Genomic DNA, 72,089 nt, shown 5'->3' on the forward strand with positions numbered 1-72,089 from the left:
ATAGGGAACCTCCACCTAAATAAACAAAAATATACATTACATAGTAGTCAAGGAAGTATAGGTAGGATGTGAATGATGTAAGTGTGTGTGTGTGTGTGTGTGTGTGTGTGTGTGTGTGTGTGTGTGTGTGCGTGTGTGTGTGTGTGTATGTGCGTGCGTGCGTGTGCGGGGGAGAGAGAGAGAGAGTACAGGTTAAAATACCAAACACTGATTACAGAAGATACATTATAATACAGGAATTTACAATGTAATTATCAAATGTTCCTTCAAACTTTTTTTGTAATTTTTTAGAGAAGACATATTTGACAGATGGATGAAATTATTCCATAGTTGCACACCTCTATATTTGATAGAAAATTGACCTCTGGATGTAAGAAATTTGGGAAGATGAAGATGCGAAATTTGGCGAGTAGAGTATGCGTGAGACAAGGAATTTTTTATAAAGTAGGTCTTGAATTGTACAGGAATATTTCCTTCACTAGAATGGATTTTATATATAAAAAGACATATTTGAAAAGTATTTATATTATAGATATTCAGGATCTGGAGCTTCTGAAATAGAGGGTCAGATGAGGCGCGTGACTCTGATCGCGATGCGATTCTAACAAATCGCTTCTGAAGAAGAAATATTTTGTGCAGATTAGTTTGGAAAGTGCTTGCCCATACAAGATTACAGTAAGAAAGATAGGGGTAAATTAGGCTGTAGTAGAGGGTGAGAAGACAGCTAGTGGTAACAAGGTGGCTAATTCTTCTTATTATGCCAAGAGATTTATTAATTTTCCTATAGACCCAGTCGATTTGTTCTCTCCAATTCAAATTTTCGTCGATATACACTCCAAGGAATCGTGTGGATGATGTCTTCGGCATTTCTATAGAATTAATTGAAATTTTTGATAAATCTTCAGAGTATTTTTTTTTTCCACTGAAAATTATAAAATTTGATTTTTTAATATTCAATGATAATTTATTAAGATTGAACCATGAGGCATATGCGGTTAAGCCATCATTTGCTTCTTTGATCAACGAACGAAAATTTGAATGGGAGAGAAGGAGAGTTGTATCATCAGCAAACATTATTGGAGAAAGTAAATTTGAGGCATTAAACATATCATTAATATAAATAAGAAAAAGCAAAGGCCCCAAGATTGATCCTTGAGGCACCCCACAGAGCAGTTCAGCTTTATCCGAAAAGCATCCATTTACATAAACATACTGAGTTCTATTGGAAATGTAACTTTTCAACCATTTGTGAGTGACATCATGAAAACCATATTTGTACAATTTATCCAGTAAAATAGCATGATTAACAGTATCGAAAGCTTTTGAGAAATCAATGAATATACTACAGCAGAATTCGTTATTTTCAAGTGCAGAGGTTACTTTGTCAATTAGGTGAAGCAGAGCCATATAAGTGGAATGATTTTTTCTGAAACCGTACTGGTGTTTATAGAGAATAGAATTGGAGTCTAAATGATAGAGGATCCGTTTGTAAACAATTTTTTCTAAAATTTTTGAAAAACATGGTAAAATAGATATAGGTCTATAGTTGTTGAAGCTGGATGGATCATCTGATTTGAATAATGGGATAACTTTGGCAACTTTTAGGTCATTTGGCACGATGCCTGTTTTTAATGACAGAGAGAGAATGTGGACAAGGGGCTGCAAAATGGACTCCTTCACCTGTTTGACGAGAAAAGCAGAGATTTTGTCATGACCTGCAGACGACATTTTTAGTTCATCAATCAAGTCACTTATTTCTTGGGTGTCTGGGGGCTCGAAAGAAGAAAAAGGAGGCAAATCTCTTGAGATTAAATCAAGTGGATTACCTTGACAAGCAGGAATTTTGTTTGCTAGTTTGCTCCCAATGTTCACAAAAAACTCATTGAATTTTTGAGCAATATCAAATGGATTGTTAAAGGAGGTTTTGCCTTCCAGAAAGACTGGGGGTAGCTCTGACGAGGCTTTTTTTCTTTGCAATAACTGATTTATTACTTTCCAGGTTGTTCTACTGTCATTTGAGCACCTAATAAATTCCTCGCTGAAATATTTCTTTTTGGCCGATCTAATGGAGTGATTATAATTGTTACGATAAGATTTATAGTTTTCATGTGAGGATGGTGTGGGAAGTGAAATATATTTTTTATACGATTTATTTTTTTTCCTCAACAGTTTCTGCAAGTCAGGTGTAAACCAAGGCTTGTTTAGGTCCCGACTGTGTGTTTTAGTAGACTTGCAAGGAGGAAAACATTCATTAAACGAGGAGTTAATAATTTTCATAAAATGCTGATATGCAGAGTCAGCATTACTCATAAGTCACTCCATAAGACACCGGCAAGCACCTTCTTGAAATTCTCAATATTTGACTTGCTCATGATAGCTCTATAGACCATTTTCTGAGCATGCCCAGCCCTACTGTTCATTGGAGAGAAATGAAAAATAGGAAGGTGGTCTGACAGGTCTGAGTACAGCACACCAGATTTGATACCATCATTCAAAGAGTTTGTTAAGATGTTGTCAATCAAAGTTTCTGAAGATTGTGTTACTCTAGTAGGTTTATAGATGAGAGGGAACAGGTAGTTTGAATATAGGATATTAAGGAAGTCACCAGTAGAGTTATCTGATTTACTTTTAAAGAGATCAATGTTGTAGTCACCTAAAATGAAACAGAGCTTATTCTCTTTGCCTATTATGTCCAGTGAGCTGAGCAGACTTTCATTGAAGTCTTTAAGAGTTAAGAAGCTTCTTAAGGAGTTAAGAAGCTTCTTAAGGAGTTAAGAAGGCTCCAAAGAAGTGTTTCCCAAATGCCTTCTTAACAGAAGAGAAAAATTAAAAAATAGAAGGCTCTTAAGAAGCATCTTAACTGGAGCTGTCCACCATCTCGATGTGAGAGGTCCTCTGCGGCCCATTAGATGGCACTCTGAGCCAACCAGTGGGCCACGACTCAGTGGTTGAGAAACACTGTTGTAGAATAACCTAATCATGGTCCCCTTACACTTTATTAAACATTATTTATTTCAGACATGGACTGCAGTTCAAATTGCTTTATATACACAGCATACAACAAAACAGAGAAACACTACAGAATTTAAGCGACCTTGGGTTCTGTGAAAGGTGCTATATAAATCCACAACATTATAAAAGGAGTCCATTCTGATTAGAGGAATATAGCCTACGGTAAAACATTTAAAACACAAGTAACCATACATAGAGGGGAGATTTTCAAGTGTTCCCCAATTTTAAACACTAAAGGGTGCATGAAAGAAAGGAAAAAGGGAAAAACACAAGAGGAACAGTGGACACAAGTATCTCCTTTTGCCTGACGCGGCTGGATCTGCCAGTGTTTTGTCATTAAGAAGGTGTTAAGAATGCCCCAGACCCTTCTTACAAAACCTTCTTAACGAAAGATCATCTTAGCGCTAAGAAGCTTTTGGGAAACGCAGCCTTCTTAACGGAAGATAATTGGAAGATAATTTTAGGCTAAGAAGCAATCGGGAAACACGTTGGCTTTGTTGGCTTCTTACGGGAGCCTTAAGAAGGGTCAAAGAAGCTTCTTAGCGCTAAGAAGCTTTTGGGAAACGCATGCCTTCGTAAAGAAGCAATTGGGAAACGCGTTTGCTTCTTAAGGGGGCCTTAAGAAGGGTTAAATTAGCTTCTTAGCGCAAAGAAGCTTTTGGGAAACCCACATCCATTGTTTGTTTGTGTGTGTGTGTGTGTGTGTGTGTGTGTGTGTGTGTGTATATATATATATACACATACATATATATATATATATATTATTATATATTAATAATATTTATGTAACAAAATTAGAAAATGCACTGACTTTGTCATGGGGGGGGAAGTAGGCTAATAAACATATGTGTCAAAACCAGTCAAGCAACTATATATCTATAGTTGTTATTTTAGGCTACTTTATTTGATGTTATGGTAATTATTTTACTTATTGACTGTTCTACGTTAGAGATACTGTGTGATACGGTGTTATGTTATGCTATTGTGTTATGTGGATATTTCATATCCACATTCAGCTTGTGGCTGAAGAAGGCAGCTTGCTGCCGAAACGTTGGTTTCCGATTCTCTGTGTCCTCAATAAATTATTGGCACTTTGACTATAGTGTGTGCGGCTACATCTCTGTCTCTCATGAGACTAAAAAACCTCAAAAAAGTTTAATGTAACATGGAGTATTGTGCCAATAAAATGTTTAGATAGGATGAGACGGGGTGGAGCACCAGGGACATTTAGAAAGGAGAATCCGAAGTAGGGACGGTCGTCGCAGGGACGGATGGGAGGGCTCGGCTGCCAAGGTACAGCCACAAGCAAATGTAGTCAAAAGGTCGATAAAGACTACAGCACTAACTCCAGTGTCTCATTATAATAAAAACCTCAGACAAAATCTGCATCTGGACCTCTTTTTTCTCAAGCAAAGCGCGTTAGAACTAACTGCCGTTAGGGCAAACCCAGCATGGCAGCTCACCCCACTAACCCCCAATTGCTTTCCCCTCTAGATCCCTAATCCTGCGCGGCATTACGATGGGTGGAGGAAAAAAGAGTTGGAGCGAGAGAAGGAGGGCGGATGCCAGAGGAAAGAGGAAGGCCGTGGAGAGAGAGCAGGCGAGACACAGGAAAATAGAGACGATCTTCATGAATGCGGCCCTCAGACAGGGATGTCGGTACTTTGTCAAAACTGCCACCCTCGGGAGGTACGGTGGTGCAGTGGTAAGCACTATCGCCTCACAGCTCGAAGGTCGTGGGTTCGATTCCCACCTGGGGACGAGGTGAACGCTGAAGGAATGCGTGCCCGTCCGCATGTCCTCGAGTGCCCACCGCCCGGGTGGGGTCGGCAAAAGGGCCTTTCTGTGTGGAGTTTGCATGTTCTCCCCGTGCCTCACGGGGGTTTCCTTCATATAGGAACCCCCTTCACAAAAACATGCAATATCCTGGTTGCTAGTGTGGTTCCTCCTCTGGTCGTTAAGGGCGCCTGTTCAGAGGGAGGGGAACTGGTTGGAATAGCGTGAACCTCCCACGTGCTATGTCCTACCGGTGAAGCTTCCTCTGTCAGGTGAAAAGAAGCGGCTGACTGACTGCCCATGTCTCGGAGGAAGCATGGAGCCAGTCTCGGCTCTCCCCAGATCGGCAGAGGATGGAGTAGCAACCAGGATTGAGAAATCAAATGAGCACTAATGGGGGATAAAATGGGATAAAAAAATCGGGAAAAAAAAAAAAAAAAAAAAAAAAAAAAAAAACTGCCACCCTCATGTGTGGGGATGGCATCAGGCGGCCAGTCCCCCTGTGGATCATGGTGAAGAAGACGGCCATCCTGGTAACATGGCTGCCAGAATGTGAGAGCTGGGACCAGCTCAAGGAGAGACAGCGGGAGGCAGCCGGGGAGCTGGCCATCAGCTGCCTAATGAACGAGGGGCTGGCAGAGGGGTGGACGCGGCCAACAGACCGATGTTGACCTCGAGAGGACTTATGAGAATTGACCTCATCCTCATCAGGGAATCGAAAATGCTGCTAGTCAGCATTGGTACCAGGCCGCCTAGGAGCGAGAGAAAGATGAGGAATATGAGCAGAGCGTTGCGGGAATGCCTCATTGAACCAGCAGGGATCCTGCGAAGGAGCTTCCCCCATATACAAACTATAAGAACCTTTGGGGTTGTCCTGGACACCCTGGGATCGGTGGTGCTCCCAGTCACCATGGACCTCCTGGTCTACATAGGGGTGACTGATGAGAGATGGGATGATGCGGTCCGGAGACTCCTCTGGCTTAGGCCGCCAACATTAGGGAGTATCTAAGGGATTGCCGTCCTAATGAGAGTTTGTTAGAGGTTGTTAGAGGAAGGGTGCAAGTTAACCCACAAATTGTTCTCGCTGTTGTGAAACCACGCCAATAAAACTGTTTACCCAAAGCACGTAGATGAAATGTGAAGTCTTTCCTGGCAATAAAAATAACTAGTTCACAACTTGTATGTTTCTCCACTAGGAACGGCCGGATATAAGGGGCTGTACACTCACAAAGAACATGAAAACACATAAAGAATCAACGGTCTAGGGGACAATAATAGGCTACTGACGTGAGGGGTGCAGTTGCTGAGGGGCAACCACAAGTGCGCGATGGTCAGTGCTACAGAGTGTTGTTCGGGTTTGCCTGGGTAGTGAAAAGGGGCGGAAGACGAGCCCTGCCGAGTCTGCCATACAGAAGAGACGGCTAAGTGGGCACGGCAGAAGAGGCGGGTCTGGTCGCTGAACCAAACCACTATGAGGGCAAAACTCGATGCCTCGTCCATACCAGTTGACCTCCCGGGGACACTGAATGGACCGGGATACTCTGGGGTATGGCCTTGTCCACTCACTCATGCTCAGCCTTAAAAATGGAAAAGAACAGGGACAAAATAGCTAGCTCCAGTGATGCCATGCCCAGTGAGGGAAAAAGGAGTGGGGTTAGGGAGGGCGAGCCACCGAGGGGGTGTGTCTGCAATTCCAGTTTGGAGATGGACTTCTCCTATGGGTGGTATAGTAATAATAGCCTTTTTAGACGTTAGCCTTACAGAATCTTCGATTATCCAGGGGGATAGGACGGAAATGGCAGTACGGCCACTTAAACTTCTAACGCTTTCCTTCTTAATATCTGAACCTAGGTGGACCAAAGGCGATTTAACTAGAGATTTCCTCAATATGCTAGTGCCAAATGGTCTTATGAACCTATTCTGTGTGTTACAGGTCGGAAGGAGCTAATCGTTTAACGAGATACTAGAAAGGAACCTAAACCTCAACCCACTCCCGGAATTATAGTGTTGATTTGTCTTGAACTGTGAAGCTTCACACCTTCGTTGTGAAACTGCCTCAGTCTTCTTGTGGTTTTCAACAGAATTAACTGAGGCCTACAAAAAGACTGCAGCTATGAAAGTAAGGCAAATCTGCAGATCTCTCTTTCCGATCTAATTTTCCCCTAATCGACACCTGATTTGGATTCTGGACAACGGATTATCTGCCGCTATTATTTGCACTTCTGGCTCTGACCCAAGCCTGGACTACGACAACGATTTTCGCAGCACGGACATTTGGCTTGCTTGGTTAAACTAGCTCTGTTAGCCGCCCAGAGGCTATCTCATGCTAACATAGCGTTAGCTACAAACCAAGTTAGCGACCAGCTAACCAACTACGTGACCTGCAAATCTGGCAAGTACCAACGAAAGAGGAAAAAATGGGGCCAAAGAAAGGAGTAAACCCCCAACAAATTGAAGAAGACATGGAGGAGATCCGAAACACCTTAAACTTCATGTCGGAGGAACTGAGCAGAGTGGCTAAACAACAAGCTACGATGCTTAGCATGATGGAAGAGATCAGTGAACTAAAGAACCTGATGAAAGACAAGGATAACAAAATTGTAGACTTGGAACGACGGGTTGACGACCTCGAGCAGTACTCAAGGATGGAGGATCTGATAATAAGCGGACTGGATACTAAACATCGAACGTATGCCAGGATTGCTGACGGAGGCAACGTTGGAGAAGACGCCCCGCTCGGAGAACAACAAACGCTGGAAGATCAGGTCATTCAATTCCTTAAAAGTAACAGCATTGCCATTCAAGGTAACAATATAGCAGCTTACCACACCTTGCCCCGAAAGGACAAAACAACAAAACCTGTCATAATAGTTCGTTTTGTGAAACGAAAACACAAAATTGACCTACTGAGGCAGGCCAAGAACTTGAAGGGTACATCAGTGTACATAAATGAGCATCTGACCAAAAAGAACGCGGACATCGCAAAACAAGCACGCAATCTAAAGAAACAAAAAAAGATTCAATCAACCTGGACCAGAAACTGCAGAGTGATGATAAAACTGAACGGATCACCAGAAGAAGCCAAAGTCATGACGGTAAGAGAGCTCAAAGAGCTAGACCAATTCAAATAAATGGCTTATTGGCATTTTTTCTTCATGTCAATTAAATCATATTTTTGCTTTGCATGGGCTTTGCATGTTTTTGAGATGCTAAGGCATTTTTTCTTCATGATAATTAAATCATATTTTTGCTTTGCATGGGCTTTGCATGTTTTTGAGATGCTAAGGACTAATCTTGTTGGGAGTCTCGTTTTGGAGCGACATGACTCTAACTACATGGATTACTTTTGCATGGAGACGCTAGCAGTGTTTTGTTTTTTGTTTTGGTGCCTTGGATTATATTTCTGGAGAGTTTCCGACGTTCAAAACAGCGTGTGCGCGCGCGGGTGCGTACGTGCGCGAGCGTGCATACTGGATCAAAACAACGTCCATCATGAACTTTAAACCGTTTGACCCCTCCTCATCTGACTCTTATAATTCTCATGTTGATCCAGATTCAAATTTATTTTCTTCATTTGACCCAACCAAGATTTGTAGTTCCTATAGTGAAACTCAATTTAACAAACTCAGTTTTTCAATGGCCACCTCCCCCAGCCTCCAAGGGGGGCAATTGTTGATCGCATACCCCATCCCCACCTTGTCAATTAGGAAGCTGTGGCACTTCCTTATGTTTATCTCTAGCCCTGTGAGTCTGCAGTAGGTGTGTAGTATCTGTAGGTTCCTATCCATGCCCTCCCACGAGCTACTTAGTAGCGCAATATCGTCTGCAAAGGCCAGAGTGACCACCTCCACCTCTTTGTACCTGAACCCTTGTCCTATCTCTTCGAGCTTGCATATGAGGGGGTCGAGCGCCAGGTTGAAGAGGAGGGGGGACAGAGGGTCCCCCTGCTTGACACCCACCTTAAGCCTGATCTCCCCCGTTGTCCTACCACTGGCGCCTACTATCGTGGTGCATTTCTTGTACGAGGCTAATAGGAATTTGAGGAAGAGCATGTCTAGCCCTCTGCGTCGCAGTACCTCCTCTATGAGCTGGTGCGAGACTGAGTCAAACGCTTTTGCGAAATCTATGAACACTACCGCAAGTGGTCTGAGTTCATTCTTGCTGAGCTTTATCACGCCGTCCAGCACCATAAGATTCTCGGCGCAGCCTGGAGCTTCGATAAAGCCCCTTTGCCTGGGGTTGAGGGGACACGCTACTTTTAGCCTGCTGTTGACCACCCCCGAGAGCACCCTAAAGACCACGGGGCCTATCGACAGGGGCCTCCACTGTCCAATGTCTTTGAGCTTCTCTTTGTCCCTCGTTTTGGGCATAAGCGTTGTCTTGTTCTTCTTAAGGCACATGGGCACCTTCCCTGTCATCAGGATTGCATTGAAGACGCACGCTAGCTTCTGGCCCTCGGGGTCCCATCCGCAGATTTTGCTCTTTGTCACCCCGTCTAGCCCTGGTGCTGTGTCGCTCTGGAGTTTCTTCAGGACCTTGCTTACTTCCCCAGCCTCAATGGGGGAGCACAGAGGTGTATTGTCCGCCTTCCTATACGGGGAGAACTGCCCCAGCCCTATGTACCTATCTTCAGCCTCCCATTTCTCCCTATATGCTTTCTCCACCTCCTCTGTACTAATGGGGCAATCGCTGCGCTCACTGTCATCAAAGATGAGCCCCGCCAGGCGTTCCTTACTCTCCTTATACATGGTGCTTCTGGTCGACCCCTCTGTCCTTCTTGATTCTTAGGGGGAACCTAGCTTTGAGGTGACCAGCCCTGACCTTTGGCTTCGGTTTGGGGGGACTTAGCTTCCTGAATACTTTCTTAAGGTACTGGTTGATTTCCTTACAAGAGGGGAAGGGGGTAGTAAAGGGCCCTGGATTGTGCCTATCTGGCGCTAAGAGTGCTGCTCTGATGAGTCCCTCTGCAAGATCGGGGGGATCTATAGTGGGCTTCGCTCTAGCTAAATCCTCTAAGAGGCCTCCCCAGTCTCCAGCTTCCTCTGCCGGGGCTTCCTCCTTGTTTCGGGCCCTCCTGATATTCTTCGCCTTATTCTTAATCTGTTCTATGGTGAACCTAGGCAGACTCTCTCTGGCCTGCTGATAGACTCCCGGTTTGCCCCCCCACCTGGCCAGGGTGTCTCTTAGCACCTTGATCTCCTCCTCCCGCCACCTAGTCCTAGAGGGGCCGGGCCTGGGCCTATTTTTGTTTGGGGAAGGGGTGAACTGTGTCCCTGTATGGCTCCTTTTCTGGTGGAGTGAGAGTCCAGCTTTAGTGGTGAAGTGCCTCTCACAGACTCTGCACACGTGTTCCCCCTTGGACCTAGACGTAGTCTTTGGCGTACCACAGCTGGGGACATGACATGCAATCTTCCTAATGTTCGCGTTGAGCTTCCTGCACACTCTGCATATATAATCCACCCTAAGCGCCCTGTGTTTTGCTGTGAGAGGTGTTTCGCCGCTGCTGAGGCCGTTGGGAGGTGGGTTCTACAGAGACTGCGGGCTGAACTGTCAAAGGGGATGACTATGCCCACCCTAATGGAACTGTCTAACTGCCCGGAGGGCCTCCTATCACTCAGTCCGGGTATTTTATTCCTGTCGGTACCCATAAGAATGAGGCTTTTCTTGCGGCCGGCGGGGAGGAAGAGTTTCTTCCGTAGTGACCTCAGCCTACTGGCATGACCCGAGGTTGGGGTTGTTGGTGTTCTTGGGGTCGTTAGTGCGTCGCCGTCAGCCTGAGCTTCTACTAATAAGCGCCTTCTGGAGGTTTGGGCCAGCCTCCTTCGAGGCGTTGAGAGAGTCTCTCTACGGTCTAAGGGGTTATGGTTATCGGCGCGGCCTAGCTGGGCCATCCTAGATGTGGTCGAGTGGCCAGGGGCTGAGCCGCACGACTTGTTGGGGGAAGACGTAGAAGCCATGACTATCTCTAGGGGGTGTGGGGACGGCTCTAATTTTGTGTGATTGCTGCTACCCTCAGCCAGTTGAAGGCCTCTAGAGCGTCGCCCCACCGTTCTTCAGTGGTCCCAATCTCCTCTAGTAGGTCGAGTGTCTCTGGATATACTACATAGCCCACCTCGGCCCTTACTATCCCAAAGGTTTTGACGCTCCTGATGTGATTAGGTCCCTCGTACAGCAGTGCCTGTGCCGGGCCTTTCAGATGATTGTTGATTGCTCTTGTCCTCCTTTCCCTCGCCCTGTCGCTCTGGATGGGCTCCGGGTGTACCCGTACCAGTAGCGCTCTTTCCCCCTTAACCAGGTAGAGGTCCACCGTGATGGGACCAGCTTCCGAGGGGAGACTTTTGTGTGTCTCAATTACTTCCCAGCCCGCTTTGAAGCTCTCTGCTATGAGGCAGCTAATGGCTAGCTGCTTCCCTACGAGTCCCCACTCGTTCGTCCTTGTCGCTCTCCGCGTCCTCCTCCTCCACTGCTCCTTCTCAAAGCCCCATCTCCCGTGTAGTACCGCTCTCAGATTGACGCTCATCGCTGATAACTGCTATGTCTGTAACACATAAAGAATAGGAAGCGAGGGTATTAGAATGTTTCTAGCTACGACCTATTAGCAGGTTGATGCACAGGCGGTTTTATAGCGTTCCCAGAGTTATTTTCGACGGAGGAGGCGACGAGACAAGAAAACGGAGAAGAGAAAATATATATATATATATATATATATATATATATATATATATATATATATATATATAACAAAAAGAAAACAAAAGCAAACAGAAAAGCCGTTTATTTGTTCAACAATTATACATTAACAAGTGCTTCTTTTTTGTCTAACATTTTTGAACTGACAAAACACCGGGACCGGAACTAAAGCACCAAATCGAGGATCCGGCAATTTTCGATCTCGCCGAGGCCGTATATATCTCCCATCTCCCACAGTTTGCGGACCTCCTCCTCTCTTTCCAGTACTCCTTCCATGCCCAGCATCTCTAGGAAGAGGTCCAGTTGGGTATCGAGCATTGGGGTCAGGGTGGGCATCGCCGTCGCCACCACACTCGACACTAAGGTGATGTAGGGAATGTTCCAGGCCAGCATCACCTCTATAACATGGCTATTCTCTTAAAACACCTCCTCCTCTGTGGTCTCCAGCCCCTCCCAATCATCGCCGCAGTCATCAATGACATTGAGGAGGAAGCTGTGGCTTCCGAGGGCCATCCAAAGTGGTACTGGCCGCCTCACTCCGTCCAGACATTCCAGGTCTGCCGTCCTGATGAAGAATCGGCAGCCTTGCCTGTAGGCTGCATTCATGAACATCACATACACCCTTTTGATCCTGGCTCTCCTCCTGGCCTCACTCTGTCTCCTCGCCCTCGCATCCCCACTCTTCCCTTGTCCATCACTCTTCCCGTGCCTCCTCTTTCCACTCTTGTTAGTCACGCTCTGAAACAAGGACAAGCCGCAAGGTTAGTACGGGTGAGCCGCTATGCTGAGTTTGCCCTAGTGACTGTTAGCCTAATGTAGCGTGGTTAGAAAGCAGAGGCTCAGCCATGCACTGTGTCAGAGCTTTATTGGAGTAAAACACAGGAGCCTTGGTTCGGGTCGGAGTGTCTTTATTGCCCTTTAATGGGTCGCCCTTGAGGTTGCTGGAGTACCTACTATCCTGTCTCCCTACCTCCCCTCCAGGAGCGGGGCTATCTGGTTAACTGCGGGCCAAATTGGAGTGCTTTCCCTTGCTTTGAGCTAGGACTCACAGGTGGAGACCAAGAGAGCCCGGGCCATAGCCTAACCACAGGGCGCACCATGCAGTGAGGCGGCGTAGCCGCCGAACTGCAGCCGCCACGCTGCCCGTGCAAGGGCAGCCCCTGTGTCCAATAATATATCTGACTACTTCTCTCTCTCCATTGTCGCTTAAGTTCAGTCTGAGAATCCCAAGTGGAGACCCAGGGGACTTGGGCAGCATCTAGCACCAGGGTCCGCCACACAGCGAAAACTGCGACTGTTTTGCAGCGAGGCGGCGCAGCCGCCACGCTGCCTGTGTAAGGGCAGCCCCTGTGTCCAATACTCTATCAGACTACTTCTCTCTTCCTAACCTAGAGTCCCATTGTCGCTTAAGTTCAGGCTGAGAATCCCAAGTGGAGACCCAGGGGACTTGGGCAGCATCTAGCACCAGGGTCCGCCCCTGTGTCCAAACCTCTATCTAATTATATCTCACTTCCTAAACTAGAGTCCCACTGCCTCTTGTGGCCAGGCCGAGCGGAGAGGGTCATGCTCTCAAGGTCTCTCTCAGCCCTCTTTATGGTACCTCCACCTACTCATTCCCTCCCTCCTAGCAGCTATTGTCTCTCCCCCCGACTGCATCCCCCTTAGGGAGGCTACCTCTGAGGTCTAGCCTTAGGCGATGATCGTTGACTCCCCCCCTATTGTGACATACCTCCTACCACCCTCGATTAGTATGCGAGCATCCGAGACAGGTTAGCCTAGCGGTAAGTGCACCACCCTACAGACACAGTACTATACTTAAATCACTAGACCACTACACTAGTTCGCTGAGCCACTATTTTATTCAAAACAGAGTCGGACACTGCGGGCTGTAGGGGCTTTATTGCAGACTGGAGCTCCTCCTGTGGTTGAGGGCGCGGGGAGAGTTTCGGTCACGCTCGAAACTCCTGGCATTGGAGGCCCACCGATACTTGCCAGTTGCTGGAGGCACTCCCTTGTTCCCATCTCTCCTGGCTGGATCCCTCTGGTCCAATTCCGGGCTACTAGCCTCAGCCTGTGTGGCTGTAATCTCGGGTTACCAGTGCGTCTGCTCTGTCCTCCCCCATGTTCCTTTAGGTTCCAGCTACCTTAAGGGGAGGGCCAGACGTAGGGCCCTACGGATGCCCCCGAATAAGATGGCCCTGATGTGGTTCAGTCCTAAGGATACTCTCTTCCTTTCCGCCAGGGTTTGACCATGTCAATTTCCAATAGTCGCGACTCTTCCTCCATCGGCCGTCTTCGTTCCCTCCTCGAGCCAGAGCCAGGCTTTGCACCAACCGACCACCACGGTTAAGCCCAGCCCTGCGTCGCACCCCAGCTAGACCGCCCCAGTCCTCTGGTCCAACCTCTTTGCGGAGCCATCCTTCTGTCAGTGCCCCTCCATCAATTCCTTTACGTTTTGGCCTAGCCTCCCCCGCTTAGGGTGGTCTAGAGGAGGGTCAGTCTACTGCCCTGGTTCTTGCTGGGTCAGGGCTCCATTCATCAGCCTACAGGTTGAGCCCCGTCCCCACTTGCCCTTAGCAGGACCGACCCAGTCTCCAGATCCTTTCCCACCAGCAGTGTCCCTCCTTCAACTCCTTTAGGTTTCAGCTGTACACCGGCCAGTTCAGGTGGCCCGGGAATGGCTCCCTCCTCTGAACCTATCATCTCGGCTAATACCCCCTCCAGCCCTTGTTGTGGTACCATCATCTCCCCCTTCGTTATGTCCTGGCAGCTGTGTCCCCTCCAGTCCCTCTCTATCCCCAGCCAGATTGACGTTGCCCTCAGACCCTATCTTTGCCCCTGAGTTGCCCCACAGTGGTGCCCCTCTTAAGCTTCCCCTACGTTCCAGCTTGTACTCCACTGACTCAGGCTGCAAGTTGTCTAACCTCACCCAACCTTCACTCTGGCAGTGCGGTCAGCTTGTTTCCCCAACCCATGCTCTCCTTGCCTTCACTGTTGCTTAGGGACAGAGTGAGCGGACGTGGTCATACTCTTGGCGATCCCAGTTAGGGCATCGCGTCCTGCCATTATAGTGGCTCGGGCCCACTATTCGGCAGAGATCGAACGGAGCCGCGGCATTGACCATCATACACTTGTGACTGTCCTTTAGACAGCCGGACCCCTCCAGCCCTCGACGTAGCAACCTCCTCCTCTAAGAGCGCCCCTGTCAGGCTCCAGAGACCCAGGCAAGTGACCCTACCTCCACCCTACCTCTACCCAGGCTAAGAGCCCCCCTGTCGGGCATCAGAGACCCAGGCAAGTCCCCCTACCTCCATACTGCCTCTGCCCAGCCTAAAAGCCCCCCTGTCAGGCACCAGAGACCAGGCAAGCCACCTATCACCACCCATCCCTTACCCGGGCTAAGAGCTTCTCTGTCAGCCACCAGAGACCCAGGCAAGTCCCCCTACCTCCATACTGTCTCTGCCCCGCCTATGAGCCCCCCTGTCAGGCACCAGAGACCAGGCAAGCCCCCTATCACCACCCATCCCTTACCCGGGCTAAGAGCTTCTCTGTCAGCCACCAGAGACCCAGGCAATTCCCCCTATCTTCATACTGCCTCTGCCCAGCCTAAGAGCCCCCCTGTCAGGCACCAGAGACCAGGCAAGCCCCCTATCACCACCCATCCCTTACCCGGGCTAAGGGCTTCTCTGTCAGCCACCAGAGACCCAGGCAAGTCCCCCTATCTTCATACTGCCTCTGCCCAGCCTAAGAGCCCCCCTGTCAGGCACCAGATACCAGGCAAGCCCCCTATCACCACCCATCCCTTACCCGGGCTAAGAGCTTCTCTGTCAGCCACCAGAGACCCAGGCAAGTCCCCCTACCTCTATACTGCCTCCTCTCAGCCTAAGAGCCGCCCCTCTTAAGCTTTCCCTAAGTGTCAGCTTGTACTCCACTGATCCGGCCGATTTGTTCCTGTGTGTGGGGACGGAACCCGGACACACCAGCCCAGGCCGTAGCCGTGGAGCGTAGCTCGTGTTTACGACGGGACGGGTGCACCTGGCCCGTGGAGAGCCCCGCGGGGCTCGAGGTAGGGTTCGAGAAACATCATGTTTCCGGAGGCCCGCCGCGGCTTTGGGACCGGCTGTGGCTCCCAGACACCCAGCGGGCGTGGGACCGGGCGGCGGGCTCCGTAGTAGGACACCTGGGTGAGACAGGGCGTCTCAGGCTCGCTGGATGGGGACCAGCGGCGACGGGGGAACGTGGAGGTCGGAGCACTCCGCGCGTGCCCCCCGCGTCTAGAGGCGAACCCGCAGGCCGGAGGAACCGTCCGCCCAAACACCAGCTAGGCTGGCCGGCGGGGGCCCTCCGATGGCGGGTCACGTTTGCCAATCGGTCAGCTCGACCATGACCACAGTGGTGCATTTCTTTGGATGGCCCTACGAGGCTTCTTGGACAGACGGGGCTTCTCGGTCTTGCTCTTTGGGACTGAGGCTAGAGGCAGACCCGCAGGTGGGGGAACCTTCCACCCGAACACCGACTAGGCCGGCCGGTAGGGGCCCCCCATTGGCGGGTTTTGTTTACCAATCGGTCAGCTTGACCATGACCACAGGGGTGCATTTCTTTGGATGGCCCTACGAGGCTTCTTGGACAGACGGGGCCTCTCGGTCTTGCTCCCCAGGACTAGGGCTAGAGGCAGACTTGCAGGCGGGGGAACCGTCCATCCGAACCCGACTGGGTCGGCTGGCGGGGGCCCCCCAAGGCAAGTTTTGTTTACCAATCGATCAGCTCGACCATGACCACGGGAGTGCTTTTCTTTTGGATGGCCCTAAAAGGCTTCTTGGACAGACGGGGCTTCTCGGTCTCGCTCCCCAGAACTAGGGCTAGAGGAGGACTTGCAGGCGCCTGAACCGTCCACCCGAAAAGTTTGTTTACCAATCGATCAGAGGGGTTGTATACTCAGCCTTCCCCAAGGCCCGTTGTCCGAGCCGTTTGTTACACTTTGTTTGGGCGGGTGTAAACCTCAACCGCCTCATGCACCACTTTCAAGCCTCTCCCACCTGTCCTTCAAGGCTCCACTTTTGTGAGGTTGTGATCAGAAAGCTAGATTTCGGTACGGTTTGGGAGCCCAGGCCAGATAATAGGGTGTCATGCTGAGTGCGGCGCCGTCTCGCTTCCCATTAATCGCCTTTCTGCCTATTCATGATCGAGGTGAGCGGCCGGGACCGCTCGCGACCGCACCCCCTCGACCATCTTGCGTCACTACCTCATTTGCCCTTCAGCCAGCGTCCTCCTTCACACTTCACGGCCTGTCATGTTCCTACTTTGTGCTTTGTGCTGGGGTTGAGCTCCACGACAATCCGGCCGAAAAGATTGAGCCCAGCCCCGCTTCGCACCCCAGCCCGACCGACCCAGCCCTTAGAGCCAATCCTTATCCCGAAGTTACGGATCTGACTTGCCGACTTCCCTTACCCACCTTCGTCTAACATGCCAGAGGCTGTTCACCTTGGAGACCTGCTGCGGATATGGGTACGGCCTGGCGCGAGATTTACACCTTCTCCCCCGGATTTTCAAGGGCCAGCGAGAGCTCACCGGACGCCGCCGGAACCTCGACGCTTTCCAGGGCATGATAGGAGTAGTGGTATTTCACCGGCGGCCGAAGCCTCCCACTTATTCTACACCTCTCATGTCTCTTCACAGTGCCAGACTAGAGTCAAACTCTACAGGGTCTTCTGTCCCCGCTGATTCTGCCAAGCCCGTTCCCTTGGCTGTGGTTTCGCTGGCTAGTAGGTAGGGACAGTGGGAATCTTGTAGCCTAGGTCAACCCAGCCCCTACGTGACCTGCTCTCTCAGTTCCCAGTCACTAGCGTCTAGACTCCGGGCCATTCAAATCGATTTCTGGGGCGATTGAAAGACCCGCGCAGACCCGCAGCCAATGAGTGACGGCATGACTGCCAACATCAGTCCTGCCGTGATCGGCCAATCAGAGAGTGCGTCTTTGTCAATGACGTGTAACAGCTGCAGCGGCTTAGCACTACCTAGCCGTTAGCATTTGGCCTCTCTAAAGCATATCTCCCGAGCTAGCTACTAGCTGGCTAGCTATATGGCTATGCAACTACGTGAGGAAATTCAAGTGAAAACAGCTGTTGAGGTTGAGGTCTGTTGATCAAAATAACACCTAGCGTTATCGAAATCGGATTTTAGCGGACCATACAAGCCGGGGCTTCAGAGCTGATCACCTGGACACATTTTACGGCGAAATTATCTGATAGACTTGTCTGTGCTGCTCTGTGGTGATCAGCTAATGTCTTCATAGCATTGTGATTATGATTTAATGCATTATGGAAGATAAACGCTGGTTTAACATAATTAAAATAATTCCCTACCAAACATGTAAAGTGACACTTCTGGGCAGTAGACCATTTGGGCATAACATTATGTAATGTGACATGAGATCACCACATTTCAATAAATATAACGTTTTTGCACATTTGAATGCTGCTGGTCGTTTGTTTAATGCTGTATATATTGGATATTTAAAGCTGATACACAACACAATTGTGTTGAGGTAATTCTGCAAAGCTCAGTTAAAAATATAACATGTAACACTTGACACAATCAAATCTAACTTATTCACAGCAATACACAGTCCAGTAGTACAGTGGGCTAATTGTTTGAATTATATCGAAATATATTTGCATGGTGTAGCATGTAATGCAGATAATGTAGCTAGATACTCTGACACAGAAAGGCAGACAAGCTAGCAGCAGGGATCTTGTCACACTGATTCCAGATAAATTCCTCTGTCTAGCCAGCTATACAATATTACTGTAGCCTACATAATACCACAAGCTAAATGCAGCATATGCCAATGTAAGGCTGGGTAGCATTAGCTAACGTCATCCAGGCTATACAGTAATAGGCTATTATAAAGTTTTCTCTCTCCTGCTGCAGGTAGAATGATGCACATAAATATCGCCTACATTATGTAAAGTCATTGCATAAATGTGTTTTTATTGTAAAACTAAAATGTGAAGTAGAGCCAATTTATTGGAGCGGACATCACAGTAGATGCCGGTAGAAGCGCGTTACGCTGTCACTTACCTAAATCACGTTAAATCGACGAGGGGTATATATAGACCCAGGATTACATATATGTTTCACATAGGGTGGTGTTTTCATTTGATGTTTTATTTGGTCCAATATTGAAATGTTATACAATTGCAGGTTGTGTTACCATTACACAAAATTGAGATCTACCTTCATATCTATTTCGGCTCATTTGGTTGCTATTTAGTAGCGAAATACAGTAGCACAATGCATGCTGGGAGGAAGTGAACAACAACAAACCATAACAAACGCATCACAGAATGAAGCCTAAGCTGGTAAGTCTGTTAAGATAATGTTTAGCGAATATAATTCATAATCGTTTTAATAATAATAATAATAATTCTAGGCAATGAAGACAAAACCCAAGACTGTGTTACAGTAGGCTAAGTGTATCTTGTCCTATAATTGACTAGACAGAGGTTGAAGTACAAGAGATAACATTTATTACAAAAGTTTACATCATCTGCAGATCACCAGATTTGTTGTAATTGTGAACACAAAGACATGGTTTTCAAATATAACACAATGTACAACTTTTATTCAAAGACAGGATAGAAAAATATAGGTCACTTGTATACACTTCAGACAAGACACTACGTTAAAGTCTGAAAATTACCTAGATTTGCTATAAGAATTGACATTTCAGCTTGTCACCTGATGTCATTATTAATGGACAGTACAGTAGTAAAGATTTTGAAAATTTTGATTAATCAATCCAAGTCAGAAACAACATGTGCTGTGAGCCTTTTATAATTCAAAAACCTTACTTCCAACAATTAACTAACCTGCACTAACTACAGTATCGTGTACAAATATTTAATGCAACAGTCTCGTTCTGGAGCGAACCCCTCAGCTGAATTCACGTTGGAATATGATATCAAGGCTTGATAGATTTGATTGTACTCATACAGCAGTGTGGAGCTTAACATCTAGCTAGGTTGCATCTGGAATATGATCTGGATTATGTATAATATACAGTATAACACTACGCTCACTATGTCATGACATTCACGTTAACGCTATAGCCTCCAAAAATCTACTGTAGCTAGCTAGCGTCAGCTACATCTGTAACCACGCTGAAATGCGAGTGCATTAACGTTATTTCTAGCTAGGTCAAACACACCTTACCGTTATGAGTGTGGCCGTTTTTGATTAACATTAAGTCCACGATCATTTCCGGGCTGCAGCAGAGTCGAGCTCCAGAGGGGTGCGCGATGCACTGCTGCCTGCCCGACACCCTGCATGAGCTTGATTTGTTTTGAAGGTTTTGTCTGGTACTATTCAATATGATTTATGCAGATAAGACAGCGTGTCCCTGATAGCTAGATCATATCACTGTATAGATGATGACTGTTCTTCACAGCCACAAATATCTCTCCAGATCTGCGGCCATCTGCAGCAGGGATCGAGGTTTGGGTCCGTGTAGACAGTTGTCCTGTTCCTCTTTCATTCCCTGACCACCGTCACAGGAGTCATTGGCAGAGGCGATGTTCTCTCTTCTTGGAAGCTCTAATAATATAAAACGTAGCAGTTACTGTATGTTACACGTGGCTAACATTAGCTAGCTTCTGACATGTTTTTCTAGAATTCATTAGATCGTAAAATGCTCCCGTAATCTAGCTAACGTTACCTCGCTAACCCCCACACAGCCGATGAGGAAAAGTCAGTCATTTATCGAATGTCTTTCTTACCAAACACAATTACGCTAGTTTCTGAGATAATATATAGTGTGGCATATACCTGTGAATAACATATTCTTACCTGGAAATCACACATCGATCCGTAGGCCAGCTCTGAGTCTGTTTACATTTCGGGCGGAGGGGCTGCATGGTTGTAGCCATTGCGTGCTAGCAGTACTGAAATGAAAAGGTTCCATGTCGCTGTTCCGACCTCTCGCTGTTCCGACCTCCCCTCTCCCAGCCCCCATGCCTAAACCTAACCTCCCCCAGACCCTAACCCAAAACCTAACCTCTCCCACCCCCACGCCTAAACCTAACCTCCCCCAGACCCTAACCCAAAACCTAACCTCTCCCACCCCCCACGCCTAAACCTAAGGTCGGCATTGCGGGTGGTCGGCATAGCGGGTGGACACCAATGAAAAGTGTTAGCTCCCGTGCTAACAACAAAGGTCGCAGAGTGATGACGCCATCTGTTGCACTGCGCATGTGCTCTGTGTGCTAAGCTGGTTGGCTGATGGAGTGGTCTATCAAAGGAGGTACACCCACCCCTCCCCGACGGCAGAAACCGGTTTGAATGGCTCATTCTCCAGACCATAGTGACTGAGAACAGGTCTGAGACCAGGTCACGTGGGGGATGGGTTTACCCAGGCTAGGAATCTCGTTCATCCATTCATGTGCGTCACTAATTAGATGATGAGGCATTTGGCTACCTTAAGAGAGTGATAGTTACTCTGGCCGTTTACCCGCACTTTATTGAATTTCTTCACTTTGACATTTAAAGTACTGGGCAGAAATCACATTCCTCTGGTCCGCACCAGTTCTAAGTCAGCTGCGAGGCACCAGCCGAGGCGACGCGCTGCCGCATCATTACTGGGATAACTGCTTGTACTAGGCTTGCATTTTTTGTCAGGCGAAGGTGTGTTGCTTGACGAGGCGAGGATGTTGCTGCACTTTCTGCGGTCCCCGAGTTTCGGTTGCCAATAGCTGTGAAGATACGTTTCGCATTTGTGTCCACTTATGGCCATAATCTCTGTGGTTGCAAGACCTGCATCTGACAGTTTCTGAACCATGGTACTGCGGAGGCAGTGGTTAGTGTATCTCTGCTGCTTTCCTGCTTGGTGGCATAATCTGGTCAACATTGTGGTGAGGTGATTTATGCCCATTGGCTCTCGCGTATACCTGCAACACGGCAAATTAGATTTTTAGTAGATATCCTAATCTAGCAATCACCTTAATATGCACTATGCCTGATTTACTTACCAAACATTGTCGACGCCGATGCTAACGTTTCTTCTTGGGTGAAGATAAAAGGCTGGTGCGTCCGACGGCAAGTAGGAGAGATATTTTTCTAAAGACGAAACAGGGCAGAGAGGATCTCCAAGCTGTTCAAACATGAATCCTCTTGTGCTTTCTTTATTCTTCGCCTGTGGGTCATTGTGATTCATTGTGTTCATTGAAGGTCAGTGTTGCATACTTTAGTCCATTTTCGTCTCTTTTGGTGGTGAATGACGTGGGTTTGAGCTGCCTGTTGCCCTCATTTCCCCTGCGCCCAAAGTGAAGTTGAACGTCAAACCATACTTTGTTTACTAGTCCCTCCGGTGTGTTGGGATCCAGTGCTTTCTTGATAGCTTTGAAATCATCTTCTGATATTGACGTGCGTTTTCACAATGCCCGTGAATACATTGTTGCATGTTCTAAACTCAGTTGGCTCTATCTTCCCAAAAGCGCTAATTTTGCATTCGCGCTCGTTTAAGGCCGTGCGCAATGCAAATTGGGGGCGGACACAAGCGCATGCCTGTGATAATTGTACTGGGCATTGGCTGCCCCATGCTAAAGCAGGCGTTTCAGCGCTAAAATCTGGGATAGATGGCGTTACCCTATCGTCAGCAGCGCGCAATTACTTTGCGCTAAGAGCTTTGAAAAGGACCTCTTACGTGCAAATACCTCTCTGCACTGGACGCTCTGCACGGAGATTACGGCTGCGCTGCCAGCGCAGAGAGGTATTTGCTGAGTGGAAAGTGGAATTCCTTTTGGATATGTCATTACGCACAGCCTTGCCACACCAAGACATCAAATTATGATGCTAAAATTGGGTATTAGCAGATAATTCAGTGAGGCAATCAACTATAACTCACTGAGAAACTTTTATCACATCGCAAAGAGGGAAATGAATTGAGAACACTTGTGGGACAATGGACATAGGCTATTTACCTTCATAACCCGAAGGGTCATTGGAACCACAGACGATCTTTCAATAATCTCTCTCTGTCCTCGCACGAGTGAGTACACTCTATTACGCATGGAGAGAATTACAGCATATTGCATGCCTCGGCGAGGCAACCTCGCGCAAACAACCATTGCGAGACGGGAATCTGATTGGTTTTGACGTAATGCCCAGCCTTGCCTGGCCACGCCTGTGAACAATTCTGGTAGTTAAGACCGCCCAAATTGTCACGGCTCTAATTTGCGCTTGCAACAGGTGCCCGAGAATTGCATCCCCTGTTTTAACTTAGAAATCAGGGAGATCACGTCTACCAGACAATTATATCATATAATACATATAAACAGTTATATAAACAGTTACATTTCTGTATAAATCATTACAAGTAGCTCCCGTGAGGTGGGGATGTTTTTTTTTGCTGTTCGGCGGGGGAGCAAAACTCGGCAGAACACCTGGCAGACAGCGCAAGGCAGAATGCTATCTTCTGTGCCTTAAGGCACGCGCAAACAGTGCGCAAATCGCTATTTAGGGATAGCGCCTGTCGGAAGATAGACACTATTGTCTTTGAGGAGACATCAGGAGAGGCCGAGCGGTGGGTCGTTAATGTATCGGTTGAGACCTGCATGGAGGCCTATATAGCTGCTCAGTCCGTACCATTCGCCTTTACTGTTTCTGACAGTGGCATAGAAATCTCATAAAACGCCATTGACTTGCTCTTTTGACGAGGTCTGAAAGTCGATAACCACACCTTTATCCTTGCACCAGTCTTCAAAGCATTTCACTGGCCGTTTTGTTTGCTTGACGGTGTTGTGTTCATTATGGTCTTTTTCCAGCTGGTCAACCTCCTCTTTACGTACCTCGTTTAACGTTAACAGGCTTCTTTTCTGGAGATAATGCAGGCACTGCTCAATCCACTCGTCCATAGATAAGCCACCCCAGATGTCAAAGTTAACCTTAAATGTTTCCATTTCCGTGACTAGTAGTTGTCGTATAATTATGTCACTAGCAGGAGACAACAGTCAACACGAGCGCAAGGCACTCTGGGTATTGTATTGCGGAGTTCCTGTTTGCGAGGCTTGGACGCAAGCTAGCTTTATTTTCTCCAAAGTGGTGAGGCTCCAAGGTTACCAAGTATGGCAATATGAAAAGTATTATTATTATTATTATTATTATCATTATTTAAATGTCTTAAATCGCTGTTTAAAAAATGCGGTGAGAAAAAAATTAGATGACCTGTTTGACACTGAGCCCCTCTTGCCTGTCCCAATTTGGCCCCTGGCTCATGGCCAAACAGCTTGCCTAATTTCCTTCACACAGTGAGTAGTGTCTCTAACCGTGGTATATTGACTGTGGTTTATGCTCATTATACGACAGCTGTGAGTCAATCAGATTGCTCGATTTGAGAGAACTGTTTTATAATTTATGTTATACCATGGTCTGGGTGAATACCCGTTTCTGATTGGCCGGCAGATGTGCATTAAAACCGTATAAGTCTAATCACATATAAATTCATAAGCTGCCCAACCTGCACAGCTGTTTAATTAACAAAGCCTACTGTAAACAAACAGCACACACACAGCTGTCAAAGCCTTAAGTGTTGCAACTGAGTTAGCTTGAGAAACAAACGACAATGTCCGATTTTAAGATAAATTTCAATATATTTGGACAGTACAAAGATTTTGAAGCATGGGATGCAGCGATGGTTGCAGCAGAGGAAAAAGAAATTGAGAAGAAAACGACAAACGGAAAACGGGATAAGGAACTGACACCCACGGAGCTCAAACTGATCGAGGAAGAAGGATGAAATTAACACAAAAAAGTCAACTGGGCAGTCAATATCCTGACAGACTTTCTCCACCAAAAACAAGCTGGCAGTGTGGCAAGTTTAATGTGCATCTGAGCTGGTATCAACCGCCATGTATCACAGTTCAATATAATAAGTGACCCAGAGTTCAAATCGAGCAATGCTGTCTTTAAAGCCATGTTGAAATGCTACAGGAAAAGCGGCAAAGACACCAGTGGCCATCATCCTCGTATAACTGAGTCTGACCTCTGGGGTCTCATAATCAAACCTTGCATAGAATCCCTACAAAGGATTCCTAGGACTGTGTCGAAAATAATGACTAACCTATCAGTGACGGCACACCTGCATGCAATTCCCCGTTACCAGCAGCTGCCACAGTGATTAAACATGGGGACCTGACCCATATCCCGTCCCCTGCATGCTCAAATCCAACCAATGGTCAATGCAAATCAACACATGAATTTACAGCAGATATATTCTTGCGACCATCGGGCAGGAGTACTGACGGTACTCCTTTCGGAGGCCCTGGCAAACGAGTCGGTAGCTCTTTTAAGTCCAACTGGGAAGTATGTCTATGAACTTGCGGGCTGTGCTCGCGGTGGTCTTCCAGACCAGCCAGAGCTTCTCGCGCGTAGTGGGTTGCTCCACGGTTAGTCGGGTAAAAGCGTTCTGTCCTTGGCGAAGGACTCGATCTGTCGGTCGCGAATGTCCCTCCCCCCCCCCCCCCCCCCAATCCAGAAAGGGGTGGGCGTCACCTCGACCATGGCAACGTCCTTCCTCCCGTCCCGGGGGCGGGGAGGAGTCGATGTAGCGATCATCACGGCGCTGCCCCCCTTCGCACTTGGGCGCCGATGAGGGGTCCCCACGATGATGCTCGTCATGGGGTGGTCGCCCCCTGTGTGGCCCGCATTTTTTTTTTTTTTACAGTGCACCTGAATGCAACATGCAAGATACCTGCTGAATAAGTGTCCAAATGTTCATGTCATTCTGGCCAATACTCCACTTCTGTTATAACATTTCAGTCTGGAATATGGAATATCTTTCAATAATCTTTATGACTAAAAGGTTAAAAGTAATCTCATGTGTAAGAAATGACTGCTCTACATTGAAGTAAAAATGTAAATAATTAACTTGTTGGTTTTGGATTTATTTAGCTTCAAGACTGCATTTTTGTTCGTGAGACCCTCAACACAGGCTTTGAGAATCCCGGGCCACTTACTGATACTTATGCTTAAATTAACCCACTCATATTCTGGTTTATTTCAAGAAAAACATTTTGGCTAGTGGATATTCTAATTGGCTGGTAACTTTAAAATCAAGCAGCCATATTGGCAGGTGGTCAAACTAGAACGACCGCAGCGCGGACTTATGCCTCCCCCATTAGTTCATTCTTGACTCCAAATCGCCATTTGAGGCAAATTGGAAGAAATTCCGTCAAGGCGCTCCTGAGATGTTGCGTTACAGAGCTTGGAAATTGGGTGTGTGAGGTCACAGTGACCTTGAACTTTGATCACCAAAATGTAATCAGTTCATCCTTGAGTCCAAGTGGACGTTTGAGGCAAATTCGCAGAAATTCCATCAAGACATTCCTGAGATATCGCGTTAATAAGCTTGAAAATGGCATTCGAGAGGTCAGTGACCTTGACCTTTGACCTTTGATCACCAAAATGAAATCAGTTCATCCTTGCGTCCAAGTCGATGTTTGAGCCAAATCAGAAGAAATTCTATCAAGCTGTTCTTGAGATATTGCGTTAACGAACTTGGGAATGGCGTTCGTGAGGGCACAGTGACCTTGAAGTTTGACCACCAAAATGTAATCAGTTCATCCTTGAGGCCAAGTTAATGTTTGAGGCAAATTTGATTAAATTCCGTCAAGGCATTCCTGAGATATGGCGTTAACAAGCTTGAAAATGGCGTTGGAGAGCTCACAGTGACCTTGACCTTTGATCACCAAAATGTAATCCGCTCATCCTTGCACCCAAGTCGACGTTTGAGCCAAATTGGCAGAAATTCCATCAAGCCGTTCTTCAGATATCGCTTTAACAAACTTGGGAATGGCATTCTTGAGGTCACAGTGACCTTGACCTTTGAGCACGAAAATCTAATCAGTTCATCATTGAGTGCAAGTCGATGTTTGAGGCAAATTTGATGAAACTCCGTCAAGGCATTCCTGAGATATTGCGTTAACAAGCTTGAAAATGGCGTTCCTGACCTTGACCTTTGACCACCAAAATCTAATCAGTTCATGCTTGAGTCCAAGTCGATGTTTTAGGCAAATTTGATGAAATTCCGTCAAGGCATTCCTGAGATATTGTGCTAACAAGCTTGAAAATGGCGTTCGAGAGGTCACAGTGGTGTTTGGGGTGTTAAACGATTTTTGTTAAGCGAGCGTGTCCAGAACCGGGCAATTTGCTTTTTTTGGGGTCTTCATAAATATGCTCCTCTTCCAGCAGTTAGTGGAGAAATGGGGTGGGGCCCCTGTGTGGTCAGATGGAAAGCCAACATGGTGAACCTCTGGAACAGGCTGCTGGAGCTACCATCCAATAGGGTTGCTAGTCAGATTTTCTTCTGGGACTTGTCTGTTGAAGGGGAGTGGGTCTCAGATATGTCAGACCTGTTTCAGGAGTGTGGTTTTGGAGAATATTACTCTCAAAGAATGTGTATAAATGTAGAGCTGTTTAAATCTCAGATCCATGCTAACTGGTTACAGTCTTGGACTGAAGAAATTTGGCAGAAGCCAAAATTAAGAACTTATTGTTTATTTAAAAATTAATTTAAATGTGAAAAATATGTTATGTTTAATTTACCTAAAAGCAAGAGATACTTATGTGCTCAGTTACGATGTGGTATCCTGCCTTTACATATTGAAACAGGCAGATACAGAGGGACGGTGGAGGAGGATAGGATTTGTGAATATTGTGAGTTGAAGGAAGTGGAGAATGAATTTAATTTAATTTTGTATTGCCCATTGTATCATGACTTACGAGAGATACTATTTAAAAAAGTTCACTCCCCTGAGCTAAACGTGTTAGATTTTGAAGAAGGTGCCATACTTGAATTTATTTTTGACAACATCTTTGCTTTTTCCAAATATATTTCACATGCGTGGGATAGGAAGAAAAACATGACATATGATAGATAATTCATATATATTACTTACTACATATTGTAGTTAAATCTGTGTTTTGCTGTCCATGCTGTGTGTGCTGTGTGTGTTTGTATTGTTTATGCACCGGAATCGATATGGTAATTACTGATAATCCCATGTGGGATGGGTCATGTAACTTGTCCTGACACGTAAATAAAACTTTCATTCATTCACAGTGACCTTGGCCTTTGACCTTTGACCACCAAAATCTAATCAGTTCATCCTTGAGTCCAAGTGGATGTTTAAGGCCAATATGATGAAATTCCGTCAAGGCATTCCTGAGATATCACGTTAACAAGCTTGAAAATGGCGTTCGAGAGGTCACAGTGACCTTGACCTTTGACCACCAAAATCTAATCAGATCATCCTTGAGCCTAAGTGGATGTTTAAGGCAAATTTGATTAAATTCCGTGAAGGCGTTCCTCAGATATCGCGTTAACAAGCTTGAAAATGGCGTTTGAGAGGTCACAGTGACCTTGACCTTTGACCACCAAAATCTAATCAGATCATCCTTGAGCCTAAATGGATGTTTAAGGCCCATTTGATGAAATTCCGTCAAGGCGTTCCTCAGATATCGCGTTAACAAACATCGGACGGACGGACGGAGGGACATACGTACGGACGGACAACCCGGATCCATAATGCATCCGGCCTGGCTATCGCCAGCGGCGGAGGCATAAAAAGTTAATTTCAAGCCCTGCAGGGAGAGCAAGTGGTGACATAGGAGTGAGTGAGATCGGATCAAATATTGTTGTTTAAGACTGAATGGCATCACAACTGTTCATTTAAAATGAGTTATTCCTCTAAACCTGACTTCAAATGCCCCAAAGGACAAAGGGTCTCCTCTATCAATCCTGGCGTAGAATCCCTATTAAAACCATGACTAACCTGTCCAGTGACTATCTACTCGATCCAATCCGTGTTTCACCACCCAGTATCGTCTTGTAAAGGTATCCCACACAGTAGACCTATAGATGTAAAAAACAAAACTGTTTAAAAGTAAACAAGACAACTTACGCAAATAATCTATGCAAACCCTGACCCATATTTAAGTTCAGCGCCCGAGTTCCTTAGTGGTGAAGACTGAGAAGTGCACACATACGCACCTTATCCCACACAAATTATTTCCAATGCCGAAATGCCTGACCGGCTGCAGTCCAATTAAAGTGTGCGGTCTCCCTTTGTTGTGACCAGCGGAGATAATGGTTGGTAACTTATTTGCAGTGAATGCTTGGGAAAAGTATTTCGTTCGCAAAAAATGTTTTGAATGATCACTCCTGTATCAATAAAGTCTGTTTTTCCTCAAGTCATTGGACATGTTTAGAATGTTGGAACAAGCATAGTCTACCAGCCAACACAATCTCTCTGATTAATTATTTCAATCCATGTGGTAATGGCCATGTGGCTGTTAATGGTCATTTACGGTATTTAGAACACGGCTCTCTTGAATACTCGATTCTGATTGGTCAATCAACAATATTCACCGGTCATTATTTCTCGACAACCGACCGCTGCTCTGCCACACCTGGATTAATCAGTTGATAAGAGCTTTTTGTCAGCAAGACACTACTAATTAGGCCAACCAGTTGCAGCTGTGGTGTCTTGTGTGCCAATTACGAATGAAACCGCTTTGTCGTTGAAAACGCTATTAAAAAATCTATTTGAATAATTATTTTTGTCAGATTATTGAATGATTTAGTTGTAGGCCGTGTTCTAAGCGGGATAATGTATATTGAGGCGGTGATTACTGGGAAATAATGACCTTCAGGTGAACGATTAAGCCCTCCGCTGGCGCGTCGGGCTCAATCCACCTGTCGGTCATTATTTCCCCCGTAATCACCGCCTCAATATACATTATCCCTTACTTATTTATTTCTATATGAATAGTTCATTTGCAAAAACAGATTTAAAGCCATTCTTAAAATTAGCCAAATAGACAACACATGCTGATATTCCATATAGCATATCAAAGTGAAAATCATTAGGTGAAAGTTGTAGGCCTAATTATGATCTGCAATAAGATGAAATATTAAAAGATAAAATGCTTATGATATAAATGTATATAGGCCCAATAAGAGGCATAAGAGAAACAAACCATTAATAGGCTATATTGCTTTGTCCTACTTTTCCTGACTTACAGTATATGGAGATGCTGCTTTATCTTCAAAATAATCATGTCAATCTACAATAGGCTATCGAAAAAACATGTCAGAGGTGTCGGAGGCGATGCGAGTGAGCTGCCAAAAATGTACATTCACACTTTAAGTTTTATACTCTTTGATTGAATGGTGATAAGAACATAGCCTAATTGACACACATAATTAGTGAGTGCAGACAGAGAATTTTTAATGGCAGAAATCGGTAACGACAGAATCCATGGTTACGGTAATCACAGACAGCATTTGGCAGTGAGAGGAGGGGGGAGAGGCACACCGCTGACTGAAGTGAATAGGCCTTGATTAATAGGCTACATGATGTTTCAGGTGCAATATTATAATACACATGACATGACAGTATCATGTTGCAAAGGTTACCCTCAGGGTCTTCTAAATTTCGTGTTAACACTACAGTTGGAAGAGCCCTCTCATCGACCATAGGATTTTCATTAGAGAATCTGTGTTGGGCATTAAACTCACCTTATTTCTGCACTTTGAAGTCACAGGTAGGGTCGGGTGGACTAATTATATCGGAAGCCTAGTTGCCGAAAAAAAAGTGAGCGGTGGTGGTCTGTCTAAATGCATCATATAATGTATGTACAAGACAAAATGATGCCAGTGCGCTGTGTGTGTGTGTGTGTGTGCGTGTGTGTGCATGCGTCTGGACTCTGTTTCCAGGCAACTTGGTGATTCACGTCAAACTTTGTCTTAAAAAAAAGAACAGCTCACTTTTTTCCGCAACTAGGCTTCCGATATAATTAGTCCACCCAACCCTACCTGTGACTTCAAAGTGCAGAAATGAGGTGAGTTTAATGCCCAACACAGATTGTCTAACCAAAATCCTATGGTCGATGAGAGGGCTCTTCCAACTGTAGTGTTAACACGAAATTTAGAAGAGCCTGAGGGTAATTGCAAAGGTATCCCACACAGACATAGTGATGTAAGAAAAAAAGGTTAGAAAGTAAAGAAGACAATTTACGCAAATAATCTACGCAAACCCTGACCCATCTTCAAGTCCAGTGCCCCCAGTTGCTTCCTGGCGAAGATAAGTCACTGAGAAGTGCACATACGAACCTTATCGAGGTCCGGGCACTAGTCCGACCCTGCCACGACCTCCTGCTAGTCCGACCTCCCACTAGTCCGACCTACACTGCTGTCTGCTGTTGGTGTCCATCCGACCTACACTGCTGTCGCTGTCCATCGGCGGTGGTGCTGAAATGTAGGTGTAAATGTCCAATCTCTGGATTGCGGCCATAAATTTCGGCTGTGTCAACCAAGCTTCAATCACATGTAAATCAATGCCTGATGGGAAGCTAGGAAGATCATTGCTGACCCCTCTCATGTCTTGTATTCAGAATACGAACTGCTTCCATCTGGCAGGCGTTACAGAGTCCCAATCAAGAACAAAAAAAGACACCTCAACATATACAAATACTCTTTCATCCCCATATCAGTCAGTCTCCTAAACTCAGGTCATAGGTAATGTATTGTTGATTGTACTGTAAATTATTGATGTTTGCACTTTGGTTGTGTGTTTGCACATGTCGGCACTGGTGTGCTATGCACTATTGTTTTTTGTTGTTGTTTTTGTTATGGCACTGTGTACCTATGTGGCAGCCTGTATGTCCAAGACAAATTTCCCTCGGGACAAATTAAAATAATCTTGAATCTTGAATCTTGAAGCGCACACAAAGAACCACAGACAATTCTGTTTAGGCCTTTTTCGCACAACACACACACATGCACACGCACACACACACACACACGGTAGGCTATTCCATGGCATAAACATCTTCAATCAGTTGAATTTGCTGCATGGAATTCTTGCTTGTTTTTAAGCACACACTCTTCATCTCAGGCTATTTTCTATAGCCTATCTATCTGATGATGTCCATTTTACTGCATGCATGCACACCCGAAAACATGGTTTGGACATAACACATGATGATGACTGGTGAACGTCTAAAATTGGACTCATTATCTGCCTATAATATAAGCAATAACAGTGCCAGTGTTTCATTACGCAGATCACAGCATTATGCAATTTTGTATTGCCACATGGAGAGAGGCAGAATTCATTCATTTTTAATCTTTCTGAGGTCAATTTACCATGGCTTTACCACTGCGATTTCTTTGTTTTATTGCTGCCTTATTCTATATAATTCAATTCAATTCAATTCTTTATTTCAGACCCAGGGAGATCCATATCACATAGAAATAGTAAAAAACAGCACAGTACAAAATAAGAAAATAACAAAAGGGAAGCAAGCAAGGCCTTCCACAATGTTCAATGCCTAACATACAGACATGTTCGCCAATGGTTCCACAGTTTGGAAAATAATCTGACAGAACTGCGTACAGGGTTAGTCAGGACAGCAATGAGGTCATTTTCTGACACAGATGCCCTACACATACATTTATACATCAGATTCCGCAGGACAGCAGAGCAGGTAGGTACTCCAATACTAACAAACATATGACTTGCGCTAGAGCTTCTTGAAGCTCTCAACAACAGCCTCATGCTGTCATTATAAGCCACTGTGAGCTTTCTGATGCTGCTTTGTTTAACACGACACCACAGGTGGGCAGTATACAACTGTGTACAGTATGCTTTAAAAAGTGAGATCTTCACCGGTACAGAGCACATGCTGAACTTGCGACACAGCATGTTAGCTTGAGCATACAACTTCTGACGCTGTCTATAGATGTCCTTGTCATCAGACAGGATCTGAGATAATATGACCCAGATATGTGATCTCACTGCACACACTGAGTGCAGTGCCAGCAAGATAGAAGTCAGGAAAGGTTGAATGTCTGTCTTCTCTACTTCTGACAATCATGATCTTACTCTTTTTAGCATTATATATTATACCAGAATCAGCACCATACTGTGAACATATTCTCAGAAGCTGTTGGAGACCAGCACTATATGGGCTAAGGATGACCAGGTCATCTGCATACATAAGGTGGTTGACTAAAAAGTCACCAACCCTACAACCTGTACCACATGCATTTAAGAACAAAGATAAGTCATTCATATACAAATTAAAGAGTGCAGGAGACAGAATTCCACCCTGGCGAACAGAGTTGGACACATGGAAGGGAGCAGATGTCACTTTTCCCCATTTCACTCTCATTGTCTGATGCGCACACCAATACACCAGTATTCTAACAAAAAAACTAGGAACCCCACTTTTACTTAATTTTACAAATAATTTCTCGTGATTGATATGATCAAATGCTTTTGAAGCATCAATAAAACACATGGACATTGTAGAGTTTTGCCTATTATATCTATTTACAATTTCCTTGAGTGCAAAAATACATAAATCCGTGCCAAGCTTTCGTTTAAAACCAAATTGGTTGTCAGTAGACAGGATGAGTTGGATTTGAGTATGCAGGGGAAGGGATATGGGGCAGATCGCGTGCGTAATCACTGTGGCAGCTGCTGGTAACAGGGAATTGCTTTCAGGTGGGTGCGCCATCACTGATAGGTTAGTCATTCTTTTCAACACAGTCCTAGGAATCCTTAGTAGGGATTATATGCAAGGTTTGATAGATGAGACCCCAGGTCAGACTCAGTTATACTAGGATGATGGCCACTGGTGTCTTTGCCGATTTTCCTGTAGCATTTCAACATGGCTTTAAAGACAGCATTGCTTGATTTGAACTCTGGGTCACTTATTATATTGAACTGTGATACATGGCAGTTGATACCAGCTCGGATGCACATTAACTCATTCATGGCCAAAGACGTCTTTGACGTGTTATCAGGAATAGCCCAGAGGGCCAATGACGTGTTTGACGTGTTTTTGTTTTTATTAGTACAGCGCGTAGTTCAAAGACTTCCCCAGCCTGTGACATGTTATCAGGTCCCTAGCCTCAAAGCCAAAGCCGACAACACGTTATCAAACACATACCGCAGCTGTTGTTTTGAAATGGAAGAGGAGGAGAAAACGGAGAAACGCTGCCTGTTGCATAGAGGAGAAACGCCATTGAAACACCCCTCGGCGCGCTGCGCTGGTCGCCTCTGCTGCAGGGCGAACCTGGATTGAGTTGTTCGCGCTAGTCAAACCAACATGATCGATCCGGTTCCAGCGCCTGGTCCCAAAGCCAAGCCGACCCCGTTCCTGTGTCGCAGCATTCGTCCCAGCCCGAACGAGAGGAGGAAAACGATGCAGAGGCAGAGTAGGCTAGACGCTGATCTCAGACCAGTTTGGCGTTCCCCTCCTATGCTAATTTGCGGGGCGATCAGTAGTGTTCCCTGGGAAGAGGTGCGATCCAGCAGCAGCTGTGGACAGAACTCTCTCTCTGTGTGTGTGTGTGTGTGTGTGTGTGTGTCTGTCTGTCTGTCTGTCTGTCTGTCTGTCTGTCTGTCTGTCTGTCTGTCGTCTGTCTGTCTGTCTGTCTGTCTGTGTGTGTCTGCACACTCACTCACACTGAGTAAACTGTATTGTTGAATGTAAAAAAAGCACTTCATGTATATATATATATTTTTTGGTCATTTGTGTCATAACGAATAATATTTACATGTCTGATGTCAATACAGTTCAAAATAAAAGAATTGAGAGCGAGTTCTGCCTGAGATTGTGTCTTTTACAAAAATGGCCTTTTCTCCTGTTTGTCTTCTCAGAGAGACCTTTTTGGTGAAAACAGGGTGTATATAAATGGCTATAAGTAGAGTACAGAACATGCTAAAAGCTAACTTTTTTTTTCCTGGTGAACCCAGAGACGTACATCTTCATTTTGAGGTATTGCAAATCACTTTGGTGCTAATAGATAATGTACTGTGGGTCTTGAAAGATGACCAACAATTATGAAAATCTTTGGCCTGTGCTAAATATTGGCAGTCCTAAACTGGCCATGAATGAGTTAAACTTGCCACACTGCCAGCTTGTTTTTGGTGGAGAAAGTCTGTCAGGATACTGACTGCCCAGTTGACTTTTTTGTGTTAATTTCCTTCTCTTCCTCTATCACTTTCAATTTAATTCAATTCAATTCAATTCAAAAAACTTTATTAGTCCCGCAAGGGGCAATTTAAGGCATGAATACTGCAAACAAGCTGTACTTTGTACACATCCAAAAACAATACAAAAAACAAGACAATAAATACAATAAATGACACTGATAAAGCAAGATCCATGATTACAATGTATCCAACACCACAAAGGAATATAGGCGTCAGATCAATACAAATTAAATTCAGTCAATACAATCCAAGTGCATATTAGACTTGTTCAAGGGTTCAAATCAAAAGGTCAAGGTGCAGACTTAGTCTAGATAAACTGACCATTTCTTGTACTGTGGCTGTTCACCAGTCGAATGGCCTCTGGAACAAAACCAAACTTCCTTCTGTTTGTTTTGCAGGCAGGCTGTCTAAAGCGCTTTCCTGATGGCATTAAGTCAAAACAGACATGAAGGACATGTGTGGAGTCATTGATTATCTTGTGCGCTTTCTTGAGCACTTGTGCACTATTAAACTGTACTAGGGATCTTTGTGTTTTGCCCATAATTTTAGAGCTAAGGTTGACAACACCTTGCAGTCTGTTCTTGTCTTTTTGACAGAGGGATGAGAACCAGCAGATAAATGAAAATGTTAAAATACTTTCAATAAAGGAAGAATAAAACATGGCCAGAATTCTCTGGTCGACTCCAAAGGAGTTTAGTTTACGAAGACAGTACAGACGCCGATGAGCCTTTTTTACAACAATATCTGTATTGTCACTGAATCTCAGTTTGTCATCAAACACAGTTCCCAGATATTTATAGTTCTGGACAATTTCCACATCAGCTCCATGGATGGTTGTTGGAGCGATGTCTATGTGTTTTGGTGAAATTACCATTTCTTTGGTTTTGGTTTTGAGCTCCGTGGGTGTCAGTTCCTTATCCCGTTTTCCGTTTGTCTATTTCTTCTCACTTTCTTTTTCCTCTGCTGCATCCATCGCTGCATCCCATGCTTCAAAATCTTTGTACTGTCCAAATATATTGAAATTAATCTTAAAATCGGACATTGTTGCTGTATTCTTCTACATGGACGTTTGTTTCTCAAGCTAACTCAGTTGCAACACTTAAAGGAGAATTTCGGTTTTTTACACCACGGTCCTCATTTCCAGCTTAAAATATGATGTTTTACTCACCAAAATATGTTTGGCTTCATTCGGATGCCCACGGAAAATTTTGAGCTCTGAGTAGTCTCCTCAAACAGGCTATAACGAGAGCAGACGGGGCAAGGTGCTTGCGCTCTGTAAATGTCACTTTTTCTGTCACATCGCGGTTCATTATGGTTGTAAATATAATTATGAGAACATGAAATCGATATCTAACTAACCATCCTCTGCTGGCAGTCCCGACAGCCCACTCCGTTTGCTGTCCGGGTGTCCATCACATATAACATCTCCCACTGCTGTTTGTTGTTGTCGATATGTGGCATGATTCCACACGAGCGGTAATGGAATTGAAACGTCCAGTTGGAAATGAATAACTTAAGATTGAATAAATGTATTTCCATGCCAACATAGTTGATAGGAATTTGCCTTGGTTCACTCTCAGACAAAGACAGTGCAGCAGCACACAATATACAAACAATAAACATAAAACACAAGAAAAAAAACATTGAAGAATAGTACCCAGCAGCATCAGATTCAGCAGAAAGTGCATAGTTTATATGTCAAACATAATGATTCAATGCAAGTTCAGATGTCTTATGGCTTGGAGGTAGGTGCTATCGCTGAAGCATGATGTTTTGCCCTTGATGCTTCTGTATCTCCTGCCTGATGGGAGGAGGTGAAAGAGGTAGTGTGCTGGATGAAAGCAGTGTGGTCTGAGTTGATTAGCCTTCATGATTCTTGTGGAATAAAGTGATGTCAGTGAGGGGAGACTACAGCCGATGATTTTAGATGCTCGACGTACTACTCTTCCCAGCCGAGTCTTGGTCTGAGTGGTTGTGTGTCCAAACCAGAGATATCTGAGATTCATTACTTAAGCGGATAATAAACATAGAAGCCTGTCTTTGTTCACAGCCCACTCACCACCGCAAGGTGCAGGCTCAGAGTGGGGGCACGAGACCAGACAAACACAAGACAGGACAAACCTAGACGAAACAAGTCAAACAAGAAATAACAATTAACATAACAAATAAAAACATATAACATGTGCAAAAACATACAAAAACATTGTGCATCTTTTTGGTATGTAATAAAGAACAAAATCATTTTTTAATGAATAATTTTATTGTGCTCCATTAAAACAAACTCTACCAGTCAATACAATACAATATTCAATACTACAGACAATTCAAACAAACGGTGCATTTAATAAAACAATTTGCATAAACAGTAGTGAAACTATATACAAAGAGTGGGAACACGAGACAAGACAAACCCAGATGAGACCAGTACAAATAAAAACATGCAAAAAGTGCAATAAACTTTCAAAAACACGCTAAAATCTATCTTTTTGGTATGCAGAAAAGAGAACAAGTGCAATTTTTCATCATTTTTTTAATTAAAGATTTTTTATGTGCTCAATACAAACATAAAAAATTCAAACATTAAACTGGAGATTTAATAAAACATTTTGCATTAACAGTAGTGAAAATATATACAAAGAGAGAAAGAGGTCTTGGATGAATGGGCTGTTTGGTAAAGACTTGGGCTCCGTGACGGCAGCTCCAAGTATTGTGCATACTGGTTTGTTGGGACTGTGTTATTTTTGGAGTTGTAGTACAACTCCCGAGGAGTAATGAGCAGTGTGTCCAGTAAAGACTTGTGCTCCGTGATGCGAGCTCCAAGTACTATGCACACTGCCTAGTTGGGACTTTCTGTCTTTCTTTTGGAGTTGTATTGCAGTTGGACGGGCTCGTTGGAGGATGGTGCAGATGTGCAAGATATTCAGCTGAGAGAGTTGTTCAAGGACAGGATAAATATACAGGTGGTCATATGTATACACACAAACATAGATATACACACAAACACATTAAACCAGTGATTCTCAACCTTTTCCATATCAAGGACCCCTAATTTAGTCCACATTGAAGCCACAGACACCCCCCCCCCCCCCACCCCATTTAATGACATTTTTGTCTCAGATCCAAATCGGAAAATTTGGCCAGAATTCCATCTCTATCTGTATTGTAATTAGATAATTAGTTTTATTTTATTTTATTTAACCTTTATTTAACCAGGCAAGTCATTAAGAACATATTCTTATTTACAATGGCGACCTGGCAATAGACTACTTGCACAACTCCACTACTTCCTGAAATGAGTAGGGCATCTTGGGTTTCCTGTCCTACACTATTGGATGAACTGATTAATGTCAGGTGTGCCTGACTGCAGCAGTCACAACAACAGTGATCAGGCACACCTGACATTAATCAGTTCATCCAATAGTGTAGGACAGGAAACCAAGATGCCCTACTCATTTCAGGAAGTAGTGGAGTTATGCAAGTAGTCAGTGAAACTATGATAAAAACAGTCATTGTTTTAACTCCTTGTCAATTAGCCTAAATAATCAATTTGCTGGGGACTCCCTGGAACTCCCTCAAGGACCCATGGTGGTCCCTGGACCCCACGTTGAGAACCACTGCATTAAACACACAACATACATAATATTTACACAATATTTACACATATATTATTTATATTTACACAGTATTTACACAATAGAACAACCCTCTCAGTTGATACCAGTGAGATGATACCCGCATGTACATGCTACTATTGGTGGTGAAAGTGGACGACCTTGGTTAATTGATGCCTAACAATGTCCTTTGTGAGCTTCTCTGTTTCCCGCCTTGCCAAATGGTGCATCCTGATTTTGCAGTACAAGGAGGATGCCATTTTCACCAAACCATGCACATGGTTGTCTTCCACAGTGGTTTCGAACATGTGGTTGTGCAGGTCAGGAAACAATGTCTTATCAGCACTGTAACATAGGACTTGATTGACAATGGCTGGTGTTAAGCCATGTCCCTGGGGGAGCTTGCCAGAGGTTGATCTCAAAACCCTTTGAAAGCAGCGTTCTGACTCTGTACAGATGGCAATTATCCCTTGTGACGGTTTTTGCAAACCTCCACGATTCTTCAAGATAAGTAAGGGATCCACGTTGGAATCAGAAGTCAGCGCTTCAGTGCAAGGCACACAGTTGTGTTTTTCCTTGAGCTTCTTTACCACAAAGCCAGCAATTTAGCTTATGGCCGCCTCCTTGTACTCAGAAAGAGTATCTCCATTTGGACAGAGTTGATAATCATGGTCAGAATGTGCATGCTCCACAGGCTTCAGGTCAAATCTACGTGCAGTGTTTACTGACGCAGGTGTTGCCTCCAACATGCTGGTATCATCTCGGAGGAGGCAATTCCCTGTTCCTGTCTTCACCTGATGTTGCTTCACCAGAAGACGTTTATATGCAGCTGTAAATTGTCTTGCAGTTGGATTGTTGTTGAATCCACCACGTGCTCGGACAGAGGAGAAGAAGAGCTCTAGGTGATCTTGGCTCAGCTCTATCTTGATCTTGATGTATGTGAGGAGGTATCTGCATTGGGCATTGGGCTTCTCAACCAGCTCATGGAAAAGATTTCGAGCGCTTCTTGAACTTGCAATAATGCCAACGACACATGTTTTTCTTCTCCAAGAATGCAATGGAATGCCTTTGTTGTCGTTAAGTTCCAAAAAGGACATCTCTGCTTTTAGCAGGATTACCTCTGCACATTCTTTGTTTGATGTCCTCATGGGTGCTTTGTATCCCTTTCCCAGGGGGTTCCTACTGTTGAGAACATCAAAAGCAGCATCGATGGTCCTGAGGAAGTCCACTGTCTCCTCACATCCTCTGAACTGTGGTAGATGGAGCTGTGTGTTGCAGTAGTCCAGAGCATCCGCTACACTGCTGCTGAAAACTTGAGCTGCAAGTTTAACCTTCATCTTCTGTCTCTCCCAACGTATGTGTGCCATTTTGAGCTTGTTTCCAAGTCTCAGCCCTTCCGTCTCCTGCAGTTTGTTCAGCTCCTGGAGGTATTGCCACTTTATTGTTCCTCTTTCATTTTGAAAGGTACCTACTGCAGCCAACGCATTCCTGAGCAGCTTCAGCATGTGGCATACATCCAAAACCACGTGGACAAGTTGTGATGGATCTGTAGGATGTGGAAAGGAGGGCCTCATGTCATGGACATTCAAATCAGCTCCCAAGGCTCTCAACATGGAAAAATGGCATGATGGTCCATCGCATGTTAACTCATTGAGTGCCAGCCACTTTTGGAGAACGGAAGCTCCCAGTGCCAGAGTTTCAGAGCGTTTTCAGTGATTTCTCGAGGCCCACAGAATATTGTGTGATATTACTATGTAAACACCGAACACGCACAAAGAACGAGGAGACTCTCTTCTATCATCTGCAAAAAAAAGTTTATTGATCCCATTTTCCGTTCTTTAGTTATGAGCCGGAGAAGATAGGCTGTTTTGAGCAAAAAGACAGGTTTCAAATTATAAGCTGAGATATTCAGCCTTTTGTGAAATGCAGCATTTCAAGCACATTCACTGACGCTAGCTAATATTTTCTGATGTAGTGACGTGGTGTAGTTCTGTGGAGCCTGCGTGCCCCACCCCCCTCTCCCCGCCTCAGCTGCAAACTCCTCCCCACACGCACCCAGTCTATTTTCGGAGCCTCCGTTTTTGCGCCGGGCAGCTTCCAGCGCGACAAGGAAATGCCAAACGGGACTGCAGGGATAGGTTTGGCCCTTCGGTGTCGGGTGCTGCCTTTCTGGCGGGTAATCGTGTGGAGAAACTATATGCAGACAGACAGACAGAGGCAGAGGAGCTCAGTTGTGTGCGCGGATTGACTGATGTTCGCAGCCCGACGTCAGTTGCAGACAGAGCAATCTATATGGCTCTGGCTGCAGCATGCATCGGCTTCTCTTTGATCACGGCTTTTTGCTGCAGTTTTCCGGACCTTTCTGTAATCTGGAGAGCACTGTCGCCACCTAATCAGTCCGGAAAATAGGTTATACACCTTCAATAGCTCCCATATTTGTACAGGAGATGCCTGATGCTTTGATCCACGTCCCACCGTCAAAAAACGCAATTGACAACTTTAGTCGTCTTTGGCACTCTACGTTACTATTCGAATTGACGACTAAAGTCGTCATTGGCACTCAATGAGTTAAGGAGACTGTATGGACTCCAACATCGTGAAGTCGTTGAAGACATTCACTGATGATGTTTGCACGCTCTTCTCCAGTCAATCCATCAACGAGGAAGTAGGCCACAGGGATTTTCCAAGATTCATCGATGGCAACAACCATGAGGACCAAGGCGTCTTTGGCTGGTGCTAAACTATCATCGACAGTGCCACAGCCAAGGTCCACATAGCCATGGAATTTCCCTGCAGAATATTCCACGTGCTTGCGTATGGCCATTTCATCCATCATGAGGGCACACAGGGTCTCCTTCCCATCCTTTTTCCTATCCTTCACATGAAACTCGAGAGCAGAAAAGGCATGTTTTGTGAATCCTGGATCTGCAGAGATGTTGCTGTACCAGGTCCGGATGGTGTCTGGGTGGCGCAAAATCAGGGAGAAACTCTTTCGCACATAAGCATAGGCTTTGGCGGAATAGAAGTGCAGAGTCATAGCAAATGATCGCAATTCCTCTGACACTCTGGACTTTCTTCCTTGCTCCACTCTGGTGAGGATTTCCTTTGACACTCCACTAAAGGATGTCTCCAACATCTCTGCACAGCCAGTCGAAATGAGCGTTTTCTGCTTCAGCTCACTGATGACCACAGACAAACTGGACACTTTTCTTTTTAGCCGTCTGGACTTCTGCTGCTCCAATATCAACTTCTTTTTGCAAGTATTCAGTTTGTCCGTTGACCGACGCTTCAGTGTTTTGGGAGATTCTTTGACTGCGTATCCGTGCTCACTATGGTAGGATGTTGCTGCATCTAAAATATCTTCTCCCTGTACTACATCCAAAATGTCTACCTCGCCTGAATCGGATATGACAGCTACATCATTGTGAGGCAGGAGTCCCTGCCTCACAAGGATGTTGCTGTCAACATCATCGGCGACCTCATCCTCAGCACTCTGTGCGTAAGTGTGATCACATGCAACTGTGCGTGCAGCATCACTTACCTCCATACCCACCATTTGTTCCTGGGATGTTGTTCCATCGACCAGCATAGGGGCACCAAAGTGGTTGAAGATGGTGGGGACAGCTGTTGATGTCAGGCGCTTCCTCCCACTAGGGTGACCAGATCCCAGCAAACCAAATGTGGGACAAACAGTATGTTTGTGTGAGACAATGTGGGATACGTTACCAATTCTGAGTAGGGCTACAACTAATGATTCTTTTCATTATCGATTAGTGTATTATTTTAGACAAATCAATTAAGCGTTTGATCTATAAAATGTAACCAATGGTTAAAGACTGTGATATTCTCCCCCCCAACTCCCAATATGACATCCTCAAATGTCTTGTTTTGTCATGAACAACAGTCCCCAACCGAATGATCGTCTGTCATAGAAGACTAAAGACATCAGAAAGCCAGAACAAGAGAAAACTAGAGCCAATCAAAATGTGGAACATCATCTCAATATGTGTAACATGGAAAAAGGCATGCCAATGCTGCGCTGGTCACCCTACCCGCTGATATGTTCAAAACACGCCTCTTCAAAATGGTTTTCACATATCCTGGAGTCACGAGTTGGCCTCCATCTTTTGCGCCTGACATTGTTGACCCAAAGTCACCAAACGGAAGACTGTAGAGAAACATGCAGTCCAACATTTTTTATATTAATTATTTTCAGATGTATTTGTTTAGTTAGTTAAGTTCTTAGTTCCACACACCCCTGCAGTGACTATCTATTGTCTTTGATATTTCCAAAACAAATGAGTTGAATTCAAGTACTAAGTTGACATTGATATTTTGAATCCTCGTGAATTGAATTAAACAAGTTGCCTTTTTTTATGACTGGCAACTAGCCTACATGTAGGCTATAGTATGCCCTACATGTAGTAGCCTACATGTAGGGCATGATCCGATGTGGGCAACTGTTAAATGTTTGAATATTTCACATTTCTTGTGTAAGGTGCTATTTGTTCGACATTATAGGGCACAACAGTTCTTGGAATACCAGCTGTGACTATATTACTGCATGAAACTATAGTTTATTTCCTAACTGTAACTACAGTTAAGTTTCCAACACACTAATGCCACATAATAGTGATCATATATTGTGATGATAATGGCTTATTTTCTAATCATGCCAGATTGAAAAAACAGTTTGGGCCAGGGAGATAAAATATGGGGGCAGCACCAAGGTCCTTCACCTGTTCTTGTGAAAAAAGGACTGATGTGGTCACGTTAATATAGGCTATTTCGGTTGTTCAGTAGCTTTTTTTTTACTCAAGCGCGCTTTGCAAAGCTTAGCGGCCTACTCACCACTAGGGATGCAACGGTATGATTTTTTGACGGTATGATAACCTTGGACAAAAATACCACGGTTTCACGGTATCACGGTATTGCGGACCTTTATGTGGCATAAAAAATGCCAATGAACAAAATGTATTTTATTTTCTAACAGTTTGCTGAATTGTGGACTGAGAAAAAATAAAGTCATGTTAATGTAACCTCCAACTGTAATGACAAGTACAAGTACAACAAGGACAATTACAACTGGCAAGTATGTGTGTGCTTTGGTAATATAGTATGTAAACGATTTAGTTCATCTAATTGTCAGGATCGGAGTTAGACGTGTGGATCTATTCGCGGGTAGTTGATGAAGCTGGGGTGTTGTGGAACTTGATGGCTGGGGCTGCACAGTTCGAGGTTTGGGAACGGTCGCAGAGATTGCCGAAGTTGCTGGTTGCAGGAGTTGCAGGTTGCAGACGTTGCAGAGATTGGTATGATCCTTGATCTTGATGTGAATTTAGATTATGAATCACTGGCGAGGACCTGCAGGAACAGGCCCTTATAGATGTGAATATGACATTGCCTGTGTTATGACATCACCAGCGAAAGGCATGAAAGACGCTTATGAATCATGACATCATCAGTGATTGATGACATCATAGTAGGAATGACGACGTCAAAGTAGGAATGACGACGTCATCCTAACAGTACCCTCCCCTCAACGGACGTCACCTGGCGTCCAATGAGGCCATCAAGGATGGCATCTGGGAGACAAAAAATCCGTAGGTTCTGGTGGAGGTGCTCTTCCGCAGGTGGTTAGACCCCAAAGGGGGTGTAAGAGAGTGAGGTGCTCTTCAGCAGGTGGTTAGATGCAGGTGGTCAGACCCCAAAGGGGGTGTAGGACAGTGGAGGTGCTCCTCCCTAATACAGGATATCGAAGCCATAGATGGACCGATACGTAGATAGAACTTCCACCGGGTCCGGTGGATCCTCTGGGGCCGGCCATCCCCCGGGCCACGATCCAAACACGGGAGGCTGGGGACCATCAAAAGGGTCAAATGCCGCCGTCTCCGAAGGCAGAGCCGCAGGGGGGTCTGACACAGCGAGGCCTGCACTCCCGACCTGTAGTTTGGGGAGGTCACCCACCGTCTCCTCCTTTAAACGCCTCTTATTTCTTCTTGCTCTTGACCGAGGGCTGACGACACTACGGGGACCTCCCAGCATCAAGCTGGAACCTACGTGTGGGTCAACAACTGAAATTGGCTGTTCCTGAGGTACGGGTTCAGACTCGGCGAGGGGAAGGTCCACAGGTTGTGCCTCAGGGCCAGCAGACTCGGAGGCCCCCTGCGGGGGGACGGAGCTGGTCTGTAGGCAATGATTGAACTTCTCAATGAGACGATCTACAGTCTTCCCCAACTCCTCAACCTTCTTGGAGACACACTGCCACTCCTGGGTCCTGCAGGGAACGCTACCCAACCGCACAGATTTTTCGGCTGGACATGTAGAGTCTTGATCCACTGAGAGTACCACGGGCCGGCGAGCGGTGGGACCACTTACTGGACGCCGGGAGCAGGAGGAGAGGTAATGCCCGGCTCGACCACAGTACAGGCAGCTCCGGGTGTCCAAACGGCGCTGCCTCTCCTCTGGTGTGATGCGAACCCTGCCGGTCAGATCACGGTACAGATGGCTGCTGGGACCCAAATGTGGCTGCCCCTGCTCTGGGATGACGCAAACTCCCCCCCAGAATATGCCCTTAGCAGCTGGAGGCGGCCGAGAGGCAGAGCTAGAAGCAACGGCCGCTGTGGACGGGGGAGTAGCAGGTCTGGAAACCTCCGGAACGGCGGTGCGCTCGGAAGCTGGGGCAGAAGGCTGCGGAATGGCACCCTGGGGGCCTAGCCCGTCGAGACGATCTAGCCGGCCAATCAAGAGGGCGTACCGATCCTCGGCCTTGGAAGCCTCAGCCTGGATTGTGCTAACCAGGAGGGCGTCCCGATCATCGGCCTTGGAAACCAGAGCCTGGATTGTGCTAACCAGGAGGGCGTCCCGATCATCGGCCCTGGAAACCAGCGCCTGGATTGCTTTTTCCTGCTGGGCAATCAGCTCAAGTATTCCAAGTAATATCCAGCTGACCGCCTGGCGGGTCAGCTGAAGCGACCGGCCGGGTAACTGGCGTTGGGGCGTCCCGAATGACGCCCTGGGGGCCTAGCCCGTCGAGACGATCCAGCCGGCCAACCAGGAGGGCGTGCCAATCGGCTGCCTCCCGCCTCCCTCTGGCCGTCGAGCACGTCCCGAAGGATGTCATCGAGGAGCGCCTGCTCCCGTCGCATCTCCGCGAGTCGCGCGCCCAGGCCAGAAATAGTAGAAATCAGTGCTGTTTGGAAGGTGTCGTCTGGTGGACCACCTGACGTGGCCGGCGGGAAAAGTGGGGTCTCGGGAGCTTCCTCCTTGACTGGCGGAAGTGTGTCCGCTAGATCCGCTTTAGAGTGATTGGGGGCCTCCTCCTTGATTGGGGTGAGAAATTTGCCCGCTAGATCCATTTCGGAGTGATTCATACTGTCAGGATCGGAGTTAGACGTGTGGATCTATTCGCGGGTAGTTGATGAAGCTGGGGTGTTGTGGAACTTGATGGCTGGGGCTGCACAGTTCGAGGTTTGGGAACGGTCGCAGAGATTGCCGAAGTTGCTGGTTGCAGGAGTTGCAGGTTGCAGACGTTGCAGAGATTGGTATGATCCTTGATCTTGATGTGAATTTAGATTATGAATCACTGGCGAGGACCTGCAGGAACAGGCCCTTATAGATGTGAATATGACATCGCCTGTGTTATGACATCACCAGCGAAAGGCATGAAAGACGCTTATGAATCATGACATCATCAGTGATTGATGACATCATAGTAGGAATGACGACGTCAAAGTAGGAATGACGACGTCATCCTAACACTAATTAATTTGATGTAAAACTAAAACATAACAATCAAATACACGCTTCTCTTTTGTAAAGGGTGAACACTGGACACAAATAATGATTGTTTCCTCACACATACACCCCCACTCTGTCTCACAGGAAACATACATACACAGCCCTGTCCCTGTCTCTCTCTCTCTCACTCACACACACACACACACACACACACACACACACACACACACACACACAGCCCTGTCCCTGTTTCTGTCTCTCTCTCACACACACACACACACACACACAAAGTTTGTGCATAATTTTCCACTGCCAGATTGGAGGAGTCTTTCGTCATTTTCTAATGTTACTTCTCTTCAGTGCAATATGTTTTGATAACGACCTGCTGTACAGCGACGTTCGCTCAGTCAACTAACGTGTTGTTAATGTTAGTTAGAGGAGAAAGATAGCTGGTGTTAGCTAGCTAATTAGCCATGTTAGCTGCCTCAGTAGGTAACATTAGCCTATAGAGAGTATTTATCTGACGTTTATGTTAGCTACTCCTCAAACCTGCGGGTGGAAATGGTTTATGCGATGCGATGTATGTTGAAGCAAGACAACATTTTAATGTACCTTGAATTTGACAAATTACGACGGGTCGTGCTCCTATCTAAGCCCTGGCCATCCTAGGCATCCTAGGCCTGGCCATCTGTATTTTTACAATAGCCGAAATATTCCCATACAGCCGACATTTTTAGATGGGGGAAAGTTCAGGGGGGTCCTTGCGTTCTCCTGCCTTATCACACACACGGTTGTAAACACACAGGGACAGCTCCTCACAGCTCCTCACTACTGTGCGTCTAGGTAGGCATGCAGCAAGGGGGAGGGGCCGCGTAAGCTGCACTCTGCAAAGCGACCTGGGCACGTTGTTTTGGGGAAACAACCGCGGTATACCTTCAAACCGGAAACTGCTGCATCCCTATTTGGGTGGAGGAACATCGAACCACCTCTATCCAAAGGGACTAGTGGACAGCCCGCTGTACCACCTGAGCCACGCCAGGCTACTGTACCAAGAAGGTAATTATTACTTTGATATAATTCTAACTATAGGGGAAAGCGTTACCATGCTAAAACTACTGTAAGGCCACAACATGAAGCTGCTAGCTATCGTTACTGTAGGCTACATGTTACTGCAACATTGGCCTAATTTGTTTTATTGTTAAATGTAGGCCCACATACAACATAAATACACTGCGCATTACGTGAAAACCATACCAGAACAGATTCACTTTTCCTTTCGATCGGTTGGTGCAGTTGATTGCAGAACAGGCCGGCATCTTGCATCTCCGTGCACAAATCTTGCAGTGAAAAGAGGGTTTCTCTGGGCACGTTCAACTTTATAAAGGGGTACAATATGCCCATATATGGTTGTGCACCTGCAGCCCATCAGTGTCATTGGCCAGTGTACTGTAGACACTACAGAACAGAGCCTGTCCTCCCGGAGTCCTTCGCTCCGTTCAAGCTTAGCTTGTTTCGAACCGAAAAGGTATGATTTTCTGTTCATCCTGTCGCCTACAAAAGGTGCAATCATAGTGTCGGTTATATTGTTCAGAAAATCCCAATCAAAACAAGAATATAAGGCTTATATCTTTAGTGGATTTCAACTTTGTAGCTGCTAGCAAAGACGTTCCCTCTGCAACCTCCTTGGTTGTAGGTTCAGGTTGGTTTTAGTCAATGGTCAAAACAATCAACTACCTAGGCTACTAATAAGGTTTTTTTAATGGTACATTTAGATTGTATGTCTCACAGGCTTTTGAGTTTTACATAGCATACACTGTATTTCTCCATTAGATTGTTTAAAGGTTGAATTAATGTCGGCTAATGTTTCCATACAGTATGAGATTGAGTGCTTGCAGATGTGGTAGGCCTAAAAGTAACGTTAGCCAATGAAATGTTTAAATCTGTATCTGCACAACTAGGCTACTGTAGATTAATAGGTATACACAGATGATGGAGAAAAAGGCAGGCAAGCACAAATTGAAGTATTAAAGTATTTTCTCATTATCTTCTAGTTTGTGATGGCTACCACTGTGGCACAGAGGAGAGCGAGGGAGAGTCATCGACAAAGTGAGTCTTTAGCTGTCATTAAATGTAAATGAGAATCTGTTCTCCAAATCCATCCCGCTGAAGCTCATGCTGCTGGATGCTCTGCTCAAGGTCAGTGTCTGCAGTGTGACATCACACACAGTAGGGTCATCTCATGTGACACAATTCAGTGGCTGACTGTATTGGTGCTCCTTGTGTTGTGTGTCTCGGGCAGGAAGACATTCTCAGCATCTGAGACCTGTCCTCCCTCCAGGTGCTGCTCGAGATCCCCATCCCAGACCCTCCGGCTCCAGAGGAGGAGGTGAGACACATCTACCTATCTATCTATCTATCTATCTATCCAACACGTTCTCACACCGAGCACGTAGCATATTAACGCGGGGAGCAGTTGACTAATGGGGGAGCAGTTAGGCTAATGGGGGAGCAGTTAGGCTAATGGGGGAGCAGTTGCCATAAGCGTCAAAGATTACTTCCATGGGTTTGCATTGAGTTTAGTCCGAAAGCCCAAGTCGTTTCATGTGTCGCTCAAGGGTACCATGTTAGTAACAAGCGACGCACAAGGGACGGGACAAAGCGTCAATATGCTACCCGCTCGGAGTGAGAACGGGTTGATCTATCTATCTATCTATCTATCTATCTATCTATCTATCTATCATTGTATTGTCTACAGTGGCACTGGCATTGCACCAAAACCACAAAAAATAAATAAATACCCTTTGTTCTTTGTTTTATGACAATAATTATTCACCATGATGTACTACGGAGATAAAAGTACCCAAATCACTCAAAATACCTGCAAAACTAATTTTCAAACTTCTTTTGTTCATTGCCAACAATATGCAGCAGCGACATGTGAAGGGTTTCTGCTAGTGATGGGAATTACGGCTCTTTGAAGGGAGCCGGATCTTATGGCTCCGTTCCTTTCTGAGAGCCGTTCAAAATAGCGGCTCCTCGTTCCTTTTTTTTTAATGGGGCGCTGTTTCTCTGAGAAATCACTAATATAATGATATGGTATGATTTGGATCAGATTTGATTAGACCCACCACTATTTCATTTAAATTTCATTTCAGAAAGTCAGCAGATGCACTCCGGTTTTGATATTAAGCTGAGTCCGCCCACCCAGGCCAGCTACAGCATGCGCCTAACGAGTGCACCCGACCTATCCTCCCTGCCCCATGCTCCCTGCTCAGCGGACTAGCAGAGGGAGGGAGGGAGGTCTAACCTGTGTGTGTGTTGGGGAGCGGCAGGCAGTGAAATTTGGGCACAACATTAAAACGAACGCCTCTCAAGTAGGACTCGGTTCCCTTCGTTCATAGCAAAGAGCCGTTCAATAGATTCGGGTCGTTCGCGAACGTCACAACACTAGTTTCTGCAGGCCACACACACACACACACACACACACACACACGCACACAAATAATATCAGATATACATATTTAAAATATCCACTTTACACCACACCTATTCTATAGTACTGTAGTTACTGTAAATGTTTGAAAATGTTTAAATGGACCTTTCTTGTCTGTTTTAACTTGTGCATACGTTTTTTCTGTATGTGAGTACTTGGCTAATAAAGCTGATTCTGATTTTTAATCCACAGAACCAAAAGTATGGCTGATTGGCAGCAGCTACATCCGGCGTGGAGAAGAGAGAGCGAGGCAGACCATGGGTACGGACCTTGGACTGGATGCTCAGGTCCAGTGGTTTGGCAGGGGTGGACTGAAGTGGGATGGAGTTCTCCCCATTTTCTACAAGGTCCTTGGAGGAAGAACAGCCCCGGATGTCCTGCTAATTCACTGCAGCAGCAACGACTTGGGTAACATCAAAGGTGTGGGGCTTGTCACAGCGATGAAGCTGGACCTGCAGCACCTCCACCGATGCTTTCCAAGGATGAAGATCATCCTGTCAGCGATGACCCAAAGACGCTGGTGGAGGAATGCTGCTAAGCCGGGGAAGATCAACAAAACCAGAATATGGGTGAACAGTGTGATGGGTGCTTTTGTTCGGGATTTTGGTGGGAGCGTGGTACATCATCCTCGCATAATGTTTGACAGCCCTGGGCTCTTTCTGGGTGATGGAGTTAATTTCACTCATATGGAGGGTGACTAATCCTCCTTCAAGTCTTTGTAGAGGGCAAGCTTCCATGATGTGTTGCATTGTCTGCTGCTCTCCACAAGCACACAGTGGGCTTGGGCTGCTGCCCCACTTGTGAAGGCTGGCCAAGCAGGGGCCATGTCCAGTCCAGAATCTATGGGTCTGGGTGGGGTCTGACACCAGGTGTTTGTTTGGGACGTCCTTGGACTATCATTGACATAGCATCAATCTCAATCACAATAAAACTGGCATCTAACGATTAAAAAGCACTGGGTAAAAACAATTAGCACATTTTAGTCGGCTCACTAGATCCCAGTATATTAATGTGATGTCAACAACTCAATCAATCTATATTTATATAGCACCAAATCATAATGACCACTCAACAGGTAGAAGCTACTATGGACTTTTACCACACAGGTCATGTGTCAATTAAACAATTTTGAGATTAGAGAAAAAACAACATGAGAGCGATGGTGATGAGACAGATATCTTTGAAAGCTATATCTTTCAAGTTTATTTATGACAGTAAACAACAAAATCCTCCGATCAATCCTGACCCATAGGCTCTGGCCGTCTTCTCTCCGTCGTCAGCCACCCCCTGAGGAAACAAAAATGTCATTACTCACGTTAATGTAAACGAGCTCATTGTAGCCTATTATGCTAACGTTAAATTTCCATGCAGACCTGTTAGCCGTTTGACATACAATTCCAACAGCAATAAAGATGTGTTCATTATGCATATAAACCCCTAATACTGTCTAATTAAAATCTGCAACCGCACGGCTAACCACCTCTAAGCTGCTCTAAAGTTGTCCGAAGTGAATTAGTTATCAATTAGTAATGATATTGAATGCAGAAATGTCAAGAAACCTACCGCATTTCAACAATGGCTGCTCTTTCAACTTGGCTGTCTCTGGCTGTCTCATGAACGCGCATCTTCGGTGGGAGACGTCATGGAATACATCATGGCACACATGCGCACTTCGCCTTGGGCTACATGGTCAGGAAGTAAAACCCGGAAGAAACCCCCCCCATGTTGGCATCATGCGCCAATGAGCAACCTCCCTCCGAATGCATGGGTGTGCACGTCCCCTATCCAGTTCTTCTAATACATCCATGGTCTCAACCAATACATTAACGACCCACCGCTCAGCCTCCCCTGGTGTCTCCTCAAAGACACTGAGTTTACAACATGCAACAATGTATAGAGGGAATGCACCGACGCCACGCCCCCTCCCGAACACGCCCCCTCAGCCGGACTGAGCAGCACTGAGTGTCAAATTTCCAAAACAAACGTGGCTTCTGCCAGGGGTAGTAGCGAAACCACGGCTAATATAAACGATTATCTGCTTAAAATAAAGGCAGTTGGACTCGAATGTGACCCTTTACAGCTTGCCAAAGAACCAGTGGTCCATGGACGTAGACATGTGGCCAGGAATAGGGTTTCCTGACATTTATATGTACTTAATATCGACGCCGGGGAAATACACAAACCAAAGCATGAAAGCATACAAGAGCCTGGACGCGTGGTCGTACTTCAAGGCTGGATTTGTTGGCGACATTAAAGTAACGAGGACAGCAATGGATATTCTGGTTGTATGTGGAGAGGTACATATTTATTTTATTACAACTTTTATTAAGAAAAATATAGCATACGCTGTCCCTAGCTTTGTTCATAGTGAACACTATCACTCATGTAACGTTATATCTGTGCAGGTAGAACACAGCCAGAGAATGAATGAGCCCTCATTGAAACGCTGGATAGCTGCAGAGAAGACCGGGGCCGTTTCATTAGCTTTCGGCAGCCTGTAAAAAGATACCTCCGACGCCTTGTTGAATCTATTTTTACAGTCAATGGCACAACAGCACTTTACCATTTTCGTTGTTTTCTCGCGGAAGCTGAACGCTAAACACCGTGACCCGGCGGCGCCACCTGGCTTGTTTAGACGTTTTGACACTCACTGCAGCTGAGTGGGCGTACCCGCACTGACTGTCGCGTCCGTGACGTCACGTGCATTCCCTCTATTCACTGGCGTTGTGAAAACGCTGACAAAAAAGGGACTCGATATGACAGTCCATCAGACGTCGATATCAGAAGATGATTTCAAAGCTATCAAGAAAGCACTGGATCCCAACACACCGGAGAGACTAGTAAACAAAGTATGGTTTGACGTTCAACTTCACTTTGGGCGCAGGGGAAATGAGAGCAACAGGCAGCTCAAACCCACGTCATTCACCACCAAAAGAGATGAAAATGGACTAAAGTATGCAACACTGACCTTCAATGAACACAATGAATCACAATGACCCACAGGCGAAGAATGAAGAAAGCACATGTTTGAACAGCTTGGAGATCCTCTCTGCCCTGTTTCATCTTTAGAGAAATATCTCTCCTACTTGCCCTCGGACGCACCAGCCTTTTATCTTCACCCAAGAAGAAACGTTAGCATCGGCGTCGACAATGTTTGGTAAGTAAATCAGGCATAGTGCATATTAAGGTGATTGCTAGATTAGGATAGCTACTAAAAATCTAATTTGCTGTGTTGCAAGTATACGCGAGAGCCAATGGGCATAAATCACCTCACCACAATGTTGACCAGATTATGCCACCAAGCAGGAAAGCAGCAGAGATACACTAACCACTGCCTCCGCAGTACCATGGTTCAGAAACTGTCAGATGCAGGTCTTGCAACCACATAGATTATGGCCATAAGTGGACACAAATGCAAAACGTATCTTCACAGCTATTGGCAACCGAAACTCGGGGACCGCAGAAAGTGGAGCAACATCCTCGCCTCGTCAAGCAACACACCTTCGCCTGACAAAAAATGCAACCCTAGTACAAGCAGTTATCCCAGTAATGATGCGGTCCCAGCACGTCGCCTCGGCTGGTGCCTCGCAGCTGACTTAGAACTGGTGGGGACCAGAGGAATGTGATTTCTGCCCAGTTCTTTAAATGTCAAAGTGAAAAAATTGAATAAAGTGCAGGTAAACGGCCAGAGTAACTATCACTCTCTTAAGGTAGCCAAATGCCTCATCATCTAATTAGTGACGCACATGAATGGATGAACGAGATTCCCACTGTCCCTACCTACTAGCTAGCGCAGTGGTTCCCAACCTTTTTTGTGTTATGTACCCCTTGAGCTGTTTTTCCATGACAATAGTACCCCTCACTCATGCGTGTTCATGATTACATACAAGTAAATCTATACAAAATATATGTTTCACTGAACTGCCGGTGTTTGGGCTTTTTAGTTGTTGTTTTTTGCCATTATCAGTAGCAGAACAGTGTAGCAGTTGACACGTGCCAGCAGAACTAGTTGCGGCACACACATCACATTTTAACAATGGGCTATGAAATGACTTGGAATATATATATATTTATTTATCATTTTGGAAGTAAATTGTATTCCCCAATCATTCCAAGTACCCCCTGCAAGCTGCTCAAGTACCCCTAGGGGTACACGTACCCCTGGTTGGGAATCACTGAGCTAGCGAAACCACAGCCAAGGGAACGGCCTTGCCAGAATCAGCGGGGACAGAAGACCCTGTTGAGCTTGACTCTAGTCTGGCACTGTGAACAGACATGAGAGGTATAGAATAAGTGGGAGGCTTCAGCCGCCGGTGAAATACCACTACTCCTATCGTGCCCTGGAAAGCGCCGCGGCTCCGGCGGCGTCCGGTGAGCTCTCGCTGGCCCTTGAAAATCCGGGGGAGAAGGTGTAAATCTCGCGCCAGGCCGTACCCATATCCGCAGCAGGTCTCCAAGGTGAACAGCCTCTGGCATGTTAGACGAAGGTGGGTAAGGGAAGTCGGCAAGTCAGATCCGTAACTTCGGGATAAGGATTGGCTCTAAGGGCTGGGTCGGTCGGGCTGGGGTGCGAAGCGGGGCTGGGCTCAATCTTTTCGGCCGGATTGGCGTGGAGCTCAACCCCAGCACAAAAGAGGAACATGACAGGCCGTGAAATGTGAAAGAGGGGTCGAGGGGGGTGCGGTCGCGAACGATCCCGGCCGCTCACCTCGATCATAAACACACGGAAGAGCAACAAATGGGAAATGAGACGGTCCCGCTTTCTGCAAAACACCCTACCATCTGGCCCCGGCGAGCTGCGAAGGCCTGGGCTCCCTGAACCTACCAGAATCTAGCTTTCTGATGACAACCTCGCAAAAGTGGAGCCTTGAAAGACAAGTGAAAGAGGCTTGAAAGTGGTGCATGAGGCGGTCGAGGTTAACACCCGCCTAAACAAAGTGTAAACGGCTGGCGCCTAGCAGCCGACCTGGAACTGGTGCGGACCAGGGGAAGCCGAAGCTTTTCTCGGCCGGATCAATGTGGTTCTAGAGTCAAAAGCACCAGCGAGAAACAAACGGCTCGCTCCCTGTGGGTGGGCTGTTTCCGTCTGTGGCTCGTAATAATTATCCAGGCAGGTCCACGTCCTGCCTGTTCTCTAGCCACCACGGGGAACAAAAATGATCGATTGGCAAACAAAACCCGCCATGGGGGGCCCCTACCGGCCGGCCCAGTCGGTGTTCAGGTGGAAGGTTCCCCCTCCTGCGGGTCTGCCTCTAGTCTCAGTCCCATGAAGCAAGACCGAGTAGCCCCGTCTGTCCAAGAAGCCTCGTAGGGCCAGCCAAAGAATTGCCTCCCTGTGGTCATGGTGTGATGATTTGTGTGTCACCTCTGACCTTAGCTTTCCTTCCTCGGACTACTACGGCCTTAATAGGCACACTTTTCAAACCACGGGGGTGAGAGATCATGAGACCAGCGGATCTCTTCCAAAAAGATGCAAACCAATTGTCTTACTTTCGCTTAGGGAAAAGGCATATTTTAGTTTCCGGATGAATAACTGCTATGTCTTCCCTTTTAACCTCTAAGCCCTAGATCATATGGTTATCTTCCCCCCCCTTCCCGGACTCCGGGTGGGCAGTCTACTGAGATAAGTGGCGCTAGACGCCTCTTCCATTTACATGTGGAAGAACCTTGACCTAAATAGTAGAATTACCTAATATCCTGTGGAGGGGGGCTGAAGCCCCCGGACTAGTCTGGCCTTCCTTTTACCAATAGAGGGGGCTGCAAAGCTATCACACAAGAGTACCTCTTACCTTTGAGAAGTCGAAGGTCTCCTCACAGATGTTCAAAAGAAAAATAATAAAATTAAAAGTCCAGGGTGTGATATTAGGTTTTATATAAGAGTCTAGTAGTTATTACAAAGCAATTAAAATCATTGTTCAGTACATGTTGTCCAATATACATGTCATTGTTGTTTAGATCATTCTCTTGTACATTATCACCCTTTGTCTTTAAAAGATTTCTTATCTGAGATGGCCAACCTGTCTAAATGAAACCTGGTGTATCTCTGATATGTATCTTGTTCCCATCTAATGTGGCTCTGGTGGTCTCCTCTCTCTCCCTTGTGGAGTCTATATCTAGTCTTCGTGCTCCAACCGTGTTCTCACGGGGGATTTCCTGCACGGGCACTCGGACAGTACATCTTTTTCCCTAATTCCGAACTTATTTCTTAATCTAATGGCCTGCCTAACACCTCTCTCTCCCTTGTGGAGTCTATATCTGGTCTTCGTGCTCCAACCGTGTTCTCACGGGGGATTTCCTGCACGGGCACTCGGACAGTACATCTTTTTCCCTAATTCCGAACTTATTTCTTAATCTAATGGCCTGCCTAACACCTCTCTCTCCCTTGTGGAGTCTATATCTAGTCTTCGTGCTCCAACCGTGTTCTCACGGGGGATTTCCTGCACGGGCACTCGGACAGTACATATTTTTCCCTAATTCCGAACTTATTTCTTAATCTAATGGCCTGCCTAACACCTCTCTCTCCCTTGTGGAGTCTATATCTGGTCTTCGTGCTCCAACCGTGTTCTCACGGGGGATTTCCTGCATGGGCACTCGGACAGTACATCTTTTTCCCTAATTCCGAACTTATTTCTTAATCTAATGGCCTGCCTAACACCTCTCTCTCCCTTGTGGAGTCTATATCTGGTCTTCGTGCTCCAACCGTGTTCTCACGGGGGATTTCCTGCACGGGCACTCGGACAGTACATCTTTTTCCCTAATTCCGAACTTATTTCTTAATCTAATGGCCTGCCTAACACCTCTCTCTCCCTTGTGGAGTCTATATCTGGTCTTCGTGCTCCAACCGTGTTCTCACGGGGGATTTCCTGCACGGGCACTCGGACAGTACATCTTTTTCCCTAATTCCAGAACTTCTCTTAATCTAATGAGACCTGCCTACAGCATCTATGCTCTATCCCTGGTGGATTCGAGAGCGTTTGCCCTGAAATCCTCCTCCTTATATTTGTTTTTCTAGGGGGTGTGTTTTCCATGATTTTGCTGAGTCGTCATGAACTCAATCACCTCAATCCTAATTGGATGCCATTTGGTCCCACTGCACGTGACTGTCCTGGCTCTCAGCCAAGCCACCTCCTACAGTATCAGTGAATGCTCTGCCATACATTTCTCCCAGCTCTTCCTTGGAAACATTAGTTATCATAGGCTTACTATAACATTGCATTTAGTACGATTGTCATTTCAACATTGCACATGTAATATAGACCACTTCAGCATATAATTAAATCCATTATTATTTTTGAGATTACATTTTTCACACTCTTTGAAGTCCATGGTCCCTTTGTCGGTACATTTTGTTTCTCAATTTTCCATGTCTCATCATGCTACTGAAAATCCTCTACTGGTTAACACACTGCATTTCATTGATATAATTCAATCCATGCTTCACGTGATATATGGTTGAACATTGCTCACACTATATATATATAGGAAAACTTAACACTCATGTTACAATGTGTTTCATGTGCTCATATAGGTACTTATCTGAATTGTTAACACGCATAACTTAACACTTATGTTATAATGTGTTTTATGTGCTCATATAGGTACTTGTGAATTGTTAACAGGCATGTAGAAAACCTTAGGTTAGTATTTTACTATACTCTGCTGAGATCGTTTCTTCCTCCGTCGGCCTTGTCACATCGCTGCAGCCAGATGAGCAAAAGTTCATTTCAAGTCCATCAACGATAACAATGGTCGAGCTGACCGATTGGTAAAACAAAAAACCCACCATGGGGGGCCCCCACCGACCGGCCCAGTCGGTGTTCGGGTGGAAGGTTCCCCCACCTGTGGGTCTGCCTCTAGTCTCAGTCCCATGAAGCAAGACCGAGTAGCCCCGTCTGTCCAAGAAGTCTTGTAGGGCCAGTCAAAGAATTGCCTCCCTGTGGTCATGGTCGAGCTGACCGATTGGTAAACAAAACCTGCCTTGGGAGGCCCCCACCGGCCGACCTAGTCGGTGTTCGGGTGGACGGTTCCCCCACCTGCGGGTCTGCCTCTAGTCTCAGTCCCTTGAAGCAAAACCGAGTAGCCCCGTCTGTCCAAGAAGTCTTGTAGGGCCAGTCAAAGAATTGCCTCCCTGTGGTCATGGTCGAGCTGACCGATTGGTAAACATAACTCACCTTGGGGGGCCCCCGCCGGCCGACATAGTCGGTGTTCGGGTGGATGTCTCTAGTCTCAGTCCCCTGAAGCAAAACTGAGTAGCCCCGTCAGTCCAAGAAGTCTCGTAGGGCCAGCCAAAGGAATGCCTCCCTGTGGTCATGGTCGAGCTGACCGATTGGTAAACAAAACTCACCTTGGGGGGCCCCCGCCGGCCGACATAGTCGGTGTTCGGGTGGACGGTTCCCCCGCCAGTGAGTCAGCCTCTAACTATAGCCCCAATGAGCGAGGCCGAGAAACCCAGTCAGCCTGAGCAGCACTGCAGAGCCTACAATGGAACTTCAAATCGGACCTGGCCTGGCCTGGGCACGATGGGGGAGCCGAACCAAAGCCTGGGAGAGCAATAAAACTAACTCCCAAAACCCCTATGTGTCATTTGTCCCAATAAAGAATGATACAACACTTGCAAAGTAGCACGACTCATACTTTGCCTGGCCTGCATGTGCATTACGCTGCTGACATGAATGTATCCCAGCTAGCTACCCTGCCAACCCTGTATGAATGATTGCTTGCTTTCACAGACTAGAGAATGGCGCCAATACGACGGAAGTACGGGGACAGAAGATTGATGAACCCGGGTGCGGCGAGGCGAAGACAATCAACAGACGAGGTGAAGGGGGTAAAGATCCCCGATAAAGTGCCGCAGCGACTGAGATGGAGAGTCGAGGCGGCACTGGGCATAATCAACGGATACATGGAAGACCAGGAGGTGGTGTACCCCAGGGACGGGGGTCTCTCGGCAGTCGTCCCCGAGGATAAATACCACATGGTCATTCACTTGGAGTGGTCAGCACTATTCATAAAGGTCATTCCAATAGACAGAAGCGAGAATTGGGATGCTCCGAGGGCCATGAACCTGGCATCAAAAAGAATCATGAGCATGGCAGAGCGGCTGAGGCAAGAGGGGAAGATTAAGGATAAGCAGTATCCTGTCCCCATCCCCCTGATACTACCGGAGGGCAATTACATATGTCTCGGCCTTGACAAACTGAAGATGTATATGGGGTGGGGGGAAAGCCTCCTGGAAGATACTCTGAAAGGCATGTAGGAGTCTAACACTGCTGCTGGCTTGCTTGCTTGTGCTGTTACTAATGTTGATGTTAATGTTTGTTTGCCTATGTTCCAAATAAAAAGATGTTCTGTTTAACCCTGTCTCATGTGTAGTAAGTGTGTGGTCTCAGTACATCAAAAGTGTGGGGAGAATAAAGAGGTCTGTTGGGATTGAAACAGAGTTTGGTGAAGGGTCATACGCCCCTTTTGAAAAGGTGGCGAGGGGAGAGAAGGATGGCAGAGACCTAAAGAAGAGAAGATCGAGAGACTCACCGGAGGACATCAAGGAGGAACACCCACCAGCGAAGAAGAAGATGGTGCCATGGAGAGGACCGGAGGAGCCATCGACAAGAGACGCCTTCAGAGGAGAAGAGGATGGTGCCATGGAGATGCAAGAAGATCAGAGAAACACCCTAGAGGTCGCCGAGGGGCGTCCTGGGGAGAGCATGAGTTTCAAAGAGCGAAACCCTATAGGCCGCCGAGGGGCGACCTGGGGTGAGTACTGAAGTTCAAGAGGACGGTACCCTAGAGCTCGCTGAGGGGCGATCTGGGACAAGTGCATGCAAACATAGGAACCCTAGAGGTCAACGAGGTTGTCCTGGGGTACGTGACAAGCCCACAGATGGGTGATCAGCTGATCACGGGCAAAGAGGAGAGGCCAACACGCTGGAGACGACCAGTGTGGGACTCAAGAAACCCTGGAGTGGGTGAAAGGAGAGCACACTCCTTAACCGTTACAGGAACTTCAGGCACTACAACCCAGGCCGACTTCGAATGGGAACTCAGACAAAAGGGACGACTCACAACAGTGAGAATGAACCATGACTCTCTCCGATACTGCCCAGGATAAAACGCAGGCAAGGCCGAGTGCCTGACAGTCACCTCAAGGGGCCTATCTACCAAAGGACATGTTGAGATGATGATTACTGCCCAACTACCAAGAATGAACGCCCAATAGATACAATCTCAAATACCAAAAAGTTTGAGACAAAATGCAGAAATGAAAGAAGAATGAATGACATACCAGCGGAAACCTTAGCCTCACAAGGCAGAACAAGAAGATGAAGACTGGAGGGATTCCTCCAACACATAACACATAACTCGAGCTCATTCAAGTAGAATCTCAGAATGCCAAGAGTTCTGGGACCAAAGAGCAGGAGAACAAGATGATGGGAGGACATACCAGCGGAAACCCCCGCTGACTTGACCCCATAAAACGAGGAAAGAGTGCGAAGACCGGGGGGCCAACCCTCAACACACACAAGCAGAACTGGAATCCAAACTGACCGAATGGCAAATAAGACCCACCTCAAAGGGCCCTCATCGGCTGGCTTCGCCAGTGTTCGGATGAACGGTTCCTTTGGCCTGTGGGTCTGAACGGAGGGGGGTCAAACCCCTTCAGACAAACAAGAAGAAGCCCAATAAAAGATTCTCAAATGGAATGTCTGGCAAATTATTTTGGGCATGAAGTGATGATATTTTATGTATGGCAATTTATCTTTAGCATGAATTGATGAAGCAGTACCCATTCAATATTCCTAACACCACACGTTCACTGAGTAAATCCGGGCCTTGCCCGGTAATCGAAGTTGTATCTCAATAGAGGGGAATACAGAGGTGGCAATCAGACGAAAGAACACGGTTAGCCCATGGGAATGCAGGGGCTAAAATGCAGTCCAGCTGAGAGGTCTAGATGTAAGCGAGGGGGTGCGATGGCTGCGGAGCCATCAAGATGCTGGGAGGATCTGCATCACACGAGTGTTGTCTGGCTCTGCCTCTTAGTAGCAAACCAGAGCGGTGATCCGGCTTAGCCCCCACCTACCCACGGAATCGAAAATGGCACTGGGCGGGAGGGGGCCGACCGCCTCATTGTCTCTAACCGCTGCGGGGGTAGGCACGTCGGTGCCCTCGCCCATCTCATGTGTCCCTCCTCGGAGGGTGCTGGGAGGGCAGGGATTCTCAACGGTGCAGCTTCCCTCATCCACCTCGCTGCAAGCACTAACACAACAAGAGGAGATAGACAAAGAGTAGATAGACACCCTACTAACCATTCCCCATGTCTACTTTCTGTGCATAGGACTGTTGGGGCAAGCATGAGCGGGAGAAGCCGGAGACAGAGGAGGAGGGCAGACGCGAGGGCGAGAAGGCTCAGGGAGGCAAGAGAGAGAAGAAGAGGAGAAAAGGCAAAACTAGCCTTCATGAACGCGGCCTACAGGAAGGGCTGTAGATTCTTCCTAAGCGAGATGGGGATCACCTGCAGGGACGGCATTAGGAGAAACTTTCCCCTCTGGATGTCCATAGGGACATCTTCTTTCCTGATTAAAATGATCCCAGGATGCGGAGAAAGCGAGGAAGAGCAGCTAGAGGCAAAGCACCAGGCGGAAATCGAGTTGGACCTTATCGCCGAGGCAATGGCGAGCTGGGACATGCCAGAGATCGAACTCGTTTACTATGTGGCGGTCCCAGTTCCCAAAGAGGACAGAACTTTTAACGGCCTGGTGCCTATGCGCGTTCCTAATGTTGCTGGGGGTTGGGGAGGAGGAAATGGAGGAAGAAATGAAAGAGGTGTGGACAATGGGGGATGTACACGGCATCTGTGTGCTATAAAGAGAGGTGAGAATAGAAACGGGGGACCCTGGAGGGTGGGGACGTGAGGGGGAGAGTGGGGGCCCGACGTACTTTCAGCCCAAGAACTTTGTTATTCGAACATAAGAAAACAATCCTAATAATACGTACATTTAACCCGTCTATATATGTATCACTTACCTATGTTGCAGGTACCATAATGGCTGACAACAGGAGGGTCATAAGGGGAAGGTGGCACCTCCAGCAGGAGGCGAGAATCAGAGAGCTGGCGAGGGACCTGAGGACAGCGGGAAGAGACGCCACCTACAAACAATTGGCAATTGGGTGCTTCATGGGGGAAACAATCATCCAACAATGGGAATACTTCGAGATCAACAAACCGATGATAACGGAGGGTGGCCCGGTCAAAATAGACCTCATCATGAGGAAGAACAGGAGGGCCATCATGGTGGGGATAGCCACCAACCCGCCCAGAGGAGAGGGCAACGAGGCAGCCATGAGGACAAGAGCCAGGCTAGAAGAGCCAGCCAGACATTTTAGGATTTTCAACCCATGGCTGGAAAACATTACAACGTTCGGCGCTGCCCTTGCCGAGATCGGCACCGTGGTGCTGCCGAGCGCGGCCGACGTGTTGGAAGCAATAGGGGTCGAAGATGACAGATGGGTAGAGGCCCACGAGAACCTCAAATGGCTCAGACCCATGAATCTGGGGGCCATTAGAGCCCACAGGTGGAGTCTCTTATGAGAACCCTCAACCAAAACTCTTTACGTAAGCCAAGTGCTAGTTCATCAAAAGGCATGTGTTATTCCTAATAAAGTTCCTATGTTCAAACTTGTCTATTGGTGTCACCTTATTTATGCGGGCTGTTTGCGGCAGATCAAACAAAAAGATAGGGTGAAGATAGTGAAACGCCGAGTCTGGGAAGGAGCACGCAAAATCAGGATAGGCCACAACGATAGAAAGAGTCAAGGTATCATCTAAAATAGAACAGGAACATAGTCTGAGACCCCTTAGAACCCTACCACTTGGGGGGTCGATCCACGGTGTTGTCTGTGGATGGATTTCCCCCACCAGTGGAAAATTATGAACGGGTGCAGACCCATTCATCTAACCAGTTGTCAATCGCAGGAACGGGCAGGGAGTGGATACTAATTAACACATTACACAGTCCCCCCACAGGGCGACCTGAAGAGAACGCTGGGCAACCATCAACAATAGAATAGTCTTATTTATGGCCCGTCTTTGTGTCTTACAGGTTTCACAGTGAGAAAGGCTCCCAGTAAGAGGTACCACAACACAAGGCCTAGATTCGCCGGAACCAGGGACCGGTAGGGGTCCAGACTATCACCAGAGCTAAGGAAACACAAGAGAAAGCTTGTATTCAGGGAGGTAAGGGTGCTAGACCCTCTCCCTGAAACCCGCAAGATGAGCGAAGAAAGGGCCATGAGTCGCTCAGCACCAGGGGGACGACACAGCTCCAGACTCGGCACGCCACTGGGCGTAGGGACGAACGATAGGATCAAGAGGTCGAGGAACAATTCAACACCCAGAAGAAGGAGGCGTAATATAGCAGTAGAAGGGGCAACTACACCCCATGAGACAACCCCAACATTCCAGACACAGTCACCTACAGGAAGGGCAAAAAGTATTGACCGTCTCAGAAATAAACTCTTCCTACCCAGCTTCTCAAGCAAACCGATCTTCTTCATGAGCGAAATAAAGACAGCTATCCCAAAGATCAGGAAAGGTCAGAGGGTCAGAGGCCTGGGCAAGTCAGTGAAAGTGGGCCTAAGACTGCCCTTTGAGAGACACGCGTGCCGACTCTGCAGGATTTTCCTGCCCAATGCCCACGCGGCTCGCAACCACCTTGCCTTGAAGCATGGAACCAGAAACATTACTTACGCTTGCAGACACTGCTCCAAATTGGGCCCAAACCTGAGGGCTATTGCCTGTCACGCAGCCAAGTGTAGGACTACTAAAATAGCCCCCCCCCCCCAAGAAAGGGACAGCAAAATGCAACACATGTGACAGGAGCTTCTCCACAAAGGCAGGTCTGACTAACCACCGAAGGAGGTCACACCCCTCTCTAGATAGATCACAAATTGATGCAGCTAGTAGCCCCAAGAAAGCTCTTACAGAAAATCAGGGAACGCAAGTAAGGGAGGCCACAGGGCCTCCAACACCACCCCAGACAAGCCCAAACAAAAAAGCCAGGATGAAATGGTCTCCCAACAAGGTAAAGACCCTAAACTCCATCTTAGACCAGAGAGACAATACCCCTGGATTCTACAACAAGGCAGTTAGAATGTTACCCATGTTCACCAAGGATCAGATCAGATATAAAATCCAAAAAATGAGGAGGGTCAGGGAGGAAATTAAAACCAATCTGGTGAGTAAATCCTCCTGGCAAGAGATGATAGACGGCCTAGGAGAGGAAGAGACCAGACCCCCTCCCCCAAACCTAGGTAGGTCCATACTCATCAAGAACATGGCAGGGGCCACAAAGACACCTCCCATACCCCTTAGTAAGCTATCCGAGGACCCGTCCTGTAGTGAGATTGGCAGATATTTAAGGAGATTATTCAAGGAAATCAGCCCCAAAACGAGCACTCCAAGAGGGGCAACACGACCCCAGCGAGTGGTCAGAGTGACAAATCGCAACAAAAAGCTCCAGAGCATGTATGCAAAAGACAGAGGGGGGCTGGCAGATTTGATCTTTTCTGGGGTGGAAAAACTGAAATGCTCCCTGGCGCCTTCGATGGTAGAAAAAGCTTATAGAGACAAATGGGAAGCCGATGACAAGTTCAAGGGCCTAGGACAATTCAAACCATTCGCGGGATGTGACAACTCCCTCTTGGAACAGCCAGTCAGCAAGGAAGAAGTAAGGGCCACCATTAAGAAGCTAAAAGGTGGCACAGCGCCGGGGCCAGATGGGGTCACCAAAGAGCAGATAGGGACATGGGATAAGGATGGCAAGAAATTAGCCTATCTGTTCAATAAAATCCTAATACTGGGTAAAATCCCCAAAATCCTTAAAGAAAATAGGACCACCCTAATCCCCAAAACCAGCGACAGGGAGAAGATGAAGGACATAGCACAGTGGAGGCCCATCACAATAGGTCCAGTAGTCCAAAGACTGCTTTCCGGTATAATGAATAAGAGGCTGGAGAAGGCCTGCGACCTAAACCCCAGACAGAGAGGGTTTATAATGGCACCCGGCTGCTCAGAGAATCTTATGCTGCTAGACGGCATGGTCAAGATGGCCAAACGAGAGAGGAAAAACATAGCAGTAGTTCTAATAGACTTTGCAAAGGCCTTCGACTCTGTCTCCCACAAACACATCCGCGAGGTACTAACAGCCAGGGGGGTAGACACCCTCTTCCTAGACTTCTTCGAGTCAGCATACGAAAGGTGCACCACGACCATTAAAACGTCCACCAAGGACACTGGGAAGATATGTCTCAAAATAGGAGTCAAACAGGGGGACCCCCTCTCCCCTCTACTCTTCAATTTGGCTATAGACCCCCTCCTCTGTAAGCTGGAGGAACAGGGGGTAGGATTCAAATGTGGCGGCAAGGACATCTCCTCCTTGGCCTTTGCAGATGATGTGGCAGTCCTCAGCTCCTCCTGGGAAGGCATGAGGGACAACCTGTCCATATTGGAAAAATTCTGTGACCAAACAGGCCTAGAAATAAACATAAAGAAATGCCACGGCTTCCTCATCGAAGGTTCGTCCAGGGGTTACGAGATTAACACAAGACCGGCATGGAAAATAAAGGGGGTCGACCTCCACCTCATAGGCAGGGGCGAGTCAGAGAAGTACCTGGGGGTGGGCATCAACCCGTGGAAGGGCCTAGTGGTCCCTGACCCAGTCCAAATGATGACCGAAGTGATCGACAAACTCTCCAAAACAACGCTTAAACCTTACCAAAAACTCGAACTGCTCAGAGTTTACGGCATCCCCAAGGTAACCTACACAGCCGACAACGGGATGGTAGCCAAGAAGGTGTTGGAAGAGTGTGACAGGAAGATAAGGGTGGCTGTCCGAAGTTGGCTCCACCTTAGTGAGACTGTCTCCAATGGGTTACTGTACGCTAGAACTAGGAGCGGTGGTCTAGGGATTATCAAACTGGCCCAACAGATACCGGCCATACAGGCCAACAGAATAGCCACCCTAACAGAGTCTAGTGACGAGACCACTAGGGTGATGACAAGGAAGACTGTCCCACTAAAGACGCACGACAGACTGGTAGCATGGGCCAGAGGGTTGAACAGGCCGACCATACGCAGATTCAATTTGGTGGCTAAACGGAGTGAGGGAGCTGGGGAGGGGAAAGGGACAACAAAAGGGAAGTCTTCCCAGTCCAAACACACATCCAAGCAGGTCAAAAAGAAAAGGCAGGGACCAGGAGACAGGGCGAGGGAACCAGATCCCTCAACGTCAAACCCAGAAGGAGGAAGCTCCAGCAACCCCATTTTCCAGAAACACAAGTTTAACTGGAGGGGGATACAATTTGATAGATGGGCGGCCCTCCCCACCCAAGGGGACGGTATACACATGTTTAAAAACGACCCAACGAGCAACCACTGGATAATGGACCCAATCAGCAACCACATGTCAAACTCACAATTCATCAGGGCCCTTAAGCTGAGGACAAACTCACTCCCAACAAGGGAGTTCCAGAGAAGGGGTCAAAGAGTAAGCAGGGCCCAAAAACTATGCAGACTATGTAGAATGAATATTGAAACGCAAAAACACCTCACATGCAAATGCAAAATACTGAAGAAGGCAAGGATGAAGAGACACAATAAAATCTGTGTCCTGCTCAAGAGAGAGCTAGAGAAGAGGGAATGGAGAGTGGTGAGAGAGACCAGGCTGATGAGCGAAGGGAGAGTAGGGGTGCCTGACCTCATAGCCATCAAAGGGAGGGAAGCCTATATCCTAGACGTAGTGGTGAAATATGAGACCTCCGGAATGAGTCTGGCGGAAGCAGCACAGGTCAAAAAAGAGAAATACACCCCATTTGCAAGAAGGGTCAGAGAGAGGTGGCCAGAGGTAGAACAGGTAAAAGCAGAAGGCTTCCCAGTGGGGAAATGGCACAAACCAAATGATGCTCTCCTCAAAGAGATGGGGATCCCAACCAGCAGGAGAAAGACTCTGGCGAGGCTCTTCAGCAGGAGGGCCCTGCTGTACACCCTGGATATGTTGGCGATATTCAGGAAGAGGATAAAGGAGAACCGGAACCCAAAGGGGGCCCGGTAAAGGACTGAGAAGTAAACTCTCCCTGCTCCATACCCAACCAGGGAGAGAACAGAATCCGAATTACTACATTTGTTAATCTGTGTATAACCCTTGTTTCTGTATAATAAAAATGTTAATTGTACCTGTCGGACTGGAAATTGCTTTATTAAAACAGATGTTGTAGAAACGTGGACTAGACTCATGAACCGCCAGGGGTCCCCCCTGGTGGAGAGAGTCAAGATCACTAAGACTAATAGATTGCTTGGAACGACCCCTCCCAATGGCCTACATGCCCTGGGAGATGTGAAGAGCAACACAAGTATAGCTTAAAAGAAAAAGCGGAAGCTAATGGTAAGATATTAACCAAACACAAGTATAGCTAGAAAAATGATATGTAAGCTAATGATAGAGTTTGAAAATCGAAAGGGAAAGCATATTAACTAATAGCCTAGGAATATATCAATGTGATTGTGTGAAACACCCGAACAAAACAATGATATGGAAGCGTGAAAACCCCGGATGAACCACTGTTGCTGCCAACCTGGGTCAGGTGGAGTGCTGGATAGGGGAAGGCATCCTTAGGGCCGTTCTTCATTCTCTATGCAATGTCTAACTATGGATGGTGTGAAAAATTCACTTCGAGAAAGCGCGGTGGTAGCGACAAAACACCTCTCGTGCTGACAGCGGGCAGGTGACCATGATGAAGGTTGCGTTCCGTTACCTGTCTGACATGACAGCGCCATGGGTGAGGAAAGGGTGGTGGCCCCTCGTCGACGGGAGACGTTAAACTCACCCGAATGGCCGTGCAGAGTTAGCTCCAGTTCTTGGTTGCGCTCAGACACAACCCGGTCAGTCACGCGGGCAAATGGGGATAACACGGGCGGTTGACTGACGGGGGTTTGAATAAAAATGTCCGACATTTCAGGGGTGCCACACCAAGTGGGGGGCTCCGTGGAATGTGAATCTAATGGTCGCCCATGCCCTCAGAATGACATAGTGATGACATTCGATGGAGCGCGAGAAAATGGCGAGAGTAACCATGGCCCCCTTAACACATTGACTGCCAGCCGTTTTTTTTTGCTGTAGGTAGCTTCTGCCAAGCCGTTTTTTGAGGATTCTGGCTCATTTTACAAGAGCCGAGGATTATTTTCTGCTTGGAGTTTGTGAACATACAATATCTCAAAAGTACTAATAGAATGTGTACTTTCTCTGTCTAAAAGAGTTAGTTTGTAGAGTTAGTAGTTATGTAAGCATTAGCAATTGAATACAGCATGGTTTTAGCGTCAGAAAAAATATTCAGAGATAAACGGCTTTTTGTGAAATTCGATCACTTTAACCATTCATTTTTGGCATCAGTAAGACCTAAACAATAGTTTTGAACAGTAATTTCCTCCATAACAGCAGGAAACTCCCCTCTGCTCAACTCCTCCCTCCGTGGGCGGCGTTCTTGGCTGCAGCGCCCTGTCACAAGCACTTTCCTACCTGTGCAAATGCACTTTCTCATACTCTCGACCTCTCAAATAAATTTCTGAATAGAAATTAAATTCCTCTAAATTAGAGCGAAAAAGAAACAAAAAAGAATGGGTTGAAAATCCCATTCTAAAAGCCTTTTATGGCTGTTTCCAATTTGCAAAATAGCCTGCTGCACCACAAGCGTGTCACCAGTCTCACTGCCCCGCTGCCGCTGTGCGGCTGTGCCTGGCTGTGCCTGTCTGCGTGGCCGCTCCCCGAGGAAGCCCGGCTGGACTCGCCCGCCTCCCGGAGCCCTGGCCGAGAGCTCCGATGAAGCCCCTGCGACTCTGGTCATATTTACGCTGCGTGCCTCAAAGTGTGCTCCATCCGCAATCCACGATGCAAGTTTGCAATCCCGCACCGCCAGCAATCAACGCGAAAACGAAAGCGCCTCCGCCAATCCATTTTAATGAGAATGGAAATGGATCACACTGCTTTTTGCTTGCCTTCCTACTTCCTTGTCGCCACTTAGTGGGTCGGTGGAATGGGTTGTACACGTTGTACACGTCCAATACTTATATAAGATATGTAAAAGGGTTAGATGCACAACCCCCCGTTAAAAAAAAAAAATCGATGCCAAGAACGTGTTTACACGTTGTTGGCAGTCAACAGCTGGATTCTGAAAACGTGTTTACACGTTGTTGGCAGTGAATGTGTTAAAATAGCCAAATGCCTCATCATCTAATTAGTGACGCACATGAATGGATGAACGAGATTCCCACTGTCCCTACCTACTAGCTAGCCGCTAGCGAAACCACAGCCAAGGGAACGGCCTTGCCAGAATCAGCGGGGACAGAAGACCCTGTTGAGCTTGACTCTAGTCTGGCACTGTGAACAGACATGAGAGGTATAGAATAAGTGGGAGGCTTCAGCCGCCGGTGAAATACCACTACTCCTATCGTGCCCTGGAAAGCGCCGCGGTTCCGGCGGCGTCCGGTGAGCTCTCGCTGGCCCTTGAAAATCCGGGGGAGAAGGTGTAAATCTCGCGCCAGGCCGTACCCATATCCGCAGCAGGTCTCCAAGGTGAACAGCCTCTGGCATGTTAGACGAAGGTGGGTAAGGGAAGTCGGCAAGTCAGATCCGTAACTTTGGGATAAGGATTGGCTCTAAGGGCTGGGTCGGTCGGGCTGGGGTGCGAAGCGGGGCTGGGCTCAATCTTTTCGGCCGGATTGGCGTGGAGCTTAACCCCAGCACAAAGTAGGAACAGGATAGGCCGTGGAGTGTGAAGGAGGAGATGTGCACGAACAAGAGTGTTGTTCATTCCTGGCCTGTGCAGGACCCTGATGCCCTTGCCTGAGGAAGAGAAGCCCTGATCTGGGGTTGACAAGAGGGCTGGGATACTCTGCGACATCGACTCCTTGGCACAACACGTGTTACAAACAATTGGAATTCAAGCCCCAGAAGGGAAGAGAGTATCCCTTCGACTGAACCGCCTGAGGACCGACCCAAACGGGCACATCCCAATCTCCGATGGGAGGAACTGATGATGACGAACCCCCTGAACTGACCTAGGAACTAGCCTTCTGAGACAGAGGACCAGGGAATAGAGCCCCAACAGAAAAGTGGAAGGGGCCTAAGAGTGGTGCATGAGGCGGTCGATGGGGACATCCGCCCAACAAAATGTCCCTTGGAGAGGACCAGGTAGTAGGGCATCGAAGGACAAGTGGAAGAGGCCTAAGAGTGGTGCATGAGGCGGTCGATGCGGACATCCGCCCAACAAAATGTCCCATGGAGAGGACCAGGTAGTAGGGCCTCGAAGGACGAGTGGAAGAGGTCTGAGAGTGGTGCATGAGGCGGTCGGGATGGACACCCGCCTAAACAAAGTGTCATTCAGAATGACCAGAGAGGCTAAAAGCGCAGTGGGTGAGTGTGCTCAGCCTCTCTGGTATTGCACAGTTCCGGGGGAAGTGCAAAGTAGTGTCTGCCCATAATCAGAAACCTGGTTTTCAACGACTCAGAGCTCCAGGCGGGAGACACGGGGCTAAAGCCCAATGAGAGGCCGTAACACTCTCTGACAAACAGTAGCCCAGGAAAGAACCAGAAGGGTCAAACTGACCGATTGGCAAACAGACACCCACCATTGGAGGGCCACTACCGGCTGGCGTAAGGCAGTGTTCGGGTAGCTGGTTCCTTCAGGCTGTGGGTCTGCCTCTGACGACAAGTACTCGAGCAAGGCTAAGACACTCTCTGGAGTGGGACGGTCTAGGACAGAATCAGAGGGATCCAACTGAGCGAATGGCGGACAGAATCTGTCAGTGGAAGACGACTGAAAACTGACCCAGTCTGGTCGGTCTCCAATGACACTGAACTCGAGCGTAACCGAGGTTCCCCCCGGCAGCTGAGACCTTCAGGAGCAGCCCACCTGACCGATGAAGGATCCCTTGCAGACAATAAAAACAGTACAACCTAAAGCATTCTGACTCTTGCTTTGAATAAAACGCTACAACATCACGGCCGGTTCACACACACGCTTTGCGCGACGCCTTGCGCATATGCTTTAATCGACGCCTACGCATATAGGCATTGCTTCATGCAGCCTGGCGCCTATTTTCGTTCACACAGGACGCCACGCTCTGCGCTACGCTGAACACATGAGCAGCGGTTTTTTTACACTTTTCAGATCTGATTTATAGCATGGGTGAGTCCTCTTTTTTATTGTAATGTGCAAGTGAGGATGTCTGTCTATTTCCTGGCCCGCTGTAATTGTTATTTCCCCTCGGGTAATCATGTGACTATGAGTCATCAACACCATGAGTGAAACTTGCATTGAGACAGGGGGGGTATATATACATCTGACAGAAAAGACGTTAATAGAGGAACACATGAAGGACAGCTCTCCTCTGCTACTATGCTCCACCCTCCCTTTTGGGCAAACTCGGTAGAAAATATGGCCCAAGTCCACCAGAAACAACAGCCAGCTTGACAGTTCAGCGCGCCTAGAGCTGAAAAATAGAACAGACGCCTAAACGATAAATGCAGCGCAGCGTAGGCACAGCGCGAGCGTGGCTTCAGCACAGCGTGGCAGCGGTATGTGTGAACGCTCTCGTCTGTTAACAAGGACGCCTAAATTTTAGGCGTTGCTTAGGCGTTGCTTTAAGCGTCGCTCTAGGCGTGTGTGTGAACCCGACGTCAGTCAGGTGTAAAAGGCTGTTGATTGAGTGACTGTTTCTCGCTTTGCAAATCTAACACACCCATGCTTGGCTAACCCACCCTGCATGCTTGCTTGCTTGCCCCGCAGACTAAAAATGCCACCAGTCCGACGAGGGAGTAGGCTCATGACGGGCCCGACCTCAAGAGGTCGTCGCCCAGGAGGAGCAGTGGCGGGCGAGAGAGTCCCCGCCAAACTAACGGAGGAGTCAAAGGCGAGAATAGCAAAGGCCATCGACCTGCTAACCAGCTTTGGCAAAGGGAGGTGCAGAGTGGTCAAGGAAAAGGACCTTCCTCTGGTTGCCGTTAAAGGCCGCTTCCACATCATCCTTGTGGTTGAGCACGCGGCAATCATCGTGAGGATTATCCCAGTCGACACCACCAAAAACTGGAACATAAGAGGGGCCGTCACGGGGCCACAACATCCATGAAAAGGTTTTCGGATGAGCTAGTAGTGATGGGGGCCTTCTCCCCCTTCCAGCAAATGGTGCCACTGCCCCTAGTCATTTGTAAGGGAAGAGCCTGCCGGGGGCTAGAGGAATTATGGGAATGGTTTGAAGGGGATGAAGAGGCGAAGAGGGTGGTGAGGGAGGGGTTCAAAGACCTGTGATTGAAATAGATGGTATAATGCCTGCTAATAGTTGCATGTGAGGCTGTTACAATGTTGATGCATGAAATGTGATGTTCTACCAAAAAATGTCAATGTAAAACGGTTTATTGTGAAAATAAAATGTTTAGATAGGAGGAAGCAGGATAGAGGACCAGGGACATTTAGAAAGGGGAATCCGAAGTAAGGACGGTCGTCACAGGGACAGAGGGGAGGGCTTGGCGGCTGGGACACAACTAGAGGCAATAATAGTAAAAAGACAATAAAAACTACCGCACTAACCTTGGCTCCAGCGTCTTAATATAATAAAAACCTTAGACAAGATTTATGTGTGGACCTCTTTGTTCTCAA

This window comes from Poromitra crassiceps (genome assembly GCF_964638095.1).
Source record: "Poromitra crassiceps genome assembly, chromosome: 5".
In the NCBI taxonomy this organism is placed as follows: Eukaryota; Metazoa; Chordata; class Actinopteri; order Beryciformes; family Melamphaidae; genus Poromitra; species Poromitra crassiceps.